At 38.8% G+C, this 72089-nt stretch overlaps 4 protein-coding genes and 1 non-coding gene across 7 annotated transcripts; 2 read left to right on the forward strand and 3 right to left on the reverse strand.

Moving 5' to 3' along the window:
• Window positions 1-2495: 2495 nt before the first annotated feature.
• On the reverse strand, window positions 2496-7233 carry LOC131942813 (calmodulin-4-like). 2 transcript variants are annotated; one of them, XM_059302748.1, is made up of 4 exons: window positions 7133-7233; window positions 5533-5725; window positions 3002-3084; window positions 2496-2530 (listed from the first exon to the last, which is right to left on the reverse strand). In XM_059302748.1, exons 1-4 carry the CDS (start codon window positions 7147-7149, stop codon window positions 2503-2505), a joined length of 321 nt encoding a protein of 106 aa, XP_059158731.1. In that variant the 5' UTR covers window positions 7150-7233; the 3' UTR covers window positions 2496-2502. The 2 variants fall into 2 exon arrangements, with proteins under 2 accessions (XP_059158731.1, XP_059158732.1); XM_059302749.1 differs by lacking the exon at window positions 7133-7233 and adding an exon at window positions 7038-7095.
• Window positions 7234-10079: 2846 nt separating this feature from the next.
• Window positions 10080-21135, forward strand: LOC131942803 (uncharacterized). The gene is made up of 3 exons (XM_059302731.1): window positions 10080-11337; window positions 19277-19384; window positions 19723-21135. Exons 1-3 carry the CDS (start codon window positions 10942-10944, stop codon window positions 19873-19875), a joined length of 657 nt encoding a protein of 218 aa, XP_059158714.1. The 5' UTR covers window positions 10080-10941; the 3' UTR covers window positions 19876-21135.
• A 7412-nt stretch (window positions 21136-28547) lies between these two features.
• On the reverse strand, window positions 28548-28663 carry LOC131942816 (U5 spliceosomal RNA). Its single transcript, XR_009386814.1, has one exon. It is a non-coding gene; the product is annotated as a U5 spliceosomal RNA (small nuclear RNA).
• A 6760-nt stretch (window positions 28664-35423) lies between these two features.
• LOC131942804 (uncharacterized) lies at window positions 35424-42384 on the forward strand. The gene is made up of 3 exons (XM_059302733.1): window positions 35424-36213; window positions 38744-38851; window positions 40286-42384. The coding sequence occupies exons 1-3, from the start codon at window positions 35794-35796 to the stop codon at window positions 40463-40465; spliced, it is 708 nt and encodes a 235-aa protein (XP_059158716.1). The 5' UTR covers window positions 35424-35793; the 3' UTR covers window positions 40466-42384.
• An 8617-nt stretch (window positions 42385-51001) lies between these two features.
• Window positions 51002-60261, reverse strand: LOC131942810 (uncharacterized). 2 transcript variants are annotated; one of them, XM_059302744.1, is made up of 7 exons: window positions 59948-60261; window positions 57283-59317; window positions 56533-56622; window positions 53386-54235; window positions 52829-53349; window positions 52590-52700; window positions 51002-52172 (listed from the first exon to the last, which is right to left on the reverse strand). In XM_059302744.1, exons 1-7 carry the CDS (start codon window positions 59953-59955, stop codon window positions 52011-52013), a joined length of 3777 nt encoding a protein of 1258 aa, XP_059158727.1. In that variant the 5' UTR covers window positions 59956-60261; the 3' UTR covers window positions 51002-52010. The 2 variants fall into 2 exon arrangements, with proteins under 2 accessions (XP_059158727.1, XP_059158726.1); XM_059302743.1 differs by having other exon boundaries at window positions 52829-54235.
• Between the last annotated feature and the right edge of the window lie 11828 nt (window positions 60262-72089).

Raw genomic sequence — 72089 nt, forward strand, 5'->3', positions numbered from 1 at the left:
TATATATGACTAAAATCTGAAATCCAAGACAACTGTAATGAAATATGCGAAAAATTATCTCGTAAGCGTGGATCAATAACCTCATGGGCGTCAAAGTCAGTGGCGCAATTTTTTTTTCATGTGCTAGTGTAATTTCGTGTAAATATGTGTATGCGTGCTCCAGAAATAGAATTCATTTAACCAAGTTGTTAGATTTTTATTACAAGCTTTTACTTAACTTGCTTCCTCTGTCTGTCGACAGTCTGTCTGTCGTCAGTCTGTCTAGATCGAAACGCTCTAGAGAAATTTCGGGCACTTCTAACAGACAGATTCGTTTCAAAGTTGGCTTGTGGGTCAAGACATGAAGATAATGCAATCTGACATTAATTCTGACTTTTACCATTGTCAGCCCCTGCCCCTCGGATAATAAGTCCAGCCACACCCCGCACCCCCTAAAAATTTCAAGGAGAAAAATGTCTGAAAGAAACACTGGTCGCATATGTAGATCATACACGCTAAAAGTAGACACTACTATTATCTAGACCCGTTTGCTACTCTTGGCCGCTAAACCTCATAGTGTTTCTTTCAGACTTTTTTCTCCAGGGAAGTGGGGGCACTATACATTTTTTGGAGGGGGGGTGCTTACACTGGTAAAAGTATATATTTTCTATACATATTGTATTTAGTTCGAAAGGGGGGGGGGGGAGCGGGCTGTACTTGTTCTTCGGTGGGGTGGCGGGAGCAGGGGGGGGGGGAGATGCCTGAAAGAAACTCTGCATGCAGACACCTTTTAAGATTAGACAAATAAACTAGGTGGTGATGTTTTAGTGTCTTTATTATCAAGTATCGATGACGTCATTATTATTGTGTATTTTGTTTTGGGCAATGGCTTTTTAATTGTTTAATCAATGACGTCATTTTATTGTGTGCACGTTTCCAGCTTTAGAATATTTCCTATATGTTCAATGTGACGTCTCCTTTCCTTTTCCATTTGACAATGCAAGTTTATATTTTGCTTGTGTTTTCTCTGTATTGTTCCTTTTTTTTTTTCATTTTTATTGATATTTTATTATTTGCAAAATGAATAGTTATAATATAAACAAAAGAAAAAACTATGTTTAACCCTTGTAGATCCAACTTATTTTTTCAAAATTGTATTCCTCAGCAATACATAAGTTTACTAATAATACTAATATTTAAACTGTATTGTTCCTGCGTGACAGAGTGATATAATAGTGAAACTATTATTATAGATATGATACACAAATTCTTGCTTTCTCTGTAAAACGACACTGGATACATTATATTGTGTGGTAAACAAACCAACACAAACGCTAGCTCTCAAACCTGAAATAGATCTGGGGCTTTCTTCTAAAATATCACATGTTGATAACATGCATGGATTATTTATTGACCGATTTAAGTATTGTTACGGTTGGAAAGGAATTACGTTGCAGAAATTAAAAAAAAACATGACTAAAATTTAAAAAAATTACTTACTGCCTAGTTACTTCCCTTGATTAAAACCCACAGTTGGGCTGAGTATTGATCAACACCATAAACTTCATGTTGCACATAAAGTTGTTTCCCTTTACAAGACAACACAATGTCAATGTTGATGTTGTTAATTGGCTGATCAATATATTAGAATACTGATGTGTGTGCAGGTTTTAAACTTAATTACTCACAACACACGAGCGAATACAATATTGCGAATAATACACAGATACATACAGATCTATGCACTCCTCAAAAGCAGACTGTCTAACTCTAGTTTACGCTTACACAATTTTATAAATAAATCCACCAAAATATCATATCAATAATATTTAGTTATCAATGCCTCTTTATTTTTACAACCATCTCACCATGTACGTATCTATCTCTCTATACATCCATATATATATATATATATATATATATATATATATATATATATATATATATATATATATATATATATATATATATATATATATATATATATATATATATATATATATATATATATACACATATATACATATATAAATACATATATTTGTATATATTTATAAATTTATATACATATATAATTTATGCATATACACACCTGTATATATTATATATACATATATATATATATATATATATATATATATATATATATATATATATATATGTATATATTATGTATATGATGAAATAAATCTACGTTCTCACATATACTTGCTACAATCACACTTATCACATAAAGCACTAATACCTTACTTGAACACATGCTCATACATATTCACATTTGCGTACATACTCTCTCAAAATTAACTTAGAAAACAATCCATATTATACTATCCAAGCCGCCATTTGAAAAACTTTTATTTATATTTTATAACATCACAAAAGGTAAGAAAGACTAGGGCCACAATGTTTCACATAAAGTTTTTGTTTTACGACGAAATCGTCTGATCAAAATAACAAGGAAAATAAATAAATTTTAGTCCATCTGAATAGAAACTTGACCATATGCGTCACTTGTGTTCTACGTTAATCCGTCAAATCGTTGCTATCACAGCTGTTTCAAGAATTACAAAGGAAAATAATCATTAAAATAGCATATAAAATCAAATTATTACAACAATTTTGTATAACAAACCTGTAACTGGTCAAATATACTTTTTGCTACTTTAAACTCAATCTCCAGAAACAAAAAAAAAAAACCAATTAAAAAAAAAGAATTTACTATATACAACTTATTTGTACTGATTGTTAACTTAATGCATCTTTCCTTCATATTAGTATAACTAATTTCAATAACTTTAATTAATAAATTAACTAGAGTTTACTTATTCTAACAAGGGAGACAAACGCTGATAAAAAACTAGGACACTTACTTTTAGCTGGTAAGTATATTAATCATTGAACAAGAAGATTAACTATTTTTTTTTTTTACGGAGAGTTAAGGGGAGAGAAATAAAGAAAACAGCAATGCATATGGTGTTATTTAAACAGTAGTCTCCCCTTGTAAAACACACTCATGACTTACTCTAAGAATTCCTTGAAGCTGATGACGTTGTCATGGTTTTTGTCAAGCTTGTGTAATAGCGCCTCGGCTTTATGCTCGTGTTTCTGTTAGGGATCAAGTTCAAATAAAACATTATATAATACATAAAATATAACAATAAATTCAGTTATAAATATATAAACAAATACACCATAAAATACAACATTCATTAGAACATTAAATAAAACATTTACTACATTAATTACAAGATTAAATGTAAAATTAAATACAACATTAAATACTACATTAAATACAACATTGAATGCACCATTCAAGAAAACTATAATTAAAACATTAATTACAATATAAAACATGACAGTGATCACAATATTAAATATAATATTAAATGTAATATTAAATTTAATATTAAATACAACATTAAAGACAACATTGAATACAAAAGTAAATACCGTAAAAAATACAACATTAAGTTCATCATCTAATACATAACTATATTAAACATTAAATACAAAATTACATTGAATTGGTATTTCCTATTGTGCTAAAATTTTATTGTACGATGCAAGTGTATACAATATTAAGTTTACTCAGAGGCGTTGCGACCCTTCCCGGCGCCCGGGGACAAACTTTTCGATTTGCACCCCCCCCCCTCAAGATTTCGATTTGCACCTCCCTAAACCTTTCAATTTATATTTCCAACCCATTTTGGCGCCCCCTAAGGTCGGCGCCCGGGGACATATGTCCCCCCCCCCTGCCTCCCCCCCCTCGCTACGCTACTGAGTTTACTTTATAGCTTATACTATTTATAATGGACACACGTTTTGTTTGTACAAAAGGATGTACTGGCTTCGTCCTTGGGGCCAAGAACATAAATAACGTATTGTGATTGTTAGTAAAAAATATATAAGCTCCCATTTTTTTGTAGGTTTAGACGTTCAAAATTATCCGTTGTATTTACTTTTATCTTCGATTATACAAAAGATGAACATAATTTTAACATCTTGAAAGAAAGGTAATTCAATTAGAGGTAAACGTCTTTTCCCATAGAAAGTAAGATAAAACTTTGCACCGTTATTTAGAATGTCCTGTTTGTAAGGTTGCAAATATTTTGGCGATGGATTTTTGTGGAGAACATGTTTTTAAATATCAATGTATGTATTTAATGAGCATGACGTAAGAAAAACTTTGCTACAGAATAGTACTGAAATGCGATCAACTAATTGATTTCAACGTTATACCATGCGCTCTTTTGTAGCTTGATTTAAGTAGTTAAAGTCAGCGTAAATAAATAAATAGATAAATAGATAAATAAATAAATGAATATATATATACATATATATATATATATATATATATATATATATATATATATATATATATATATATATATATATATATATATATATATATATATAAATATATATATATATATATATATATATATATATATATATATATATATATATATATATATATATATATATATATGTTTGTGTGTGTGTAAATTTCAATAACATTGGGTACAATAACAACTTACAACGATTTAGCTTACTAAGACCAAGCTTAACAATATTATTAAGCTCAACACTAGGAGCTCTAAAACACGTACATGATGTACACGTGTTTCTTATTCTAAAACCAATTTATCCTCCCGCATGTGAATTTTAAGGGCTTGGCCTGGGGTTTCCAGCTTAACGAAATACCTTGATATCCCATCTTTAAGACCAGATCTCCTTTCTTAATGCTTGGATCTCTTAAATGAAGGCCTAGATGTCTTACATCATAGCCTAGATCTTCCACCTTAAACCATCTATATCTCCCTCAAAACCTGCATTCAGTGTTTTTTGAACTGTTGTGTCCCTTCTTTACATTAATCCCAGATCTCTTACTTTAAAATAAATCTTTGATCGAGCAAATTAGGTCAAACCTATGTCTACCTTAAAGAAATGCTTCAGTTCTGGTAAACTGATGTGCCCACCTTAAAGAAATGCTTCAGTTCCGGTAAACTGATGTGCCCACCTTAAAGAAATGCTTCAGTTCCGGTAAACTGATGTGCCCACCTTAAAGAAATGCTTCAGTTCTGGTAAACTGATGTGCCCACCTTAAAGAAATGCTTCAGTTCCGGTAAACTGATGTGCCCACCTTAAAGAAATGCTTCAGTTCCGGTAAACTGATGTGCCCACCTTAAAGAAATGCTTCAGTTCCGGTAAACTGATGTGCCCACCTTAAAGAAATGCTTCAGTTCCGGTAAACTGATGAGCCCACCTTAAAGAAATGCTTCAGTTCCGGTAAACTGATGTGCCCACCTTAAAGAAATGCTTCAGTTCCGGTAAACTGATGTGCCCACCTTAAAGAAATGCTTCAGTTCTAGTAAACTGATGTGCCCACCTTAAAGAAATGCTTCAGTTCCGGTAAACTGATGAGCCCACCTTAAAGAAATGCTTCAGTTCCGGTAAACTGATGTGCCCACCTTAAAGAAATGCTTCAGTTCTGGTAAACTGATGTGCCGACCTTAAAGAAATGCTTCAGTTCCGGTAAACTGATGTGCCCACCTTAAAGAAATGCTTCAGCTCTGGTAAACTGATGTGCCCATCGTGATTGGAGTCAAAGATCTGAAACAGCAGACGATGCACTGAAATGTCTTCGTCATCACCGGATCCGATGTCGTCATCAGGATGGTGATAATACCCAGCCAATGAGAGGGCCGGTAACAACAGAAGGGGAATGGTTATAAATAGCCTCATCCTGAAAATATAATGGATTTTTCGTTGTTTGAACACAGTCATTTATGAGTTTAGTAGTTTGTATACAGTCATTTATGAGTTTAGTAGTTTGTATACAGTCATTTATGAGTTTAGTAGTTTGTATACAGTCATTTATGAGTTTAGTAGTTTGTATACAGTCATTTATGAGTTCTGTTGTTTGAATACAGTCATTTATGAGTTTTGTTGTTAGCATACAACCATTTATGAGTTTCTTTTTTTGCATATAGTCATTTATGTGTTTTGTTGTTTGAACACAGTCATTTATGTGTTTCGTTGTTTGTATACAGTCATTTATGAGTTTCTTTGTTATTTCTTAATAAAGTCATGTACAAGCAGTGGCAGGCGGATCTAGAGGCTGCATTTGACTGCATAGCTTCCTGAAAGCTTTTGTTTTTCTAAAACTGGAAATATAAAATCAGTTGATCGTTTGCTATTAGCCTTTTCCACCCCGGGGTTATAAATACACATCGACTTTTTTAGCCGTTAACTCAGAGGATGAAACGTTATTGATGTAGTACCTATATTGAAATAATTTTTTTGAAAATTTTAACAATTAAACATTTGAGTATAAAGTTATATTAAAATAAATATTGATTGCCAAAATAACAAGAATATTACATTTATTTGTCAACAAGATAGTGTACTTATTAATTAATAATTGTAATAATAATAAAAAAAGCTTTTATGCTCAAGTGTTGTGTCCTGTTTGTTGTAGTTGTTTCAATGTGCATAACTCATTGCAGCTTTTAGTTCAGAAATTTATATTTTTAAATCTTTAATTTCAATATAATTTTGCTAATTTTAAATTTTTTATGTCATTTTCGTTCCTAGATAATTATCAAAAGTTTTTTGAAAAATCTGAACATAATTTATCTAATATATACGCATGCATACTAAATACGTTTTTGCTTAATTTTTAGTTAACATGTATTTGTGTGTTAAGCATTTAACAAAACATTCCTTCTACACGTTTAAAATACATTCATTAACATTTGGTAGTTGAGAAAAAGTAACTTATAGTAAATATCTAAGCTGTGGAATCACGGTGTTTAAAATGGTTACACATAGTTACTAAAGTTACAATATTCCTATATTTGTTTATCCGTTCACGTAATAACAAAATGTATTAACGACCGCATATTTAAATAAATCCTATTGTAAAACAAACCCAACAAGTATGTTTTATGCATGTGATGAAAATGATTTGACAAAATACAAATTGAAATTTATGTTTTCGAATTCCCCTAACACAATCGACTCGTACAGAATCCAACGTTGAACAAATAAATTACCTTCTTGGTTTAGTTTACTCCCCTTAATCAAGTTATCTCCTCATTATTCTAAAAATATCTAATCGCGTTATAACGTCCCTTGTAACTTAGAGTACCTGAAAATCCTGGTCATGTCTACGAAGTGTTAGCTCTAGATCCAGATCAGGACTAGCCACCTCTCCAAAAAATCTCAAACCTGATCACATCCCTGCCAAAATCCATTGATCCAACTACAAAAACACACAAAATCACGAAAAAACAATGTAGTGATCAACCAACGTTACATAATGAGGACATAAAGAGAACTCATCTTTCAGATTCAATACTGGAGTAGAAATTTACCCTCGGCCAAAGCCATTGAAGTGCCGCGATCAATGATTTTTTATGTTTTTACCGTACGGAGCGACACATAACTGATAAATAGGTCACGATTTTATAGAGTTTGCATCAATATTGGGTGTGTTGAAATTAATTAAACGTGCTTGCTTATAGTGTGAATATGGAGTGTTGTTTTTATTTCTAAACGTTTAACGAAAAATATCTTATAAAAATGTAATCGAAATGCAATTTAGAAAAAAAATAACAACTGTCGCACTGGTACGTGGGGAAAAAATAAACTGTTTGAAGTGTCGAAAATTGATAGGTTACTTGTCCTCGGTTTCGTAGGTTACCTGTACTGAAATTAATGTTTAAAATGTTGTCTAACCCTCTTAATAGCCACATGTGGCTACATATAAAAATACTTTGAACACTTACAACCGGACTATAAAATTGTGAATATTTCCGTACATCTTTTACGAGCGGTAAATAAAAATTGTAATTAAAACAGCCCAAAAGTAGGGAAATTTTAGGGACCTTTTTATGTTAGAGTGCAGTGCATGCATGCATGTATGTGTGTGTGGATTTGTGTGTGAGTGTTGCTATAGTTTGCACTTTTGATGCAGGATGTTTTTTTTATTCGAAGCTTTGAATACTTTATTAACATTAGCTTGATTAACCAATTAACATTCCGTGTGTTACCGATTTCATAATGTCCTCGACCTTTACAAGATTCTTTGATTCACTTAACAATGAGTCAACAAAGAAAAACAAAGATGTCATTATTATAAGCGAACAAACGCAGTGAAAAGTCTAGTCCAAAGTCCAAGTAAACGAGACTAACATGTTGACACGTAAGACTTAATTATGTGAGAAAAATCTCTTTCAAAAAAAAAGAACACCTCAAATAGACGTTAACATATAGTACATCGACAGCCTTTAATACTACGAAAACATAAGTACTAATACATCACCACTGTACCATTACGCCATCACCACATGTACGTTTACATTACCACCTGTACTGGCACACCTCCACATGTACAGGTATACAAACAATTTTACTGGTACACAAACACCTGTACTGGTACACAAACACCTGTACTGGTACACAAACACCTGTACTGGTATACAAACAATTGTACTGTTACACAAACAATTGTACTGGTACACAAACACCTGTACTGGTACATCACAACCGTATTTTGTCCTGGAATAACATCCGTTTTTGACTTTAAAATTATCTGTTATACCATGTTTACAGCTTTTAAAGCAATGAGCATTTGAAGAGGCGGAGATTAAAAGGCTTTATACCTTATAATTAGAATGTATAAAGGATGATATAATCGATGCAGCAAAAATAGTTTATTATTTTAATCATTGATTACATAACTTTTTGTACTGGACTCATTAGCTCTCGTATGTAAGCCCTGATTTATTTTTTAACAAAAAATTTTTTTTTTAAATTACTTTATTAATAGCATTCACGTTATGCGATTTGATTTTATTGTTAAAAAATAAATTAGGGCCTAAACTCACACACAAATCCACACACACATACATGCATGCACTGCACTCTAACATAAAAAGGTCCCTAAAATTTCCCTACTTTTGGGCTGTTTTAATTACAATTTTTATTTACCGCTCGTAAAAGATGTACGGAAATATTCACAATTTTATAGTCCGGTTAAAGTGTTCTGGGTTGATGAAATTTCATATGTAAGTATTCACCGACACACACACACACACACACAGACATACGGACAAAGGAGCAAAACTATGTTTTTCCTACTCAGGAATGTGTAAAACGTCAACATTTGTGAAAATCTCGATTTCGTTGTTTTGCACGATTACAATACTTTCTCTATACTTCATATACGAGAAAGTAAAAATGTAAACCGGGCTGTGTATGCGCCCCATAATAGATTAACACGTAAAAATTAATATAATAGTTACGTGTTAATCTATTAATATATCAAAGAAACAATGTATTACAAACCATCAGATTATAGTTTTACAGATTAATGTCTTAGCTCAGGGGTCTCCAAACTACGGCCCGCGGGCCAGATGCGGCCCGCGAGGTCCTCTCATCCGGCCCGCGGACATCTTTTTGTCCACGGAGAAAACGTTTGTTGGTGATGGCTGAGGAACTTTGCCCAGAAAAATCAAAGACATGCCTCGAAGAAAATGGCCCCCGAACTGAAATTTGATGGGTAATGCGGCCCTCGGACTGAAAAGTTTGGAGACCCCTGTCTTAGCTGCAGTGGCGTAGGCAGGGGGGGGGGTTAGGGGGGGTCATAACCCCCCCGCCCATAGACCCCTCGGTATATATATATAAAGTATGAGGGGGGTGCAAATCAAAAGTCTGAGGGAGGGAGGTGCAAATCGAAAGTCTGAGAGGGGGGGGGGTACAAATCGAAAGCTTGTCCTCGGGTAAAAATTGGAACCCCCCTTGAGACGATCCTGGCTACGCCACTGCTTAGCGGAACCTGTAATGTAATGAATTAAATTCATGACAAAAAAAATAAAAGTAGGTTTCTATCATTACAAAGCTTTGATAAGCGAAAACGTTTACAGTAGACGAATTCAGGTAAGACTAATCTCTTTACGACTACGGATATCTACAGTCCATGATAACATTATGGGTAACCTATCTAATCGTAAAGCGGAAGTCCGATACGTGTGCTCAAAACAGGATCTGATAATGTTTGAAGATAACAGATTAACTTAGCCGCTTATGCTGATGGGAGTCAAGAAGTAACATCAATTATATCGTGTGTTTCATTTACATGTACAATAGAAATCTATAAAAACCATAGCACTTCACGCTATTTCCGATTTATCAATAAACGCAGTTAAATTTATTTTTAACTTCTTCTTATTTCTTCGTTTTTAAGTTTAGGAGAGATCACTCTCGCTTTCTTTATACGAAGCTTTGAATACTTCATTAACATTTGTAACCGACTATCATTTGCTGTGTAACCTGTTTTATCAGTGTTCTCGACCTTTCCTTGATTCTTGGTTAAGGAATTAATCTCGTTGACAGCATTTGTTGAGTAGCAGAAATAAAGAATTAATCTCGTTGACAGCATTTGTTGAGTAGCAGAAATAAAGAATTAATCTCGTTGACAGCATTTGTTGAGTAGCAGAAATAAAGAATTAATCTCGTTGACAGCATTTGTTGAGTAGCAGAAATAAAGAATTAATCTCGTTGACAGCATTTGTTGAGTAGCAGAAACAAAGAATTAATCTCGTTGACAGCATTTGTTGAGTAGCAGAAACAAAGAATTAATCTCGTCGACAGCATTTGTTGAGTAGCAGAAATAAAGAATTAATCTCGTTGACAGCATTTGTTGAGTAGCAGAAACAAAGAATTAATCTCGTTGACAGCATTTGTTGAGTAGCAGAAACAAAGAATTAATCTCGTCGACAGCATTTGTTGAGTAGCAGAAATAAAGAATTAATCTCGTTAACAGCATTTGTTGAGTAGCAGAAATAAAGAATTAATCTCGTTGACAGCATTTGTTGAGTAGCAGAAATAAAGAATTAATATCGTTGACAGCATTTGTTGAGTAGCAGAAATAAAGAATTCATCTCGTTGACAGAAATGAAGAAACCTAATCTGAGTTTTGAGGATAATTTTCTGGATATATCCATTCTACCTGGACAACCAGGAGCTGAATTCACCACGTCAACCTATCCAGGCTCAGCCACGAACAACCCGTGGTTGCCGATGTCCGGAGGTATCCCAAGCAACCATGCTGTCACCAGCGACCAAAACACTGGACAGACGCTGGACAACCTGGACGTGAGCAAATTGTCTAGCGTAAACACGTCTGTTGACAACCAGTTTACCAGACAAGAGTCAAACTTGGACAAAAATACGCGTGTTTACATTATGCCTTCCGGTGCTGAGCTGAGCTACGTCACCACAAAGACTCCGAATTCTTGGAGCTATGATGGGATAGAAAATATACTCCAGAGATTTGAACCGCCAAAAGTGGTAAGAGTTTTATCAATATTCATGTCAAAAATATTACTCTCACTATTATTATTTTTAAAAAAATGTAACTATTTTATAATTAAAATCAACAATACACCTACATTTTAAATTTTTAAATAGACGCAATAATTCATGTTTTGAGGTTTATCCTCAGGTAATTGGTCTCAAGTGTGATTTAAGCACCGAGGCCTGTTATGAAAAAATTGTTTTTTTTTAAAACATTCGCTTTATTTTATAGATGAAAAACCATTCCGAACAATATTTGTACACTGTCATTTACATAATTGAATTCAATTAACTGATCTTTCTAGTTGTAAATCTAAGAAATAGTATAACTTAAAGCTTTTAACTATGATTCCTGTCTAAAACAATCTTTAAATAAACCGGGAGTGATCTCCCCTAAACTTTCTCGAATATTCTTATATAACTTAGAATGTAGACAAGATTTTTAATTACTTAAACTTTTAAAAATAGAATAGAATCTCATAGAAAAAAGAATTGCGCACCAAGCGAACGCCAAAACAAAATGTGCATAATAGTGCGCAATATTATTAGTACTTTATAAATTTACATGCGTTTTTTTGAGAAATCGGAAATAGCGTAAATTAGTACTTCCGGTCAACGGAAATTACTCAAAATTTGAAAGAAGGTAGAGAATTAGATCTTTTACTTACAAGTAAAATTTCATTTATCTATTTGAAATAGTGCTCAAGTTATAGGCTTTTGCAAAATTCAAAGTTGGAAAAGTACCACTTCCGGTTATCGGAAATCGCTCAAAAGTTGATACGGATCTACGATTTTGATAAAATACTTATATATGAAATTTCCTCAACCTAGCTGTAACGATACACAAGTAATGGTGTTTACACACAGACAGACAGACAGACAGACAGACACACACACACACACACACACACACACACACAGACACACACACACACAGACATACGGACAAGATTGCAAAATTATGTTTTTCCGTATCAGTGAGGTGTAAAACGTCGAGATTTGTAAAAATCTCGATTTTTTTTGCACGATTACAATACTTTCTCTATACTTCGTATATACGAGAAAGTAAAAACGCAAACAAATAATTCAGTTTTTAACACAGCTGATCTTGCGTATGCCATATAAAGGGAGTGTTCTTATAAGTGTTTTGTGCTGTATTTATAGAATTAACAGATCCTGAGACGTAGAAAAAAAAACAGAAGTTGTCTGTACTGATGAATATCTACAATATAACGCTGGTGTTAGTGTGTCACTCCGTAATCGATATAGATTTTAGAACCTTGTGGAAGTCTCTCCCTTGGCGCGGATGGTCGGGAAATATTACGGTTGAAATTACGCCTTGAGTTCGGGAAGGAGTGACGTCTGGGCGGACGCTCGTGAGAGCGTTTCCTTTCAATTTTTTTTTACCGTAATTTAATTTTTAATATCCATATTCACACCAAAGGGCTACCGGCAGCGCGGTGCGCTGAAGGAATATTCGCCCCTATTCGGAGACCCCCATCCACGTGCAGCGCGGTAAACTCTGATGTAATATCCATATCCACACCGTGGCGAAGCATGGGTATGCAGCTAGTTGTTGTTATTCATTAAAAAAATATCCTAGGTTCGTTCTGACCTGTACCCAAGCAGATCTTCCCCGCCGGAAACAGATGTTTAATATTTTTCTACCGTTTTCCCGCCTTCACCGAGGGTCATGGCACGGGTCGATATATTTCAATGTCACAGCCTGAAATAGAATTTAATATACGAGCCGACCCGCGGCGTATCATACGCCGCTATTTAGTTGTTTTATTTTCTACTTTTCAGTAATTCATAATTTGTGAATTCGACAGTACCAATGCTGCCACTGAAAATATTTGCTTTAAAACACTAAACCCCCCCCCCCTTTCCCCCAACCCCTACCCTATACCCCCCCCCTCCCCCGTGAAAGCAGCCTCCTCTTAGCTACCTCCTGTGAGTTTAAAATCGTTTCAAACTAAATTATCTGCCCCTAATAGCCGTCAACAAACCCGGCTCTACGATTTGTAAACATTTAGAGTGAATCACAGCTCACCAGATCATGTGGGGGTGGGGTGGGGGTGGTAGTGATAGTGATAGAGAGGAAGAGAGGGGACTGCAAAGGCGCGCTTGCAGGTTGTTTTCTAACGGCTCCCAGAAGAGAATTATATATATAGATTTTCTACCCATTTTCATCCCATCCTTCATAAAGGGTCGACTACTACGCACGGGTCGAAGTATATTTTATCTGCCCCGGACTTTTTTTTCCTGCCCTTTTTGTACATCCTCCCGAAATATCGACGAAAGATCGCTGCCCGTGCCGATATATTTCGATATTTATTCTTGAAATGAGCTGTTTAATTCATTTGTTCTACCCCTCTTGATCCCAACAATCGATTAAGGGTAAATACACGGTGTGATATAAATCAATTGAAATAACTTATATATATTTTTTTCTACCCATTTCCCCCGGCTTTCCCTATTCGTCGACAAAGTGTCGACACATGAGCTGCGATAAATTTTATTCTACCTCTTACCCGTCTATTTGTAACCTTTCGCACACCCTCCCCGATATATTTCATTATCTGTTCTTGTAATAAGCTTTTTAATTAATTTTTCTACCTCTTACCCGTCTTTTTGTTCCCTTTTGCACACCCTCCCCGATATATTTCCTTATCTGTTTTCGAAATAAGTTTTTAAAAATAATTTTTCTACCTCTAACCTGTTTTTTTGTGCCTTTTTGCACAACCTACGCGATATATTTCCTTATCTGTTTTCATCTTTTTTCGAAATGAGTTTTTAAAAATAATTTTTCTACCTCTAACCTGTCTTTTTGTGCCTTTTTGCACAACCTACGCGACATATTTCCTTATCTGTTTTCGAAATAAGTTTTTAAAAATAATTTTTCTACCTCTAACCTGTCTTTTTGTGCCTTTTTGCACAACCTACGCGATATATTTCCTTATCTGTTTTTAAAACGAATTTTTAAAAATCATTTTTCTACCTCTAACCTATATTTTTGTGCTTTTTTTTTTAACAACCTACGCGATATATTTCCTTATCTTTTTCGAAATGAGTTTTTTAAAATAATTTTTCTACCCCCAACCCGTCATTTTGTGCCTTTTTTGCACAACCTACGCGGTATATTTCCTTATCTATTTTCGAAATGAGTTTTTTAAAATCATTTTTCTACCTCTAACCTATATTTTTGTGCTTTTTTTTTAAACAACCTACGCGATATATTTCCTTATCTTTTTCGAAATGAGTTTTTAAAAATAATTTTTCTACCCCCCAACCCGTCTTTTTGTGCCTTTTTGCACAACCTACGCGATATATTTCCTTATCTTTTTTCGAAATGAGTTTTTTTAAAATAATTTTTCTACCTCTAACCTGTCTTTTTGTGCCCTTTTGCACAACCTACGCGATATATTTCCTTATCTGTTTTCGAAATAAGTTTTTTAAAATAATTTTTCTACCTCTAACCTGTCTTTTTGTGCCTTTTTGCACAACCTACGCAATATATTTCCTTATCTTTTTTCGAAATGAGTTTTTTAAAAATAATTTTTCTACCTCTAACCTGTCTTTTTGTGCCCTTTTGCACAACCTACGCGATATATTTCCTTATCTGTTTTCGAAATAAGTTTTTTAAAATAATTTTTCTACCTCTTACTTAGTCTTTTAGTAGTCGCGTGAGGATTTTGTGCGTGTATTTGTGTCAATCCCCATTTGAGCGAGAGACAGCAGGCAAGCAAGGCCACCATTTTTGTTTAAAAATGTGTCGTTAGCAGCAGACTTCAGGACTCTGCAGCTTAGCAAGCGCTGCCTCTTGCTGAGTTTTTATAAGGCACTCACAATAGTGTAGCCCATCTCTAGGCTAACTCTAGACACCCAATTAGCAGACACAAAGGCTCATGCTATTTTGAATGGGCGCTCCTCATTCTCACGTGATAGTTAGACGGTCTGAAGCCCCTTTAAAAAGGCTCAAACAAGTACTTAAAGGGCGTCTCTAGCAGACGACTTCAGGACGCAAGCTGCTAAAAAGGCGCCCACTCTCACGTGAACACTGGTTGTGTACCAACGAACTCAAAAGTTTGTGAAAATTATACATCAAAATGCGAGCCTCCTAGGCAGAGGCGTAGCGACCCTTCCCGGCGCCCGGGGACAAACTTTTCGATTTGCACCCCCCCTCGAACTTTCCATTTGCACCCTCCCTCGAGATTTCCATTTGCACCCCCCCCCCCCCTCAAACTTTCGATTTACACCACCCCAGGGGCGGAACTACAGTGCCGCCAGACCCCGCAATGCGGGGGGGCCCAGACCAATTGGGGGCCCAAAAATCCTGGCTAAATTATTTTTTAAAAAATTAACACAAAAAAAAATAGGTGGAGGTCGAGTTATCTTTCTTCTACAGTTACAAACAAACACGATAGTCGGCAAACGTCTTTGAGAAAAATGCACAGACTATAACTCGAGAGACCGCCAGACATATAGACAACTTCAAAGACGAAGCATCTGAAATTTGACTGTGCCGGCACGCTTTGAAATCGGGCTGGGGAAATGTTGCGGCGAGGCGACTATCCTGGTCTTCTAGACGATCGGAAAAAGTCGGCACTATTGATGTAGATGTTTATCGGCGCTTTCTTGTCCGCCTCCCTTCCCAACTCTCTCTCCCCCCCCCCCTGCCCCCTACCCCTCACCACTGCCCCTCACCACTGCCCTTACTCTTACAATAAGATGTAATGCATAGATTAACGAACCGTCTATGAACTGTAAACTGACCAGTTCTGCACATTTTATTAAAGACACTAGTCAGTAGTTGTTCATTTACCTGATGAACAGGGGCGGAACTACAGTCCCGCCAGACCCCGCAATGCGCGGGAAGGGGGGGGGGCGGGGCAGGCCGTTTAGGGGCCCACGGCTGACCAAAATTAATTTTTTTTTTAAATTTTGAATTTAATTTTTGCCTTAATATTTGGTTTGTAAAAGAAAAACACTGTAGCTGCGGTACGATTATTTTTATTCTACAGTCACTATACCACGCTCTTCCACAAAAGATAAAATCCATTACACAAACTACAGTGTAAAATATAGGCAACTCTTCAAATTTTAAATGACTACTTTGACTCGTTGCCCCCCCCCCCTCCCTTTGATAGCTAAAAAGAGGACACGTAACTGTTTGACCGATCCTCCAAAGTGTACTGTGGCGGATGGGGCAGGGGATGGGGACCAAAAAGGGGGTTAAAAATTGTCGACAATTTTTTTACATATTTAAAACAGTTATTTTTAGTTGTATTTTTTAACCATCGTCAAGGCCGAGTTCTATTTCCCTACAATCAAACACACGCTGTCGCGGGCAAAATTCTTTTTAAAAAAACAACAAAGTCCATAGCACGAAAAGCCGCTACATATGAAGTGGGCTTTCATGATGCGCGGTTCTTATTTGCGGCATTGGTAAGGGACCCGAAATCCATTGTACATTTTTCAATGTTAAAATATGTGTTTGTGATAGTGGTTGAATTTGTATCCGGTACTATCTTGTATCGTACAAATAATTTAAAAAAAATAATATAATACTAGAAACTTCAGTTTTATATACGTTTACTTGTTTTTGATTTTACAAGAAATATAGTAAACTTTTAAGGCCTATACTTCAAATTATCTCCCCTGAGTAAGTTTTACAATGGGCGATGCTGACGTACATAGATCAAGGCGTTTTGTTGTCTCTTTCAAGTTTTTTTTCCCGAGCCGACCCCTATCCCATCCCTCTTTCTCAACCTCACAAGTATCGAGGAGATAAAAAATGTATCGTTTATGAACTACTTCCTAACCGTGCGATTCACCACTTCAGCACATTTTGTCAGACACTAGACAGCACTAGATCTAGTCAACACATATTAATTTACTTTCATAGTATTAGGCACATCTAATTCACAAAACAGGGCAGGTAAGATTATTTTTTATATAATTATTTAGAAATTTATTAGAACGTTTAGAATTAATTGAACATTATTAATAGTCATTGAGGTGGGGGTGTGTGAGGGTCTGGCTTTTTGTTAATCCCCCCTCCCCTAAATCAGAAGGTTATTTTTTCTAGTTCCGCCACTGATACACATGACATGTTGTTGTGATTAGATTTAATTGATTTTTTTTTTCAAAACCCGATCAGGCCAGAAATGAGTATCCTATGTTCGTATTGTGTATATATATATATATATATATATATATATATATATATATATATATATATATATATATATATATATATATATATATATATATATATATATATACATATATGGGGGGCCCAAAAATTTTTTTTGCGGGGTGGCCCATTTTTTCTAGTTCCGCCACTGCACCACCCTCAACCTTTCAATTTATCTTTCCAACCCATTTTGGCGCCCCCTAAGGTCGGCGCCCGGGGACATATGTCCCCCCCCCGCCCCCCCCCCCCCCTCCCCCTCGCTACGCTACTGCTCCTAGGAACCTCAAACTTTAATTAAAAGCTTCAAACAAATCTGAAAAAAAAAACATTTTAATAACAAGCTTTTATGTAATATCTATAGATCAAAATCGAATTTGAATGAAATATATTTCATTTCTTCATTATTCTGTAGTTTAAAAATGTGACATGTGACGTCATTTTTTTTTGTTGCGTTCTTGTCACAATCATACTTTTTCCGGTTGCATAATTTTTTTTAATTTTTTTTTTTTTTTTACAAGCTTTTATTTAACTCACTTCCTCTGTCTGTCGTAAGTCGACAGTCTGTCGTTAGTCTAGATCGAAACGTAGGAGTGAAAATTCGGACAGTTCTACTTGACCGATACGATTCACAGTTGGCACGTGGGTCAAGACATGAAGACAGTGCAATCTGAAACTAAATTTGACTTAATTGGATGCCTAATTAATTTTTAATGAATTAATTAAAATTTGGACCGAATTAGTAGGCATGTCTCTCCAACCACACCACACGCGTCATCACGTTCAATAGCTGCGCCATCAGGTTCAATAGCTGCACCATCACGTTCAATAGACGCGCAATGGTTTTTAGTCATGTAACACTATTGTAAATAAAACATGTAAAGTACTGAAAAAAAATCATAAAAAACGTTTTAATAACAAGCTTTTATGTACTAATGCACTAAAAAGTAGAAAATAAATTATACACTATTATTTAAATTACTATAAAGAAAAGCGTGGGTTTCTTCTCAAATATTAGTAAAGGTATCCAATAGGTACTAAAGTACTAAAGTGACCCACGCTTTTCTAAAATTTCCGGGGGGGGGGGGGGAGCGGACACTGTAAAAAGTGTATATTTGCTCTATAAAATCCATTTCGTTTGGGGAGGGGGGGGGGGGGGCGGTAAACTTTCTTCTGCACAGCTTATCCCAATATCTGTTGAAGTCAGTTGTTTATTTTTAGTGCGTATGAACAATTCAGGATATCCTGGTCGCTGAGCTATATCTTGCGTTGACTTCATTAGCTATCTGCTGCACTCTGCAGAAATATGCGCCTTGCGTTATTTTTATTTTTTTATTTTCCAATTTATATTTCATTTTATTTTTTTGTGAGGATCAAATACTTGTATTACTAGATCTAGTAAAAAAAAAAAAAACTGTATTTATTCTTTATGAACTAATCAACTATATTTATTTCTTTTTATCTAATTACTGTTTATGACCTAAATTTAGAGCAGTGTTTCTTTCAAACTTCTTTTCTCCTCGGCGGGGGTTAGGTGGGGGGGGGGGGGGAGACTTTATATTTCCGGGGGTCGGACTAAATTTTCGATGGGGGGGGGGGGGGAGTGCGGACACTGGTAAAAGTAGGCTAAATATTTTCTATATAAATTCCATTTCGTTCGGGGGGGGGGGGGGTGCCTGGAGGAAACACTGATTTAGACTCATACTATTAAGATGTTCATACATTCAATTTTTACAGGAACCACCCGTAGAGCCGCATATACGGAATTATGTCCCTCTTAGTATTGTGGTTACGCTCCTGTTCTCATGGTTGTTTGGACTTTTTGCTCTTAATTACGCCAGAAAGGTGAGTTACCTTGGTGGAATGGATGGTACTGTGACGTGTACTGGCTATTAAAAAGTCTAATAAGGTTCTTCTGTTTTGGTGGGGGGGGGGGGTCGGAGTATGGCTGGCCACATATGATAAATAAGTTCCTAAGGTTGTTGTAGCTTTAGTGTGTCATGGCCATCTTGTATTCCTGTGAGGTTCTGGCTTGGTGTGTGTGTGTGTGAGGGGGTGCATTTCGCATATTCATAAATATATATATATATATATATATATATATATATATATATATATATATATATATATATATATATATTCCGTCTTGCTCATACTTGCCCTATACTCTATGCTATCCACAGGCAAATTTATACAAAAGAGAAAAGAAGTACAACGAAGCTGTGAGTGCGGCACACAACGCCTCAAACCTGAATTTTGTCGGTATCTTCTGGGGTCTCATCGGCAACGCCCTGCTGGGTGTCGCGATCTGGCAAGTCCACCACCTGTACAGGTAGTTGGACGGTGTTACGTGAAGTCTGAAGGGCGGACGTTAGTAACAGAAGATAAGCCGCAATGGGAGGCGCTTGAGGTGTGTCAATTGATGTGTGGTGTATTTGGGAGGTGTATCTTCTGTTAGAGGTATTGGTGTATTTTAGAAATGATTTCCGGCAATGTAGTTATTGGCTAATTTATTGAATGTTTAAAAGTAGTGTAGGTATTGGCGTATTATAGGAATGTTTTCAGGTATTGTAGGCATTTGCGTATTTGGGGAATGTTTCAGGCATGGTAGGTATTGGCGTTTTTGTGAGAGACTCAAGACGTCTATATATCTAAAAAAAATGAAGTCTTCTTGCGACAAACAGACGTTACGTTACGTTAGATACAGAGACTGACCTATTTTTTAAAACACGATGGTCCGTGTGTATCAAGTTCTGTGCAATGTTTTAATGTTAATTGGACTTCGTTATTGACATTAATCACATGCTTTATATTATATTCGTCGATATACTGTTTTGATGTAACCTTGTATTATATCTTCATTTACATTACATGTTCTGTCATGACAAATATCTGTTAAACGATAATTTGAATGTTTGTAATATATTTTATCGTTTTCACATTCGCCAAGTATTATGTTTTCGTATACATGTTTAGCTCCAGTGTGACTTGTACGGAATCGGTTTTACATTTTCTAAAACACAACATTTTAGTGTTTGGTTTTGTGGTGCTTGAATACTTTTATGACGGTCTACGTTAGATTTAGTCAAGCAAGAGACTGATAGCTTGCACTACCAAATACTGTTCTGTGTCTCACAACGATGATAATCAACTAAATTTACCACACATATTTATCATCCAAAGCTGCTGATAACGCTTACTATCAAACACTACACAAATATCCAACACATGTATATGAACAACGGTTCCCTTCGATAATTTTATAGGACGAACTAAATTATTATTTTCTTTAATGTATTTTCACATGTCCGTAAATGCTCAGTATTGCATATGATCACATTTGTTTATTTTTATATGTATGATTCTATTTTTGGCATAGCTGTTGCGTTTAATCGAAACAAACTCTACATTTTGTTTTGCCAGGTGAAATGTTTTAATTTGTTCAACCAAACATTTTATTGAAAATTCTGATACACGGTATGTTAATCAAGTATTGCCTATAGAAATATTTTAGACTTATTGTTTACAACTTTTGTAATAATTTAATATTGTTGCCAAATTAATTACAACAATCGTATATGTGTTTTCTCAATAAAATGTTTTCTTACACTTGTTCATAATAGTTAGTTTATATTTAAAATACGTGTGGTGAGTTGTGTTTTAAATAGCCAATAATCTGTGAACAGTAATTGGGAATGCCTAACCCCCCCCCTACCCCACCCCCCTCCCCTACCCCAAGCTAGAAAAAAAAAACCGATGAGGGCCATGAAACTAGTTCGCTCTTCGATTGTTAACCGACCCTATGCCAGATTCTATCTTGGCCTATTGTGAACAACTCGGCCGGTAAAGACTTAGCACTAGTAGGCTACTTTGTAGGTGTTTGCTCAAGGCTAGACTTCTGGTAAACTTGTGGTAGACTAACTAAAGATTTCCGTGGAAAGGAGTCTACTATTGACCCTAAAAGACTATTTTTCAAACCCTACATTATTGGGACAACAATTTGCTGAAAACGAGAAGTGTGCTACTATTAGTAAAGTAGGATTATCCATATCGTTTTACATATTCCGTGATATCTTGTAGATGTCATTTTGGAATTACATCTGCTATTTTATTCACTCAAATTAACACTCACAGTGACGGCTCATTCACAAATTCAAACTTTTTTCTCGAGCCAATCTTCATAAAACGACAGACCCCTTCGCCTCCACCCTAAAAAAAATAATCTTCTGTTTTTAATACATATTATATTTAAATAAGCAGAAATACAAGAATGGACTTAATAGAAACGTTGCGTAGTCAAGAAAAACGTATTTTTAATCTTGCAATGTATTTGAAAAATCAAAGAATAAGACTACAAGCATAAACGAAAATAGCTGGTCGAGTGATAGAGCGAACGATTGCTGCCCAGAAATCTCACGTTTGGTTCACGCACTGAGTCACTGTCCAGCTAGTTCTGGTAAAAGTAAAGGGCAGTGGGCAGTGCTGACCACAGCAAACGATAACATTTCGATAGCAGAGTAGACTAGATCTACTCAGAGTTTCTTTCAGGCATCTCTTCGGGGGGGGGGGGGGGGGGGGGAGGGGGGGGGGCTCCTGAAGTTTACCGCCCCTCCCCCTCGAACGAGATGGAATTTATATAGTAAACATATACTTTTACGAGTGTCCGCACCCCGGAAAATGTAGACCCCCCCCCCCGAAAATATCAAGTGCAACCCCCCCCCCCCCCTACACACACCCATCCCCCCCCCACCCCCCGAAGAAAAAAGTCTGGAAGAAACACTGGCTCTACTTCATCTTCATCATGGTTGGTCTGGTCCAGAGGCGTAGCGAGGGGGGGGGGGGTGCGGACCGCACCGGGTGACACCATTTAGGGGGGTGACACCAAGGCAAAAAATTGCAAAATATTTAGAGAAAAACTTGAGGGGGGGGGTCGATCCGCCTCTGGGGGTTGACACCATTAATTGCCGCACCGGGTGATACCCGACCTCGCTACGCCACTGGTCTGGTCTGAAAGGGTACACTACTCAAATGTCGTGTTTCTCTTTTAAGTGATTAAACATATTTACGTGCCTTAGAAAATATGTTTTAAACGATTGAGTTGTTCATATTCCTGAGTCGTTAGGTACAGCATACGTGGGGGACAAAGTTAGGGACACACTAAGGCTAAGAAAAGTACAATCTTAGAGCAGGGATCAATTCGTATTTAACACAGTAAACTGCTTGATTCCACCCAGCGCTGATGTGTAGGCCGTCCACCCAGCGCTGATGGGTAGGCCGTCCACCCAGCGCTGATGGGTAGGCCGTCCACCCAGCGCTGATGGGTAGGCCGTCCACCCAGCGCTGATGGATAGGCCGTCCACCCAGCCCTGATAATGTAGGCCGTCCACCCAGCGCTGATGGGTAGGCCGTCCACCCAGCCCTGATAAATTGGGCCGTCCACCCAGCCCTGATATGTAGGCCGTCCACCCAGCCCTGATAATGTGGGCCGTCCACCCAGCCCTGATAATGTGGGCCGTCCACCCAGCCCTGATATGTGGGCCGTCCACCCAGCCCTGATATGTGGGCCGTCCACCCAGCCCTATGTGGGCCGTCCACCCAGCCTTGATAATGTGGGCCGTCCACCCAGCCCTGATATGTAGGCCGTCCACCCAGCCCTGATAATGTGGGCCGTCCACCCAGCCCTGATAATGTGGGCCGTCCACCCAGCCCTGATATGTGGGCCGTCCACCCAGCCCTGATAATGTGGGCCGTCCACCCAGCCCTGATATGTGGGCCGTCCACCCAGCCCTATGTGGGCCGTCCACCCAGCCCTGATATGTGGGCCGTCCATCCAGCCCTGATATGTGGGCCGTCCATCCAGCCCTGATATGTGGGCCGTCCATCCAGCCCTGATATGTGGGCCGTCCATCCAGCCCTGATATGTGGGCCGTCCACCCAGCCCTATGTGGGCCGTCCACCCAGCCCTGATATGTGGGCCGTCCACCCAGCCCTATGTGGGCCGTCCACCCAGCCCTGATATGTGGGCCGTCCATCCAGCCCTGATATGTGGGCCGTCCATCCAGCCCTGATAATGTGGGCCGTCCACCCAGCCCTGATATGTGGGCCGTCCATCCAGCCCTGATATGTGGGCCGTCCATCCAGCCCTGATATGTGGGCCGTCCATCCAGCCCTGATATGTGGGCCGTCCACCCAGCCCTGATATGTGGGCCGTCCATCCAGCCCTGATATGTGGGCCGTCCATCCAGCCCTGATATGTGGGCCGTCCATCCAGCCCTGATAATGTGGGCCGTCCACCCAGCCCTGATATGTGGGCCGTCCACCCAGCCCTGATATGTGGGCCGTCCACCCAGCCCTATGTGGGCCGTCCACGCAGCCCTGATATGTGGGCCGTCCATCCAGCCCTGATATGTGGGCCGTCCATCCAGCCCTGATATGTGGGCCGTCCATCCAGCCCTGATATGTGGGCCGTCCACCCAGCCCTGATAATGTGGGCCGTCCACCCAGCCCTGATATGTGGGCCGTCCACCCAGCCCTGATATGTGGGCCGTCCATCCAGCCCTGATATGTGGGCCGTCCATCCAGCCCTGATATGTGGGCCGTCCATCCAGCCCTGATATGTGGGCCGTCCATCCAGCCCTGATATGTGGGCCGTCCATCCAGCCCTGATATGTGGGCCGTCCATCCAGCCCTGATATGTGGGCCGTCCATCCAGCCCTGATATGTGGGCCGTCCACCCAGCCCTGATATGTGGGCCGTCCATCCAGCCCTGATATGTGGGCCGTCCATCCAGCCCTGATATGTGGGCCGTCCATCCAGCCCTGATAATGTGGGCCGTCCACCCAGCCCTGATATGTGGGCCGTCCACCCAGCCCTGATATGTGGGCCGTCCACCCAGCCCTATGTGGGCCGTCCACCCAGCCCTGATATGTGGGCCGTCCATCCAGCCCTGATATGTGGGCCGTCCATCCAGCCCTGATATGTGGGCCGTCCATCCAGCCCTGATATGTGGGCCGTCCACCCAGGCCTGATATGTGGGCCGTCCATCCAGCCCTGATATGTGGGCCGTCCATCCAGCCCTGATATGTGGGCCGTCCATCCAGCCCTGATATGTGGGCCGTCCATCCAGCCCTGATATGTGGGCCGTCCATCCAGCCCTGATATGTGGGCCGTCCATCCAGCCCTGATATGTGGGCCGTCCATCCAGCCCTGATATGTGGGCCGTCCATCCAGCCCTGATATGTGGGCCGTCCATCCAGCCCTGATATGTGGGCCGTCCATCCAGCCCTGATATGTGGGCCGTCCATCCAGCCCTGATATGTGGGCCGTCCATCCAGCCCTGATATGTGGGCCGTCCATCCAGCCCTGATATGTGGGCCGTCCATCCAGCCCTGATATGTGGGCCGTCCACCCAGGCCTGATATGTGGGCCGTCCATCCAGCCCTGATATGTGGGCCGTCCATCCAGCCCTGATATGTGGGCCGTCCATCCAGCCCTGATATGTGGGCCGTCCATCCAGCCCTGATATGTGGGCCGTCCATCCAGCCCTGATATGTGGGCCGTCCACCCAGCCCTGATATGTGGGTCGTCCACCCAGCCCTATGTGGGCCGTCCACCCAGCCCTGATAATGTGGGCCGTCCATCCAGCCCTGATATGTGGGCCGTCCATCCAGCCCTGATATGTGGGCCGTCCACCCAGCCCTGATATGTGGGCCGTCCACCCAGCCCTATGTGGGCCGTCCACCCAGCCCTGATATGTGGGCCGTCCACCCAGGCCTGATATGTGGGCCGTCCATCCAGCCCTGATATGTGGGCCGTCCATCCAGCCCTGATATGTGGGCCGTCCATCCAGCCCTGATATGTGGGCCGTCCATCCAGCCCTGATATGTGGGCCGTCCATCCAGCCCTGATATGTGGGCCGTCCACCCAGCCCTGATATGTGGGCCGTCCATCCAGCCCTGATATGTGGGCCGTCCATCCAGCCCTGATATGTGGGCCGTCCATCCAGCCCTGATAATGTGGGCCGTCCACCCAGCCCTGATATGTGGGCCGTCCACCCAGCCCTGATATGTGGGTCGTCCACCCAGCCCTATGTGGGCCGTCCACCCAGCCCTGATAATGTGGGCCGTCCACCCAGCCCTGATATGTGGGTCGTCCACCCAGCCCTGATATGTGGGCCGTCCATCCAGCCCTGATATGTAGGCCGTCCATCCAGCCCTGATAATGTGGGCCGTCCACCCAGCCCTGATATGTGGGCCGTCCATCCAGCCCTGATATGTGGGCCGTCCATCCAGCCCTGATATGTGGGCCGTCCATCCAGCCCTGATATGTGGGCCGTCCATCCAGCCCTGATATGTGGGCCGTCCACCCAGCCCTGATATGTGGGCCGTCCATCCAGCCCTGATATGTGGGCCGTCCATCCAGCCCTGATATGTGGGCCGTCCATCCAGCCCTGATATGTGGGCCGTCCACCCAGCCCTGATATGTGGGCCGTCCATCCAGCCCTGATATGTGGGCCGTCCATCCAGCCCTGATATGTGGGCCGTCCATCCAGCCCTGATAATGTGGGCCGTCCACCCAGCCCTGATATGTGGGCCGTCCACCCAGCCCTGATATGTGGGTCGTCCACCCAGCCCTATGTGGGCCGTCCACCCAGCCCTGATAATGTGGGCCGTCCACCCAGCCCTGATATGTGGGCCGTCCACCCAGCCCTGATATGTGGGCCGTCCATCCAGCCCTGATATGTAGGCCGTCCACCCAGCCCTGATAATGTGGGCCGTCCACCCAGCCCTGATATGTGGGCCGTCCACCCAGCCCTGATATGTGGGCCGTCCACCCAGCCCTGATATGTGGGCCGTCCACCCAGCCCTATGTGGGCCGTCCACCCAGCCCTGATATGTGGGCCGTCCATCCAGCCCTGATATGTGGGCCGTCCATCCAGCCCTGATATGTGGGCCGTCCATCCAGCCCTGATATGTGGGCCGTCCATCCAGCCCTGATATGTGGGCCGTCCATCCAGCCCTGATATGTGGGCCGTCCACCCAGCCCTGATATGTGGGCCGTCCACCCAGCCCTGATATGTGGGCCGTCCACCCAGCCCTGATATGTGGGCCGTCCACCCAGCCCTGATATGTGGGCCGTCCACCCAGCCCTGATATGTGGGCCGTCCATCCAGCCCTGATATGTGGGCCGTCCATCCAGCCCTGATATGTGGGCCGTCCACCCAGCCCTATGTGGGCCGTCCACCCAGCCCTGATATGTGGGCCGTCCATCCAGCCCTGATATGTGGGCCGTCCACCCAGCCCTGATATGTGGGCCGTCCACCCAGCCCTGATATGTGGGCCGTCCACCCAGCCTTGATAATGTGGGCCGTCCACCCAGCCCTGATGGATAGGCCGTCCACCCAGCCCTGATGGGTAGGCCGTCCACCCAGCCCTGATATGTGGGCCGTCCACCCAGCCCTGATATGTGGGCCGTCCACCCAGCCTTGATAATGTGGGCCGTCCACCCAGCCCTGATGGATAGGCCGTACCTGGCTCACGTTAGAGAATCAAAACATGCTGGGCTTATTGCAGGACACAATCTTCCCTTGAAGTGCAAGGCCATTTACGTAGATGAACTCAAATTCATCTGTCCCATGCGTCTTGGGAACGAACGGGGAAAAGATAATGAGATAAAACAGGGCTATTCTATAATGTCAGACAACCCCCCGCCCCACTCACTCTACTTTCCCGACGCACGAAAATATATCCATCCTCACAAACCTTACTCTCGCTAAGCTATTAATTTTTGAAGCGAAACTAAAAATTATCGTGATATCACACGTTGGCATTTTAAAAATTACACATTGAAAAAAAAAGTTAAATTAAATAAAAAAAAAATGTTTGATCAATAGAACAAACATTGATCTGGTTTTGCTAAAATGTTCACTATAAACAAGGACTTAAATTTTTTCCACGATGGGCAGGGGGGGGGGGGGGGGGGGAAATTACGTTTTATTGATGATCCATTGATGTGACTTTGAGGTAGGGGATGTTAAAGGCGATTACATAAGGATATATTAACTCTATCGTAGTAAACTATTTTTAAAACGAATAATTTACCCTACGAAGTATGATTTGAAAAATAGACTTTTAGACTCATTATCAGTGTTTCTTCCAGACTTTTTTCACCGGGGGGGGGGGGGGGGGGCACTTGAAATTTTCGGGGGGGGGGGGGGCGGTAGACTTTCTTCGGGGGGGGGGGGGGGGGGCGGACACTGTTAAAAGCATATATTTTCTATATAAATTATATAAATTTCATTTCGTTCGGGGGGGGGGCGGTAAAAATTTTTCGGGGGGGGGGGGGGGGGGGGCTTCGCCCCCCCCCCCCCCGAAGAGATGCCTGGAAGAAACTCTGCTCATTATTATGCTCCTCTCAACAGAAATTTATATATATATATATATATATATATATATATATATATATATATATATATATATATATATATATATATATTTTTTTTTTTTTTTTTTTGAGAAATGTTTTATTTATTCTAAATTTAAAAAAAAAGGCCTACCTTTTAGTTTCCTCAGCTTATAGTGTAAGGGAGGTAACAAATAAAATTCATAACAAAAATAAATTATGTGAATTGTCTTTCTTGCAATCCTTTCGTTTTAGCTAGCAATACAACTAAATAAATGTAATGATTATTCTAATTTTCTAAATGATTTGGGCATACATAAAATCTATAGCACATTTTATCAACCTGTTCTTGTATTGCTATGTTATATTATGTATTTTCTTAATTTTGTGCAATTAAAGCTTGTTTTATGTCGGTTTTGTTTCAACGTATACTTACTACTGTAGCTTTTTAGAATAGAATACGTATCCAGAAATGGCTGCTATTTTGCATTCATTCCAATTGTCATTTATATCAACCGTATACTCTAATTTACAGACCTACATTTTCGAATGGCGAAACACCCTGCTGTTTCGGATTTACGAACTACTCATTCATTTTTATTTGTTTACCCTACAAAGTAGGGTTTGAAAAATAGTATTTTAGACTCATTATTATGCTCCTCTCCACGGAAATCTTTAGTAAAAGGCGAAAGATTTACGCGTTGTGAAGAGAAACCAGAGTTAACAAATATGGGGAAACAATGAGACGACTATGAAAAGCTTATAGTTTAAAACTATGGTTTCTCTAAAACGTTTTGTCGTCTTATTAAATATTTGTTTTGAAAAATTAATCAGAGTTGCTTAAACTATCTCAATTGCAGTAAAATATTATTGCTTTTTGTAAAGAAAGAATGAATACTTAAATAGCACAATTATGGATTTTAATTTTTAAACTTTGATGTAAATATTTAATTTTTTTATCTTGTATCATGTCCCTTAAACAAGCATAGTTACCTCCCTTATTTATCCGTGAATTCTTATTTTAAATTTTATTAATCCTCACATAAAAATGTACTGCTGACTAAAAAGTAAAATTGGAAAGATATGTCAAAGATTTAGTACTTTATGAGATCTCTTACATATTTAAAAGACCAACGTTTTTATTAATTTTTTTTTTATATTTCTTTACATTTTTAATATTTTTAGTAAAAGGGTACGCTACTCAGTTGCCCTGCGATTTTGAAAGTTATTAAACTGAATTATTCCCCTTAGAGAAGTATGTTGTAAACTAATGTAAACTGTTGAGTTCATATTCCTAACTTGTTAGGTAGGCTACAACGTGCGTGGGGAACAAGTAGAAACTCTCAATAGAGATCTAATCGTATAACACCCAAGAAAAAGTGCTTGATGATCATCTTGAAAGGCAGACACCCTCCGCCTCTTTCCCCGAAACACGTAATCTCCCTAACATCACAGAGCACTATACCCCTAAATTATTTATTTTCCAAGCATAGCAAGTTATGAATTCTTTAACAGTGAAGAAGTGTATACTTTGTCACGTTTTTACCAGATAATCTACCTTGTTCCTCGAAGGGCATCATAATGTAAGTAAGTATCAATTCTTTATTTGAGAATAGTAACGTTAACTTTAAAAGAAATATCTGCTAAAAAATTAAATTAAAAATGTATAGAAGATTTATTATTCATTAGCTGAAAAAAATTTTTTAGTTCCTGAACTCACTCGTCACACACGTCATATTTGGTCACAACAATGTGAACATTACTCACCCAGCTTGGAGGGTGAGATCGCGTGTCAAAGGTCATAACTCGTGACTTCTAAACCAACCAATCACCACACGCATTCCCACCTGACCACTAAATTCCGAGTGTTCATTGGTTAGACTATAGCTATTCAAGAACATCAAGGAAGCGATGCAAGCTGAAATTGGAGTAAACGGGACATATATAATTATATGGTACAAGTAGACACGTAATACTTAAACAGGATGGAAGAAACTCCCTTCTCTGTTACATTTAAGAAATAAGAAAAAGAAAGAAAGGAATAATCCACGCATATGGGTTTAACGGTTACATACCACTGCGTTAATTACTAAAATACAAAGCTGGTATACAGGCATTCATCTATGTATGTAGGTATTTAACTTGGTATGCTTGTTTTCAACTTAAAATAAATGCATTTATCTTTGCATACATGCACTCTACTTAGTTTGCATGCTTTTAACTTTAAAATCATGCATTCATCTGTGTATACAGGCATTCATCTATCTATGTAGGTATTCAACTTGTTTTCAACTTTAAATGCATGCAGCCATTTTTGTATACATGTATTCAACTTCATGTATGCAGTACTTCAACTTTATATACAGACGTTTATGTGTCACACCAAACCAGACAGTATACAGTGTTTTGTCTTGAATGTGTGTACATGTACTCAGAGGCGTCGCAAGTAGGGGGCGGGTGTGCGGACCGCACCGGGTGACACTATATAGGGGTGACACGAGAAAAAAATGCAATCTATATGCAATATATATATATATATATATATATATATATATATATATATATATATATATATATATATATATATATATAATACATGTTTTTTGACAGTTCAATAAATGATTAATTAGAGTTAAAAACTATTTTAAGTACAAATGTATGATCCCGACAAGGGGGAAACGCGGTAACACCATGACGTGGGCATGCAAACAATAGAGAAAACAATGTTACCCCCGGCTGTATTAACGACCGACTAGAGATAAACAAAATTTAAAGTGAAAAAAGGGGGAGGGTGACACCATGAGATGCCGCACCGGGTGACACCCAACCTAACCACGCCACTGCCTGTGCTTGTTTACGAGTAAGTTTACCTGAACAGGGATCTCTCATTCTCCGAACTGTGTCGGCCGTTCGGTCTGGGGAAAAAATGGTTCCTGTTGGGTAATTCCCGCTTGAAGTTGAGATAGCCGGGCCCAGGAAATACCTCGTTGAAGGATCGGTGTTGATAAGTGGTCTACTTGGTGGTGGGGTCAAAAACTCCCGTTTGTTAATTTAGTTTAGTTGTCATTTTCATAACAACATTCTTATGGGCTTTAGTTAAACTGTGTTAGACATTTTTTTCTGACTGTTGATAATGTCAACGATGGACGAAGACTTTGGGGTTATATATATATATATATATATATATATATATATATATATATATATATATATATATATATATATATATATATATATATATATATATATATATATATATATGTTACGGTCAAAGCCCGAAGTGCGGCCAAAGCTAGGATTGGCCGGCCAATCCGCGGATTGGCCGGCTCTCTTGGCCAAAGCCCGAAGAACTTAGAACTAAGATCGTATTTCGTACATTGGCCGGCCAATGCGCGCACTGGCCGGGACGTACTGGCCAAAGTCCGAAGAGCTTAAACTTGACAGCGTATTTTGTACATTGGCCGGCCAATGCGCGCACTGGCCGGGATGTCCTGGCCAATGTTCTATCTAGACTAAGTTGTGATCGCATTTTCATTATTCTGGGTGCGTTTTCATTGAGAGTAACGTATTGTTTAGCTCTTGTTTGTATAGCATTCTATATGCAAGGCGACATGGATCAAAAGGGCCGTCAGACCATGAGACAGACATAGCAGATGGCTGTCAAAAGAAAAAAATGTAAATCCATGTTAGTTTCCATATATGGGCTCTCGAAAAAATAGTTACTGAGGAAGACCTTGAGAACATTGAACAAGAAATAGAGGTTGCCATAGATGCAACGACATCCTCAGCTAACACATCTACTGCCGTGGCGGAACGTCCAGACCAGTTGCGTGACAATATTGTGGCCAACCGATTCTGTATAGTTTGTGAAAAACATTGTAGTGCAGCTCATTCTTTTGGATCCTGTGGCAACGATGTCCTTGCTATTTGTGGAATACCCAATGAAGCAGACGAAGGGTACGGTGGGAACATTACCTTCAGATTGTGTCACAACAAACAAGACATCATGGAACACAGATCAGCAGCTCATACTGGCTTGCAAACTCAAGGTGCTAAGATGCTTAAAACATCAAATACAAAATTTAAAGATGATGAAGTGGGTGACAATGGTGTTCTAAAACAAATATATTCTAGAAGTGAGTTTTCAATTATTCACGAAAAACTGCCCATAAAGTCGTCAGTTGGCACTGAGGAAAAATCTCTACGAACCATCGAATCTTCACAATCATTGACTGGGGGCCAAGGCTACACTCGCAGCAATTGCACAATTAAGTGCACAACAAATCGCTTCCAGTGTAAAAATAACAAGCTGCTATGTAATTCTAAATGCCATAAAAGTTCAACTCGTTGTAACAAATGATGATATTGATAGATTGAGACTATAGTACAATAAAAAATTTGAATATTTCTGTCATTTACTGTAATTAATAATCAATAAAGACTTAATTTCATGATCCTTACTGCATAAAAAGCCAAAATCTGCTCATGATCTTCTAATTAGGACTTTGGCCGGTCGTCCCTAGCCAGATGATCTTCTAATTAAAACTTTGGCCGGTCCACCATGGCCAGTCCGCGGACTGGCCGGCCAAAGGCCGAAATGAAGAGCTATTTCAGACTTTGGCCGGTCCACATTGGCCAGTCTGCGGATTGGCCGGCCAAAGGCCGAAATCAAGCAAAGTTTCGGACTTTGACCTACCTATGGGAGGCGATATTGGCCAATGCGCGGATTGGCCGGCCAATCCTAGCATTGGCCGACTTCGGGCTTTGACCGTAACATATATATATATATATATATATATATATATAGGCCTTTCTTCCCCTTCTCATTACTGTAAATATATACATTGGAAAAAGTAAAAGTAAAGCACAAATTGCTTTTCGAACAAGCGATCCATTGGGCAGATGAAGTAGATGTTTCTTGACATATGAAGGGATGGTGTGGTCAACACTATGCCCAGCAGCCTTTACTTTCCCTAACATGAGCTAGGCACCCTTCAAAGCTGGGTTGACTCCTGAAAGTTCTACTGACCTGGACCCGGATTCGAACTCGACACTTTCGTGACTCTACTGCTAGGTCAAGTCGTCCCATGCGTAAATCAAGTCAAAGTTTTTGATTGACCTGTGACGCGGCTCGATTTAAAAGGTAAACATTGTATAAGGTGATAGAGTGGATGCCCTTGCAAGTGTATGTGTGTTAGCTAACACAATATAGGTCAGGTGTAACAACCGGTTCCTTAATTAACGTAAAATAGGTGGCCAATATAATTACCACTATATTCGTCATAAAGGCAATTAGTAATAAAACAGATAGTATTAGTTACCTCACAAGTTAAAGACAGTTACAAGTACTATGGACGTTTCGACCCAAGGTCTTCGTCAGCACACATTGTGTGCTGACGAAGACCTTGGGGTGTGCTGACGAAGACCTTGGGTCGAAACGTCCATAGTACTTGTAACTGTCTTTAACTTGTGAGGTAACTAATACTATCTGTTTTATTACTAATTACATTAACCTCACTGCAGCTACCATTTGTTTTTTGTCATAAAGGCAATAAGCTGCTTGATTTATTAGAGCTCATATTAATATATATAGGCCTATATATATATATATATATATATATATATATATATATATATATATATATATATATATATATATATATATATATGCATGATACACACGTAGATCTATTAGATAAATTAACTGAAACCTAGCTGCCTTTATCCATTTCATGTTACTTCCGGGTTGCATATCTAAATATTTCTTTGTTTGTTCGAGAGTTTCAAGATTGTAGATCTTCTATTCTTTTTCGTTCTTACTTGAGTTATACGAAAGAATAGGACATGCGCCCTATGGCCCGTTTTCTCGAATTTCAGCTTGATTTTTTTTACTGGATTTGCTTCCGTAGCCTTTGTCCACCCATGAACAAACTACAAGGCAGCACTTGTTTGATTTTAGATTTGCCTCTCCTAGCTGTCTTACTCTACTTCAGCTATCGAGCTTTATCTGCCCGGGGGCTCGAACTCGGGACTTTTCGGTTTGGCCGCATGGGATTTACCGGCCACACTATGCTGTCCCCTGATTCAAAATCTAATTCCAGATATTTTGTATGTAGACGCCCATGCTGCACACAATTCTTTCAATGTGTAATCTGAAAATCATTAGTTTAATTTCAATAACGTGTTTTGTGTTGTTGACATGGATACAAAGATTAAATCGCTATGTTCAATATGTGAGTCATAGATATGGTTCCCTTATCTCAAGGTGGTGACAGTTGTATGAGGGGAGGGGTTCAATTAATGTTGAAAACACGGGCCTACATATTTTACTGTGAATTTGTATTGTAGAACACACGCAAGCTAATCTATCGCACCATCTCCGTCCCTTAAGGTATTGCTGTGTCCACATAGCGCCATAGTGTGTCTAACCATGCTTGAAATGTGTTAATTTCCTGACATCTGTCCTTATGATATATGAGTATAATAGATGGAGTAGAGTTTATGTTTATTTGACGCAAATATACAAGGGAGTGACGTGGTTAGCATTCAGCTCATCTGCAATTTATTTCCCCGACTCTTGTTAGGTACCCATTTTAGCTGAGTCGACAGAGAGGTCTTATAGACTGGAACACGGGAACTCTAGGCATAACTCGCTAAGGAGAAAAATAAATGCCACAGAGCATGGTGCTGACCTTATATAGGTCAGAAAGGAGCTCTACTTTCTTGATCAACTCGGCATAGAAACTGTAAATCATTTTAATTTAACACTCAACCACATATCTTTCTACCTTCTTAAAAAAAAAATCACTTTTTAAAAGTTTACTGACAAAACAACAACAGATACACGACCAACAAATTTACCACCATAGTCAAATATAATAATCAGGTTACCAATTCACAATCGGCATATATGTCATCAACTGTCTACTATATCACATAAAACCCACAATCAACACACTACCAATCGTCTATCCACTCACTATCAACCTACTATCGACCACTTCAAACTCACCATCAAGTCTACAGCAACCCATCATCAACCCATTACCAGCCCGCCAACATCCTTTAACAAACACACCCACTACCAACCCACTTTCGCCCCCTTCCAACCTACAATAAAACCTACACCAACCAACCCCCCCCCCCCTCAACCAACCCACTATTAACCACTTCCAACCTACAATAAAATCTACACCAATTAATTACCCCCCTCTACCAACACACTATTAACCACTTCCAACCCACAATAAAACCTACACCAACCACCACCCTCTACCAACCCGCTACCAACCCACTATCAACCCCTTCCAACTCACAAAAAACCCACACCAACCACCCCCTCTCTACCAACCAACTATCCCTCCCCCCCCCACCACCCAGTCAGAAACCGGAGATAGAGTTGCGGATTACACGTCACCAGCCATTGTGTATCCGCTTACAACGCGGGTAAACAAAGTGCACCAGGTTTCACAACGCTAGTCCCGCCACAGACAAACACGCTGGCAGACAGAGCGCCAGTCTCACGTCCTGCTTGCTGCCCAACGAACTGAGTCGGAGATCTACGTCAGACAGAACTGGCTGCTCAGTTACCATGACATTTTGCTCGTATGACGCCATTTTACCTTGCTGCCTAGGTTAGTCATGGCCTTGGTTGTGTTCACGTGACTCTGTATTTTTCCCAAGGTGCAGCGTGCCTTGAAAATCAATACAGCAAACATTATCTACTCTATGTTTAAGCGAGCTGAACCTGTGTGTTTAATAATGCAACAGTCCAGATTGCATACTATAGAAGAATAGTTAAAGAGAAGAAGACAGGCCTAAGGAATTATTCTTGTTGATAGAAATCAGGAAACATGGATAAACGAACAACGAGGGATGTGGATCGCACAACACCAAGTCTGAGTTTTGAAGATAATTTTTTGGATATATCCAACCAACTCGGACAACCATGGGCTGACTTCACCACGTCAACCTATCCAGGCTCGGCTGCGAACAACCCGTGGTTGCCACTGACCGGTGACATCCCAGACAACCATGCTGACGCTAGCGGACAAAACACAGGACGGACGCTGCATAACTTGGACGTGGGTAAACTGCCTAGCTTCAACTCGTCTGTTGACAACAAGTTTACTAAACAAGATTTGGACGACAATGAGCGTGTTTACCGTATGCCATCTGGCGCTGAGTTCAGTTACATCATCACCAGCACGCAGAATCCCGGCAGATCTGCTGTGCCAGAATATAATCTCCAGACATTTACAGAGCCAGAAGTGGTGAGTGATCTATACTGATGTCTAACTCATTATTCTCACTGTTAAAATAAATTATTCTTTTTTACTCACGTACTGTGTGTATATGTGTGTTTGTGTGTGTATTGGGGGGGGGGGAGGCGTTAATGACACACTAAACTTAGTGGTGCCACTGACAGTTTTTAATTATCCCAAGGCGATCATTCTTGTGTCCACCGCCTTCATTTATTAGAACGAATCTTAGTTTTCTCTTTACCCTAAAAAAAATGACTTAATTTTGTAAATATTCTTTAAAAGTCGATCTTTTCTATAAATTTTTCTTTTAGTTTTTATGTAACGTTCCTCATCTGTTTGTCTTTTGTCGTCATCGATAGTAACTGGCATTTATAGCCGTCTCAACACTTGTGTCGTCTGGTCTAAATGTCTAGAAAGATAATGAGACACCACACCCAATAACTGCTCAAGCGAGCGATACATTTTTAAATAATTAACTGCCATTTTACATATTATTACCTATCATTTTGTATATCTGCTAATATCAATATTATTATCTGCTATTATTTATATTATTATCTGCTAATTTTATATTATTATATGCTTATTTGTACATTTAATCTGCAATTGTGTATGTTGTTGTCGCCATTTTGTATATTATTATGTCATTTTGTATAATATTATCTGCCATTTTGTAATAAGTGAATGTTATATAGCCCGCATTTACGTCATAAGTGGATGACCCAAAGGAATTGGGCGGGAGTTCGGGTTCAAGAACAGGGATGATTTAATGTGGGGTGGAAAGACTTTAAAGGGTGGGGTGGGCAGAGTGGGATCAGTGCAGCCAACCGACCGTTTCAGACTGGAAACTGGATAGTCTAGTTACGTGCAATGTTGTATATTATTATCTGTCATCTTGTATATTATCTGCTATTTTGTATATTATTTTCTGTCGTTTTGTTTATTATTATCTGCTAGTTAATATATGATTATCTGTTATTGTGTGTATTACATTCTACAATTTTGTACATCATTATCTGCCATTTAAAAAATAATTTAGTAATCTTTATTTATTGAGACGTATTTATATCGAATTATAGAAATAAGGAGCTATTCTAGCGTTAGTATTGGAATTTAATTTATTTTGAAATTTGAAAGAAGTCGCTTCATTAGAAAAGGCTTTCAATTGTGCCATCATCTTACCAGAAACCCGCACCGACACCCATCGTTAGACAAATGGTCTTTGTGACTTTAGTCAAACCTTTAAACCAAAGATTTAAGATAAATCAGCTTAAAGCTTTAACGTATCTAATACACCCAGCAAAAATGAACAAGCTTCTCTGTCATGGGTATTATGAACATACAACCTAGGGGTAGAAACGCGGTGACGAGATTCATTACCGTGATCAGTGATGCGTGGATCCTGTTTCTTGTTGGGTTAAGATTCCGATGACGTCAAGTAGCCTACATGCTGCAGCAATCGTAAACAAACCCGGAAGTGGGTTTAATTAGAATATGGACAAACAGGTTTCATCAGTAATTTGTAGACCATGAAGTTTTATAACTTGTTTGTAGTTGATATATATATATATATATATATATATATATATATATATATATATATATATATATATATATACACATATATATATTGTAGTAAGCGAGTGAATGGGTGTAAGTTTAGAGACATGAGTATAACACATAAACTTCTAAACAAATAAGTTTTACGTATCAACTGGTTATACGCCATTAAGGCAATTGATTCCGATTTCAGCCGGCTTTTCATTATGGATTTGCTTCCATAGCCTTTCTCGAACCAAGAACAAACTACAAGGCAGCAGTTGTTTGATTTGGGAGTTGTCTCTCCGCGATAAGCAGCTTTCTCCAGCTATCGAGCCTAATTATCCCAGAGGTTCGAACTCGGGACTATTCGGTTCACCAATCATGAGCTTAAGCAACTCGACCACACCGACCTACCACACAAACCTTTCTCGCCTGGCGGTCCATGCGGCAGTTGAAGTAGAGCTCCCCTGTGTTTTATTCTCCGCAAATGAAGGGGTAGTGTTGTCAGCAATATACCCAGACGTCTACACCGTCCCTAAATATGAGCCAGGTATCTATTAGAACTGTGCTCAGAGACGTTGAAGCTCGTGATTCGAACTCGAGTCTTTCGCGTTAACACATGTGCAATCTACCATCTGACCACGCAATTACCTGACATAACAAATACCACTGCGAATATCCAGAGTTAGATTCCATATTCAGCTAGCGTCTTTTGTTAAGTTGTAGTCCGTATGTATAGCTATTCAGGGAAGACTGGAAGCAGAGGTATATCTTTGACGTCATTAGCTAACTTTGGCTGACTGCAGAAATATCTGACTGCTTTTTAAAAACATATTTCTAAAGTCTATTTCAGATGTCGTTTTGAGATTATCAAATAATTATTTATTCTTTTTGATATTATCAACTCTATTAATATCTTGTTATCTATTCACATTTCACAAGTTAAATTTAGAAACTTACTGTATCAAGATGTTCATACATTCAGTTTTTTTTTCAGGTAATACCAGTAGTGCCACACATAAGGAATTATGTCCCTCTCAGTATACTGGTTACTTTCTTGTTCTCCTGGTTGTTCGGGATTCTGGCCATCCAATATTCATTAAAGGTGAGTTCATTCGGTACCTGGTACTTTGGGGTGTAATCCTACTGGCGATCCAATGTTTTGTGAAGGTGAGTTCATTAGGTAGTTGGTACTTTGGTGTGTAATCCTACTGGCTATCCAATATTCATTAAAGGTGAGTTCATAGGTGGTTGTTTAGTTCTACTGGCCATCCAATATTCATTGAAGGTGAGTTCATTCGGTAGCTGGTACTTCGTACCTAAGAGGGTTGGTATTTTGTAATATCCGAAGGTGGTTGGTATTTTGTAATGTCCTAAGGTGGTTGGTATTTTGTAATGTCTTAAGGTGGTTGGTATTTTGTAATGTCTTAAGGTGGTTGGTATTTTGTAATGTCTTAAGGTGGTTGGTATTTTGTAATGTCCTAAGGGGGTTGGTATTTTGTAATGTCCTAAGGGGGTTGGTATTTTGTAATGTCCAAAGGTGGTTGGTATTTTGTAATGTCTTAAGGTGGTTGGTATTTTGTAATGTCTTAAGGTGGTTGGTATTTTGTAATGTCTTAAGGTGGTTGGTATTTTGTAATGTCCAAAGGGGGTTGGTATTTTGTAATGTCTTAAGGTGGTTGGTATTTTGTAATGTCCTAAGGGGTTGGTATTTTGTAATGTCCAAAGGGGTTGGTATTTTGTAATGTCTTAATTAAGGTGGTTGGTATTTTGTAATGTCTTAAGGTGGTTGGTATTTTGTAATGTCCAAAGGGGGTTGGTATTTTGTAATGTCCAAAGGGGGTTGGTATTTTGTAATGTCCTAAGGTGGTTGGTATTTTGTAATGTCCAAAGGGGGTTGGTATTTTGTAATGTCTTAAGGTGGTTGGTATTTTGTAATGTCCAAAGGGGGTTGGTATTTTGTAATGTCCTAAGGGGGTTGGTACTTTGTAATGTCCTAAGGGGGTTGGTATTTTGTAATGTCCAAAGGGGGTTGGTATTTTGTAATGTCTTAAGGTGGTTGGTATTTTGTAATGTCCTAAGGGGGTTGGTATTTTGTAATGTCCTAAGGGGGTTGGTACTTTGGTGTGTAGTGGCCATCCAATATTCATTAAAGGGGAGTTTTTGAAGTGGTTGGTACTTAGGTGTGTAGTCCTACTGACCATACAATATTCATTGAAAGTGATTTCATGACCTGCTCGCCATATATTATTACTTGAAAGCAAATGTTGTGAATTACATTGTCAATGAACAGCCATCATCGATATATATATATATATATATATATATATATATATATATATATATATATAATATAATATGATAAAGACAAAACTATATGAATGGGATTTGATTCCAACATTCCACAAGACTCAAACTTGTCAGTTTTGCATTTCGGACCTAACGATTTGCATTAAAATTCCACTTTATGTCTAGTATAGCTATATCAACCCCAACCCTCTTTTCTATCTCTCTAACACCGGTTCAATACTACCCACAGGCCAATAGAAGAAAGAGAGAGAAGCGGTACAAGGATGCCGCCAACGAGGCGAGCAGTGCCTTCTACCTGAACATGTTCGGCATCTTCTGGGGAATCATCGGCTACGGGTTGATGGGCTTTTTGATCTGGTACTTCCAGAAGAACCTCGAGAAGCAACAGACCCAGCTGCAGTACGGATAATTGGATGCCGTCCTTCTGCAGTACGGATAGTTGGATTGTGTTAAGTAAAGAACGCAGAGCAGATGTAAACAGCAGACGGTATATTCTTTCTTTAGGCGTCAGAAACTATTAGATGTGGTTTGTTTGGGAGGTGTAGCTACCTCTAAAGGTGCTGGAGTATTCTTCGAGAGTTGTTATAGACTGCTAGAGGAGTTGGGTTATTTGAGAGGTGTTATAGACTGCTAGAGGAGTTGAGGTACATGAGAGTGCTGTAGAATGCTACATTTCTCGCTAGAAAGAGATGTTATGTTACGTTATATAAAGAGACAGGCCGATCTTTTAACACCGGTGTTTATAAGCTATGAGAGATCTTTTAGACCACTCTGTTAATTAGTAATTAGACTTCGTTATTCACATTTATCAATTGCTGTAATATAATATGCGATTTTGTTGAACTATTGTTTTGATGATACACTGTATTATATCTTCAATTACATTACATTTTCTGATATGACTTTGATCTGTTAAATTATAATTTGATATTTTTTAACATATTTTCCACAAAGTGCCATTTACTATTTTAAGATGGTTTCACTGTTTATCTATCATTCGATGCGTACACAATCGGCTTTGCCTTTACCTATAACATATTTCAATTTTTCGTTTTTCTGGTGTTTGTGTAATTTTAGAACAGTCCACGTTAGATTAAGTAACGAAAGAGGCAGATAGTATGAGAATCAATTTAAGAATACATTTCAGTAAACACAAATATTTTCATAGGTAAACTTGGCCATATTGTAATAATGTTTACAATTTAATATAAATACTTCGTGTCCATATGTTATTTTAAGTATCGCTTCTGCTGATGTTAGAATTAAAAAAATAAAAATATTACTTCATTGCGCATGCGCAGTATGTCTTTATAATTTATAATTTATGCCAGCCATTTTAACAGCAGGATGTCTTTGTTTATGTCTTTATTACCACGTGAAAAGTAAATTAATTAATTACAATAATAATATTTTAATTACATCACCCACAGTTTTTAAATATTTAATGAACCATTGGAGAATATTACTGCTGAAGTCCATTAATATAATAAAATATAAAATCATATTTATTTTTAAAACTAACACATAAATTTAGTCTTGTATATTTACAATATCTGAATACTAAAACGAAAAAAATAAAAAAAAAGTATAAAAATTAACATATTATAAATTCGTAGTCTTGTATATTAACACAATAATTAAAAAATAGAAAAATAAAGTAGAAAAACCTTCTTACAAATAGGCTGTTAAGTACAGTGAATACGTAAAAATAAACGTACTCAAATGCATTAGTATAACCTCCTACATATTTTAATTTTCCTTTTTGAAGTTTAAAAAAATTAAACTTATGCTAACATCTTATCCCGTTCCTGACTAAATTTCGATGACTTCGGCATAGATGGGATAATGTAATCAGCATAGTTTCTTTCAGGCATCTCTTCCTAAACGAAATAGAATTTATATAGAACATTTATAGTTTTACCAGTATTTCCCCTCCCCCCTCTAAAATTTTTGTCCACTCCCGAAAAATGTCAAGAACGCCTCTAATATGATCAAATCTATGTTTTCTTAGAATATATCGTTTTTTTTTCTGTTTGTAACTGTTAAATTAAAATAAAATAAACCACACTTTTACTTTTGCCATCTGAAAATTTTTAATTTATTCATCAAGCATTTATTTAAATACATGATATAACATTTTTTATGAAGAATAACAAATAGAATGTTTGCTTAATTTGTTGTTTATTTCTTTTGTAATATTTAATTAGATAGAAATGTGATTTGTATACTGTAGACGTATTTCGCTAGAATAACTACATTCTTATTTTGTAACACTTTTTCACGATTGTAACTTTTGATATAAAATACATATTTGTTTTGTTCCACAAATCTCGACGAGTTATGCTTTTTACTACCGGGTATGTTTCGAAATGTAATAGCGCTCCCCCCCCCTATCTCCCGACACGACAAAAATGTGGCGGAAAGTTTACACTTTGATAGTTAACCCGCCCCCCCCATCTCCCCCCACCCACCCACCCCACCCCTCCCCCACCCCCCTGCCACGTTCCGACTAATCGAATGTCAATGCACAGGGGTGCCTGTCCCAAGTGTGAACAACTCGGCCGTTAAAAGCAAAGTTTTGGAAGAGGCTAGAAAATTACCCCCCCCCCCCCCTTCCTCTCATACAAACAGATTAAATACTGCATCAAACGAATACGTTTTACTGCAATACTTGCTTTAAGTATATGGTAGACTTGTGAGATTTGATGTAGATTGGTGGTTGGCTAGTGGTAGACTAGTGGTAGTGTGTTAGACTAGTATTAGACAAGTGGTAGTGTGGTAGGCTAGTATTAGACAAGTGGTAGTGTGGTAGGCTAGTATTAGACAAGTGGTAGTGTGGTAGGCTAGTATTAGACAAGTGGTAGTGTGGTAGGCTAGTATTAGACAAGTGGTAGTGTGGTAGGCTAGTATTAGACAAGTGGTAGTGTGGTAGGCTAGTATTAGACAAGTGGTAGTGTGGTAGGCTAGTATTAGACAAGTGGTAGTGTGGTAGGCTAGTATTAGACAAGTGGTAGACTAGTGGTAGTGTGGTAGACTAGTGGCAGTGTGGTATACTTGTGATATACTAGTGGCAGTGTGGTATACTTGTGATAGACTAGTGGCAGTGTGGTATACTTGTGATAGACTAGTGGCAGTGTGGTATACTTGTGATAGACTAGTGGCAGTGTGGTATACTTGTGGTAGACTAGTGGCAGTGTGGTATACTTGTGATATACTAGTGGCAGTGTGGTATACTTGTGATAGACTAGTGGCAGTGTGGTATACTTGTGATAGACTAGTGGCAGTGTGGTATACTTGTGATAGACTAGTGGCAGTGTGGTATACTTGTGATAGACTAGTGGTAGTGTTGTATACTTGTGATAGACTAGTGGTAGTGTTGTATACTTGTGATAGACTAGTGGCAGTGTGGTATACTTGTGATAGACTAGTGGCAGTGTGGTAGACTAGTGGCAGTGTGGTAGACTAGTGGCAGTGTGGTATACTTGTGATAGACTAGTGGCAGTGTGGTATACTTGTGATAGACTAGCGGCAGTGTGGTATACTTGTGATAGACTAGTGGCAGTGTGGTATACTTGTGATAGACTAGTGGCAGTGTGGTATACTTGTGATAGACTAGTGGCAGTGTGGTAGACTAGTGGCAGTGTGGTAGACTAGTGGCAGTGTGGTATACTTGTGATAGACTAGTGGCAGTGTGGTATACTTGTGATAGACTAGTGGCAGTGTGGTATACTTGTGATAGACTAGTGGCAGTGTGGTATACTTGTGATAGACTAGCGGCAGTGTGGTATACTTGTGATAGACTAGTGGCAGTGTGGTATACTTGTGATAGACTAGTGGCAGTGTGGTATACTTGTGATAGACTAGCGGCAGTGTGGTATACTTGTGATAGACTAGTGGCAGTGTGGTATACTTGTGATAGACTAGTGGCAGTGTGGAATACTTGTGATAGACTAGTGGCAGTGTGGTATACTTGTGATAGACTAGTGGCAGTGTGGTATACTTGTGATAGACTAGTGGCAGTGTGGTATACTTGTGATAGACTAGCGGCAGTGTGGTATACTTGTGATAGACTAGTGGCAGTGTGGTATACTTGTGATAGACTAGTGGTAGGCTAGTGGTAGATTTGTGGTAGACTAGTATTAGACTAGTGGTAGTGTAGTAAACTAGTGGTAGACATGTGGTGTGTCTGGCGAGTTTACTGTGCCCAGATCCACCTTGTCAGGTATTCACTTCCGGCGTGCAGGTTGGGAAATCTCTGACACACCTGCTCAGGTGTGGCGAGGCGGGGATTACATGTGGTTACCTAGTAGATAGTACGGGATATTTGATTAACGGGAAACTTCTGATTTTTAACTGTTCAAACATTGCGGTCGGTTTTGGATAGGCTTCACGTACAATTTAATTGGCTAAGGCATAATAAAACTAATAAAAGTAAAGTGAAGATTTCCCTTTATATCTAGCGATCCATTGGGCAGATGAAGTAGCGTACGTATGTTTCTTGAACGCGGCATATGAAGGGAAGGTGTGGTAAGCACTTTTCCCAGCCGCCTTTACTTTCCTTAACATGAGTTAGGTACCCATCAAAGCTGAGTTGACTCATGGAACTTCTACTCACTTGGACCCGAATTCGAACTAAGGCATGATAAGGAGTACCTATAATTTGTAATAGGATTGATATCCACATTTAATGGGAGAATAATTTCAATCTGATACTGATCAGCGTCTAATTTTTTCTAATTGTTGATAAATGTTGACAGTGTCAGTTTTTTAAACATACTTGACACGCTTCACATTAGCTTTTTGTTATGGTCGGACTATGGGACGGCGTGGCCTAGTGGTAGATCGATATTCTGCTGTCCTGAAAGTCTCGGGTTCGAATCCGGGTTTAAGTCCGGGTTTAAGTCAGCGGATCGTTCCTGAGTTCAGTTCTGAATAATACCTACCAAAATAAAGAAATTAAAGGCGGCCTTGACATAGTGCTGACATTATCACTTCACATTATCCCTTCATCTGCCCAATGAACCGCTATGTCTAAAGAGGAATCTTCACTTTTTATTGTCTTGATGTAAAATCTTCAACGAATGAAATGGATCCAATTCAAGACAACATGTGTTTGATGTTTGATGAGTAAATTTTAAAACAACAACCTTTAAGTCCTCGTGTACAAATCACTTAGTGTATTCCAGACAGCACCAGAGAGTTCAATAGAATGTGCCCGAATCCTTAACTCCCTATTCATTAACATTACTTTTATCTTTTTCTCGCTGAAGTTAATGTCTTATAATGTCTTATGTACTATGGTACAGGCCAATGTTTTAATGAAATTAGGTCCATCATACCTATAAAGAATAATACATTTGCATTCTCACTCTACAACTTCTGGCGATTTCCTATACGCATAACACAGATGATAGAAAGCTTTAAAATTAATATATATATATATATATATATATATATATATATATATATATATATATATATATATATATATATATATATATATATATATATATATACGGGAGATAACTCTGTATGAAAACTTTGTATATTTTGCCACAGCTATTTCCCTTACTTAAGTTTTGTTTAATTTTTATTCTTTATGCAGAAACAAAATGTAGCTCGTACTATATGACCGCAGACCGACATGGCTATATGTAGCTAGTGCTAGATGACAGACATTGCTACATGTAGCTAGTGCTAGATGACAGACATGGCTACACCCATTGCTAGATGACAGACATGGCTACATGTAGCTAGTTCTAGATGACAGTTATAGCCATATGAATTGATGCTACATGACAGACATGGCTACACGTAGTTTCAATCGAGAGACGTGTCTACCTGTGAGACAGTCTTGAGTTTACTTCAGTGAGTCACAGAATGTGGAAACCAAAACCTTCCTGTCATTGAATGCCTTTCAGCGAGTGACATGCTGTGTTGTGCATAAATAATGACACGCTGCACACAAAAACGTGAAATGCGTCATCAGGTGCTTTCTAATGACAGGTAAACAGGATCTGGCAAACGAGGTAAAGTTGGCGGATAAAATCGGTTGTACTGCTCTTTATCGGCATTTTTATTCATTTCTTATACATATATATATATATATATATATATATATATATATATATATATATATATATATATATATATATAAAATATGTAGCAGCCTGGAGTTCAAATCCCGTGCTGGACTCTGTAAGGACATGTCTATCGCCTAGCACTAGATACAAGTAGCCACCGGTATTTTACCTACTTACCTACGTGCCTGCCTGCCTACCTACCATACGCACACGTAAACACACACTGGTACATGCAAAGCACACAAAAACACGCGCACGCACTCACGCGCAAACTTGCACACACGCACGCACACAAACAAACACACACACACATATATTATATAATATATATATATATATATATATATATATATATATATATATATATATATATATATATAGGTCTAGTACGTAGCTTTAACTACATGTAGTCAGTCTGTTACATATAACTAATTACATAACGTCACGATTTTTATCGATTATTTTTTTTTTCAATATCAGGGATAATTAATTTATGACGCTCATACCGAGGGGGGGGGGGGGGGGGGGTTTCGGGTAAGATTTGGTGTTTTTTTTGTTAATCACTGAAGAAGAAAGTGAAGAATGGCAACGGCACAACTTTAACAGGTGACCTAAGATGGCTACTTGATTCATTGGAACTGAATAACTCGACTTTATCTGCCTCATGTGTCTTGGGCAAGAACAGTAATAGATGATGTGACTTAGCCTACACCGTAAGGACTGTTTGATGTAAGCAAATATAAACATAGATCCTATGTGAACTCATGTCAGGTTTTCCCGTCTTTTTCCTGCTGCTAAAGTCGTATTCACCCCGCAGCTATTTATAAACTGTGTTGAGAATATTTGTTTAATCATGTGCTCGGGATATCCAGTAGAGGATGGGATGAAACACATATACCAGAGGCGTAGCGAGTTGGGGGGGGGGGTGGCGGGGGTTACATATGGCCCCGTGCGCCGACCATAGGGGGCGCCAAAATGAGTTGGAAAAACAAATTAAAATCTCATCTTAGCTGCAGTGTTGTATTATAAATATAAAAAAAAATATATGGGGGGGGGGGGGTGCAAATCGAAAGTTTTTGGGGGGGGGGGTGTGCAAATTGAAAATTGATAGTTTGTCCCTGGGCGCCCGGAAGGGTCGCTTCGCCTCAGCCATATACACGTGTGGTTCTTTTAGGCATCTCTTCTGAGAGGCAGTACCCCCCCCCCCCTCCAAAAAAAATTACACGTTTTCCGTTACCCCAAGAAGAAAATAGAAATTATATAGAAACTATAAACTTTTACCAGTGTCTGTCCTTCGTCCTCCCGTCCCCTCAAAAATTTCAAGCCCTCCCCCCCCCCTCCTGGATAAAAGAAGTCTGGAAAAAAAAAACACTGTTGAGTTGAAGCTGAGTTACAACACAAGTGACGTAGGTCCTTCATATTTGAAGAATGAAGGTGTGAGTGTTTAAAGATACAATTTAGCTCCAGAGGCGTAGCTAGGGAAGGGAGGGTAGGGCGTCTTTCTCGGATGCCTAAGTGGGAGCCAATCGGACTAGGTAAAAAAATGCTTGTTCTGAGTCCACTTAATGATTTATACACAGTCGAAGTTACTCGTCTTTACGAAATACTTACGAATTATTTAAATAATTTTCACATCAATTGTACGACACTGAAATAAAATGTATAAAGGGGAAAACGACGTTTTTAAAACATATTGGGCGCTTTTTTTCGCCAACATGAATAAAGATATTTAAATGGTGTGGCGTGAAGTCGATATTTCTGCCCGGGAGCCTCTGTTTAACTCTAAGACTATGACAAATGAAGCCAATTCTCATTAGGTGACATCGGACTTACCAATAATTCTTGGTACAGTAATACGATTCTTCCTTTTTTTCCTTATACGGAAACCGGTTCAGAAGGTTGACTTCCATTAGCCAGGCAGGCCTCAATGTAGCAAACTCCGACCACTAGAGTTCCCCACACATCGGTCGCTACTTCCGTCGGCTCTCACCGGGCTTTCCTTCCCCACCCACCAGACGCGGGACGTCGTCCTACCGCCTGGTACCCAGCTTGATCGTGGGGGGGGGGGGGGGGCGATCGGCCATTCTTTGAACCTAGCGCATACAGCAGTTCTACTCGGCCAGATCAAAAACCTCTAGCTGCTGTTGGCTACCACTAGCCATTCCGCACCCATTAGGAGGGTCATGAGCTTGGTCCGACTAGTGGCACTCTTCCGAAGCCACGTGAAGGCCGCTGCTTAAAGTCAAGATATCTGGTTAGGGTCGAGAGCAAACTCTTCTTGGTTCCCGGCAGTCTCCTCCCCCACGCTATTATGTAGGGGACTTGGGAGTCCGACGTACCAGGCTCTTCGGAAAGTAATACGATTAAACGGTACAAGGCGCCGGCAAATAGGCTACGATTTCATTTTCGTTTTAAATATTTCTTTACCTGTTGCCTAATCTCAATGATCTTGTTGATATGTATACATTTTAAAACACATTGGTTGTTTGAATTCAATCCCAGATTTGATTCTAGAACGTTCCTCAATTGAGTCTACATATCTTTTGATCATAAACTAGTGGTTCTTAACCTGTGCACGATTGATCCACAGGGGTTCGGTGTGTCTCAGGGGTTCGGCGGAGGTCAAAACACACCTAAATTTTAAGATTCACGATCAAATTATGTCAGTGCGGACGATGGAACTAAAAAGATGGGTTCGGTCTATGCGTATTTGAAACTGGTGGGAGTTTTTGGTGCCTCCATTATGTTAAGAGGCACTGTCATAAACTTTCCAAGGCGAAACATTTTTAAAAAAAAAAGTTTCTCTAGCCTCTAGCTTATTGAGTCAGGAAGCTTTTAGGATATTAATAAATAAATAGGCTTAAAATATTTAAAAAGCTACTAGTAATTTCTTTATTAGGCGTCTAACTAAAGCAAATTGAAGCAATTTTTAAACTTTTTATTATTTTCTTAAGCATTCAAAGTCTAATCGAATAAAGACAATTTTTTAACACACAGATAAAGTATCAATTAAACAACAGAATACAAACTTTAGCCTCGACGCAAGACTAATTTATATTTCAACAAATAAGAGATTTGTCTCCCCTTAAAAAATAATTTCTATACAACTATATAATCAATCGTAGACGAATGAGTAATCACTTTTTGACTAAAATCTTCCTTCTTTACTACTTTATATTAACTTCAGTTGTCAAAAAATATCTATCTAATTATGTCAAAATTAATTCTGAATAATTATTTGTTATCATGGGATGGTGTGACCTAGCGGTCGAGCGCTAGACTGCTAACCCGAAAGTCTCGAGTTTGAATCTGGGTTAAAGTCAGTAGAACGTCATTGAGTCTACCCAGCTCTTATGTGTACCTAACTCATGTTAGGGAACATATGGGCGGCTGGGTATAGTGCTGACTACACTATCCCTTAATATGTCGAGGTCACAGAAACATGTTAATTTTACTACACTTACACCATGGACTATTAGGATCAATAAGGGAACTTTTTTTTTACTTAATGATTTGTTTTCAGAGTTTGACCGGTGCTGTGATGTACAACAAAACGGCTCGGTTAAACTATACAACAAAACGGCTCGGTTAAACTATACAACAAAACGGCTCGGTTAAATTATACAGCTATGTTAAACTATACAGCAAATCAGTTCGGTTAAACTATACAGCAAATCGGCTCGGTTAAACTATACAACAAAACGGCTCGGTTAAACTATACAACAAAACGCCTCGGTTTAACTATACAACAAAACGGCTCGGTTAAAATATACAACAAAACGGCTCGGTTAAAATATACAACAAAACGGCTCGGTTAAACTTTACGACAATTCAGCCAGGTTAAACTACTAAAAATGGTAAAAAATTCATTGCAAGATTCTAGCCTATCACCCATGATGAAATGATGAGAACGTAAAGCAAATAAAAGGCTCGTCATGAAAAGGAAAGCGATTGGATTACGTCACACTGAGTAACGCTCACCTGATCTTTAGGTAAACAAGTTCAGCAAATACAGTCAGAGCTGTTGACTTAAGGTCTAGGGCAGATTGTGACAAAGTAGGAAGGGTGTCTTGTTGGTTCTTGTGAGATGTGTTCATAGGGGTGTTTGTAGCTAGGTCAAGGTCGTGTCTATATATAGCAAATACAAAAATAAAACTGAATGTGGCAAAGGACGCGACTGTTTTATGAGTTTCAATAGTTGTGCTTATTTCCGCCAACGGTAGACGTAATAAGGAGAGCGCTTATATCCTCTAACGGGTTTTCGAAGAAATAAACACTGCATATTTCCTTTTACAGTTTAGGATATATAAGCGTTTTGCCTCGAAAAATGTCTGACGTAAAATACTAAACCGTTGCCATATAGAGCCTATAAAACAAAACTTTTTAAAAATAATTCAGTCTTATTTCTTAATCTTTTCTCGCAAAAAAATCATGAATATTATTTTCTAACACTAACACAAGCACCAAAACCTAACTCCTAACCACACCAAATGTGTACACGGTGCACACCACCTGTAACGTTTTTGATAGTCCCCACTCGATTTGATTACTTCGACACTGGAAACAAGCTTCAAAGTATAGCACTATACAAACATATCTCAAAATTCTCTTTAAAAATTCTAAAAATATGTTTGTTTAAAATACAAGCTTAATATAGATCACCCTAGACCGAAATAAGCATCATGTATATTTTGTCTTCCTGTACCGCTTTAAGCACTCCCAGTTTCAGTATATTCACATAACGGCCTTAAACGAAAAACAACTAACAACTAAAATTTAAAGCACTGCAACACAGAATCAGACGACAAAAATAATGAGACACAACGTAAACAACCAGATCAATAACAGATTAAGAAAATGTGTAACGTTTATTGCTTTAATAATTCCATAGATATATGCCAAACATATGGTTATTTAAAAGTAATATTTAGAGTTTCAAAAAAATTACTTTAAAAAGGCATAGCAATAAATAATAGTACCATCACATTCAGAAAAAAATAAGTTGATTAATAGGATTTGTATAACTGAAGAGTGTCACGGAATATGCTTTTATTTTGTTTAAGTAAAATATTTTTTTTGTTTCTTCACATGCTTTTTGTTTTGTTAAATCATTTTAGTCGTATTTTTTCTTTTGTTTAAGTGTTAGGTAAATTTGTTTATTGTTTCGTTGATTTAAAGTCTTTTTTTTCGTTTCTTTTTTTTTATTTTTCTAAATAAAAAATTCAGTTTTTTTATTCAAGCAACGTTATTAATCGCTCCTTCCAAAAAAAGGTGTTGATTGCTTTGTTAAAAAAAAAAGTCTTGCCGTTTATTATTTTGACAGATCCAGACTTTTTTTTATTGTTTTCTAAAATAAAAATTGTTATATTTTCTTTTTTAAGGAACATCCTTTTTAATGCGAATAAAATATATAGAATATGCGAGTTTACTTTTATGTAAAAATATAGTGTTTTATTTTTTTAATTTTTTCTTACAATATACAAATAAAGTTTTTTGTTGTTTTCTTTATATAAATTTTTGCGACAAACTGGTTCAAAACATAACAAACTGGTTCAAATCATAACAAACTTGTTCAAATCATAACAAACTGGTTCAAATCATAACAAACTGGTTCAAATAATAACAAATTTGTTCAAATCATAACAAATTTGTTCAAATAATAACAAACTTGTTGAAATCATAACAAACTGGTTCAAATCATAACAAGCTGGTTCAAATCATAACAAAGTTGTTTAAATCATAACAACCTAGTTCAAAACATAATAAATTTGTTAAAATTATAACAAACTGGTTACAATCATAACAAGTTGGTACAACACATAACAAGCTAGTACAATCATAACAAGCTGGTACAATCATACCAAACATTCTTTACAACGATCTCATCGTCTTCGTGACGTTAGTAATCACGAAATAAAGCAAGACAGCGTACAATACCAGACCAAACAGAACGGCTATCACACAGGATAGCCTGGCCCTTGATGCAGAATATCTCGCTCTCGCCAAGTGGCCCAGTTTCTCTTCCTTCTTAGCCTGGGGAAAAAATGAGAAGTCATTTTTTATTGGGTGGCTAGATTTTCTTTATGTTATTCTGTTACATTTATAAAAGAATTCAATGATAAATATGATACTAGCTACGCCATCCCTAACAATCAGGTCTTTTATTAAAATCAAGATGAAATCCCAAAAATATGTAGTTCACAAGTATTTATTTACATTATATGATATACACACACGCACACACACGCACACACAGACACACACATGTGTATATATAATTTTATATATATATATATATATATAAATTTATATATATATATATATAATACATATATATATATATATATATATATATATATATATATATATATATATATATATATATACATTTTCAATTTATTTATTTGTGCATGTGTATAAATTATAGGTGTAAACATTTACGTAACGTACCTGCACTGCAAAGCAAAGGGCTATTGCTCCTACTGGGAAACAACACACTAATGTAGCAATGATGCTAAATGGTAGGTAGTTAGGGACTTGACCCTTTAAACTTCTTTCCTTCTGTAAAGATAATTATGTTCAGTATGGGGATTTATATGGAATAGGTGGAGGGAGGGGGGGGGGGTGGTGGGATACAAAATAGAAAGCAACAAGAAAACAGTGATAAAACCGTAAAGTGAAATAGTTACCGAAATATTTCCTTGGGTTAATGGTGGCTTTCCGTTGAACACATGTGGAGTACCATCTTCAGGTTGTCCTGAAATTGGTCGTTGTTGTTGGCTGGTGTACCACACTTGGTAGTTGTCGCCGGTGTTGTCTGCCAGTGGTGTTACGAAATCAGCTCTTGGATCGGCTTCAGTAGTGAAATTATTGTAGCGGTACATAGCCGTGTTTTCTTCATTTGTAATTAAAATATGAGGGTTTAAATGTTGAGGGTTGGTGGTTTGGTGAATAATCGAGAGTGGGTTTGTTGATAAAGCCACGTTTGACATTTCATGTTGTGGTGTAGTGTATGATGGTATGGTGTTTCTTTGAGCCCATTCTTGACCTTCCACAAGTGTAGGGAGGACCGGATACAGCCTGGTCATGCTGCTCGATCGTGCTGGAACTGGGTTTGGGGCTGGTTGGATGACGTCATGAGCCTCACCCGGCCAGGGTGGTGCTGTGGCCTGCAGTGGTTGTGATATCTCTCTTGTCGTTTGGTGAACAGGTTGATGCGAGATCTCTCTTGTCGTTTGTTGAACAGGTTGATGTGTGACATTTCTTTCACTTTCCTGAACAGGTTGATGCACGATCTTTCTGTCAGTTAGGTGAACAGGCAAATTTGATTCGTCTTGCTCTTTCCGGTGTATAGGCAGCTGTCTGACTTCTAATGTCTTTACATTCACTAGATTTCTTAATCTCATGTCTTCATATTTTCTTTTCCTGCCTTTTAACTCTTTTGATACGTCTTGATTTTTATTGTGAGGAACTACTTCTTTTTGTTTTATTCCTGCGCAAGGCTTTCCATCACGAGAAACTATTTCTACCTGCGCGTTTCTTTCATGTAAAACCGCCTGTTTGATTGCTTGTCTATTTGGGAAAACTGACTCAACATTTTCCAGTCCATCTTGAGGGGGTGAATTTATTGCAGGTTGTATGAATTGTTGAGCTGAAACTGCTGTTCGCTGAGTGAATTGTGGAGCTGACGTTGCTGTTCGCTGAGTGGATGGTTGGGCAGACATTGCTGTTCGCTGAATGGATGGTGGATCAGACACGGCTGTTCGCTGAGTGGAAAGTGGAGCTGACACTGCTGTTCGCTGAGTAAAAAGTGGAGCTGACACTGCTGTTTGCTGCGTGGATTGTTGAGCTGAAACTGCTGTTCGCTGTGTGGATGATGGAGCAGCGGCTACATACGTCTGTCTCATAACCATTGGCTGAAACACTGGCTCATATGAACACTGACGGACGTTGTTCTCTGTGTGGGCCTCCCCTTTCCTTCTTGCATTGCGCTTTTCCTTATTGCGCCTCCCACTGTCTACCGACGTATTTGTTTCGCTAGTTTTGTTTTCAATTACTTTTACATCAATGACTTTACCATGCCCGTCGTAATGAATCTGTCAATATATAAAAAACAACATTGAACTGCGTTAGATAACTCAACTGGAAATAACAGTCTTAAATAAACAAAATATGTTTCTTCTTTATTAATTACACGTATGTCTTGCTGGTTAATTATAGGGCTGGTAAGTAGGTCACCAACTACTTCTACGGCTCAATAAAACCTGCATGAGCCATATAACTGGTTGGTGACCTACTTACTAGCCCTATAGTCAGTACCACGGGCCAGCTAACTCTATTTACTGGATAGCCGCCAATAATTTAATGTATACATTATTCTGTTTTTGTTCATGAAGGTATATTTTTCTTGTCGCTGTTTAGTTATTAGAAACTACATTCAATTTGGTTTAGTTTTTTCTATTGTAATAAAACTTGTCGTACTTCATGAAAAAAGAGGGTTGGCAATATTGCGCGTGCTTTATTCTAAAAGGTCCTATTAATTATATTCTGCTGTAATCCTTTTATTTTTGTGTGATACACTTTCAAGACTTCGGCTAATGAAAGGGCGGACTCTACCATGCCGCCAAATCCAGCAACAAGGGAGCGGGGGATGTGGGCGGGGTGGCGGGTGAGACAGTTTAGCGCGCCCACAGTCAACCATAATAATTATATATATATATATATATATATATATATATATATATATATATATATATATATATATATATATATATATATATATATATATATATATATATATACATAATATTTATATAGGTAGGGGCCCAATATCTTTTTTGCGGTAGGGCCTTTTTTTTCCAGCTTTGCCACTGGTCTAATGATATCACAAACGTGTAATATATTAATATACATTTGTATGTCGGGGGGGGGGGGTGGTTATAAACATTATTAAGAAAGTAACAAGTCCGTGTGGTGACGTAAAACCTACATTACTAAGACTGTGTCGTGTTCGGCGGGAACATTACCACGAAATGAGAAAATTATGTATGTAAAACCCAGACATGCAGTAACTATATTTGGGCGTCAGGACGATACCGGACACGAGCTGTTACTAAGACTGAACTTGGACACACACGGGAAGGGATTTCCATAAGTCTCTGGGATGACGAGAGATGGGAGGGGACTCAACTGCCTCCGGTAGCACACTCCCAACGTAGCTACTGGCCCACAAAAAAAAACGGATTTCCCAAAATGAAGTCACAATTAAGGTGGCGTTAATGCGATAATAATTTTAGGGAAAACAAAACAAACAGGATGTCCGTGAACTGCTTATATCGTATATGTTAGCCCCCCCCCCCCACACACACACAAAAACCCCTCCTCTTAACGTACTCGCATTTTACCTTTCCTAATGCTTGTAGAGCATAATTTACTTCCACCCTCCCAAAACCACACAAAACCTTCATTTTATACCACCCTATTGCTTAAAGCACAGAGTACCACCACTCTTAATCCGTATTTAACTTAAACCTCGCCTAATGCTTATAGTAGCATAGATTTCATCCTCCATATTCAATATTCGCCCCTATTAACTTACTCCTTATGTAACGCCTCCCATCGTATAATAGAACTCTGGAACATTTAGATTGCATTCTGTCTAGGCACTAAACTAAAGCTTGTGTTGTGTACAACTGAGAACATTAAAGTATCATGTTCTTACATCAATACACGTCTTCGCGTGTCAAACTGACTTGAAACAGAAACAGGTTTTAAGAAAGCTAAAGTGCTTTTATTGTAATATTAAGAAGACGTTCAAAATGTGTGCATGTAAATTGTAGTCCTTGTTTAGGTTCCAGAACCTTAAAGATTTCAACAAAATCCCCTGAAGCTTACTGGCTTTAGACATGATATTAGAAGGCTATGATTATTTGTAACACCTTAGATGGTTAGGACATTGGTAAATCTCAAAGGGCTGGAGACTTACGCAAGATTTTAAAAGCTCAGTGGCTATGGTAAGATCCCAAAAGGGTTATATTTATAAGATCTCAGGCGTCTAGGGACTTTTGTAAAATCACAGATGCTAAGAACAACAGAAGCTTATTTACTTAAATAAATTTTGAGGCGGCTAGGGACGTTTTCCAGATATCAGAAGGCTTGCAACCGAAGCATAATTTCAGAAGTTTAGTAAACAAATTTATCTTGATCACAAAAGGCTAGAAACTTTTGCATGATTTCAGAAGGGTAGACATTTGACTTCTAAAGACAATAACTATCTTTATGTGCAGTGATCATGGGTGTGAATTGACTCCAAGAAACCGCATTACATGTTAAAGCTTAATCTAGTAGCCGTGGACCAACGATTTAATCAGTTAGGATTAAGATTAGTACTCACGTTTCTATCAGTGTCCAGAAAGATTAAAGGCTCTTGTGGTATGGAGGCAATCTTCCCTTCCAGTGAGCGTTTGAGTTCTTCATTTCGTTTCTGTAGATACAAAAATAAAATGATGCTAGTTGTAGGACTGACTGGTTTAAATTGCAATATTTGTTTTAGTTTGACTTTGTTTACAATTGATTGTTATAGGTGGCCCGAGTTTAAATTTCAATATTCATTATAGGTGGCCTTGTTTATATTTCAGTGTTATAGGTGGCGATAGTTTACATTTCAGTATTATAGGTGGCCCTAGTTTACATTTCAGTATTATAGGTGGCCCTAGTTTACATTTTAGTATTATAGGTGGCCCGAGTTAACATTTCAGTATTATAGGTGGCCTTGTTTACATTTCAGTATTAAAGGTGGCCGTAGTATACATTTCAGTATTATAAGTGGCCCGAGTTAACATTTCAGTATTATAGGTGGCTAGATTTATATTTCAGTGTTCATTATATGTAGCCCTAGTTAACATTTCAGTATTGTAGGTGCCCTTGTTTATATTTCAGTGTTAAAGGTGGCCCTACTTTACGTTTTAACTGGCATTATAGGTGCCCTTGTTTACATTACAATGTTGGTTATAAGTGGTAACAGCTTACAATTTATACTTGAATTTTATTCGACCACGCCATCACCTTTGTGTGGTCAGATGATCTACTATTTAAAAAAAAAATGTTTATATTATAACTGTGGGAGTATATAGTTAAATCTTACCCTGTTGATTTCTCTTTGTTGCTGAATTTCAAACAGCACTTCCTCAAGTGGTTGACCTTTGAACTCTGTGTTAGATTCTGCAGTGGTGCCTTGTGAACCAGGGTAAGATACTTGACTGGAAGTCTGAGATAAGGCACCATTGTAGTCTTCAGCGTTCGTGTCGTCACTAGATAGACCATATGTGATATCTTCACAGTCTCCACTTGTATTGGTAACATCGGAGAAGTTACCAGTGAAAATACCAGAGTCACAGCTGGTGTTAGCATCTCGTGGTAAATCAGTAATTGTGTCATGAGAAACGTTAACATTTGTTGCAAAGTGTTGTAATTTGCCATTCGTGTTATCATAAACACGGCTGTTAGCTCCGAGATTGGTTAAGTCATCAATGTTATTCGAAGCGTTACATACTATAGCAGTGTTGGTTAACTTCCCACTTAATTGTTGGATGTTCACATAATCAGCTAATTGGCTTGGGTCTTTGGTCTGTTCAGTGTTGATGTGCTTTGGTTTGGTGACTGTGGGAGCCAAACCTTCATTGGGTTTGTCGTTACAAGCGCTAGATTTAGCTTCAGTGACGTCCGTAGAAAACTTGAGAGTGCAGACATCTTCTAACTCGCTTCCGGCTACTGAGATATTCAGAACTTCACCATGTGTACTACCAGTATTACTACTGTGCGTGTCACTAGTATCATTATTATGTGTGTCACGAGCATCACTACTGTTTGTGTTACCATTTTCACCCAGTTTACCACTAAAGGTATCATTGATGTCGTAGTCTTGTAATTTAGGATTAACTTCAATAGAACCATCGTTGGTAGCTGTATTCATCATCTGGTGGTCGTCATTTTCTACACCTTTGCTTTCATCACAAACTGCACCACTAAGAGCTTCATCGTTACCACCAAAAGCATCAGAGGCGTCATCATTATTTGATGTTGGATTCCCTTCCAAAGTAGCGTTTTGGTCTCTAACCTCACTCTGGTGGTGGCCGCCATGTTGGTGCTGGCCGCCATGTTGGTGCTGGCCGCCATGTTGGTGCTGACCGCCATGTTGATGAGGGCCGCCATGTTGGAGATCGCTGGATCTCGCTGGAGCGTACCAGAACTCAAAGTCTCGTGATTTCACGGAACGTTCGTTAGACCTGTCCATTGTGGATGAAGGATGAGTATTGTCTACTACTGGGTGGGTTGGTTCATTGGTGGATGCAGATGTAATGTCGTGTGCTACTGGGTGGGTTGGTTCATTGGTGGATGCAGATGTAATGTCGTGTGCTACTGGGTGGGTTGGTTCATTGGCGTCTGCAGGTGTGATGTCGTGTGCTACTGGGTGGGTTGGTTCATTGGTGTCTGCAGGTGTGATGTCGTGTGCTACTGGGTGGGTTGGTTCATTGGTGTCTGCAGGTGTGATGTCGTGTGCTACTGGGTGGGTTGGTTCATTGGTGTCTGCAGGTGTGATGTCGCCTGCTATTTGATTGGTTGGTTCATTGGTGTCTGCAGGTGTGATGTCGCCTGCTATTTGATTGGTTGGTTCATTGGTGGCTGCATGTGTGATGTCATTTGCTACTGGGTGGGTTGGTTCATTGGTGACTGCATGTGTGGTTTCGTCTGCTACTGGGTGTGTTGGTTCATTGGTGACTGCATGTGTGGTTTCGTCTGCTACTGGGTGTGTTGGTTCATTGGTGACTGCATGTGTGGTTTCGTCTGGTACGGGGTAAGTTGGTTCATTGGTGGCTTCTGTTTGAAGGGTTAATTCACTGACAGAAGCCATAGCAAGGGAGTCGCTTGCGCATGCGCTTGAGACTTCAGTTTTTTCTATCGATATTTTAGATTTAACACTCGATTCATAATTGTCTGCAATCGATTCTTCATTTTTTAACATAGATTTATCTATTATTATACATGATTCAGCAGTTCTGGTTTTGGTTTCATCCAATTTGAAATTAGATTCATCATTTTTTGTACCGGATTCATCCGACTTGAAACTAGATTCTTTACTTTCTAAATAATTGGATTCTTCTGTTTGTATATCCATTTTTCTATAGGCAAAGAAATAATTGTTGTTTTATTAAACATGTTAATTATCTAAATACCTTCCAGTACAAAATAACACAACTAACTCACAAGAAACTAAACGTTAACAAGTAACACATTTTCTTTCCTTTGTGTCCACCAGTGATTTTTATTTCACATTTCTTCGGCGGGGGGGGGGGGGGGGGGGGGGGGGGGGGAAGGGGGGGCATGGCACGTCCATCTTACAAAATAACCCCCCCCCTCCAACAGAAGGTAAAAAGAAACCATTATTTCAACTCTATATCAATTTAGCCTGAATCTATGTATACAGCAGATTTACAAACATGCGTGAATCAATGCAAAATTAATTAGTATTCGAACGTTTAACATATTTCTCAGGTACATTTTACTACAATTTTTTTTTTCAAATTAGTTAATATTTTAACACATCTAAAAACACACTTAGATCTATATACCTAATTATCTCTATTACTATTTATACTACCAGTTTTATATTTATTTCTATAATCTAGGAACAATTAATTTTTCAATTTTTCTACAGCTTTTAAAAATAAACACACTTTTCATATTTAATTGTATTACTTTAAGAAAACGAAGAAGAAAATAAGAAGAAAAAAAAAAAAAAGATTCTTTACCTAATCATCCGGGGTTAGAAATCCACGTCAGCTGCACGACGTCATTCGCTGTTGCACAACTCAGTGCAGAGATGCACACATACAGAACACGTTTTGGAAAGACCACAGGACAAATGTCTACCTTGTTGTATGTTCAGGCCAGGAAGACGGGCGCTGATTGGACAGATTCCGGAAGAAAGGCCCAATCACTTGTCACGATAGTTTTACCCGGAGTGGAGGATTGATACACATCCGTGTTACAGTGCTAACATGGCTCTAAGAGTAACATGACTCTTAGTGCTAACAAGGCTGACTGTGCTAACATGGCTCTAAGAGTAACATGGCTCTAAGAGTAACATGGCTCTTAGTGTTAACATGGCTGTCTATGCTAACATGGATGACAGTAGTGGCGTAGCAAGGAATTGGTCATGGGAGGGGTACAAATATTTTTCCATATGTATAAAATCACACACACAATCATATGTATATATATATGTATATATATATATATATATATATATATATATATATATATATATATATATATATGGGTGTTTGTCCATGGGAAGGGTTATAACCCCCCCCCCCCTAACCCCACCCCTAACCCCCCCCCCCCCTGCCTATGCCACTGGCTGACAGTGTCAACATGGCTCTCAGTATTAAGATGCCTCCTGGACTCAAAGCGTTATTATTTCCATCCAATAAAGTTCGTGTTGGTTGGGTGATAAAATATTTTCTTTCGATTAAATATCTAATTTGTTGCTGTAAATTAAATTTCTGAGTCAAAAAATGAAAGAAAGAAATTAAATTTGAAACACATATAAATATTTTGCGTAATTTTTGTAATAAAATGTGTTAATACGAAACAAAATTAAAATATAGGGCCTATAACACATACAATTTTTGCGTTATTTTTTTAATAAAATGTGTTTATGCGAAGAAAAATTAAAAACATATTGATAAAAATCTAAAATGTATACAATACGTAATTTGCATCTGGAAGCTTCTATAATTGTGTAATAAATAACAATTGAAAATATTTGAAAAAAAGGAAAAAATGTACGTTACCAAAAAAGTTATAATAAAGTTTTGTATATTGCAGCTATACGCTCAACTATTTAATTTTAAATGAGAGATAAAAAAAATTCAAGACAAATGGCAGTGACTCACGCATGCACGCTGCACATAATTCTGTACACATAGCCAAGTGACCACACACATACAATGTCCACACACACTTCCGCCCCACACAGCCACTCAATTACAGCACGCAGTCTCGTTCCGCACGTATATTTGACAAATGCCCCACACAATCTCGCTCCACACACCCACACATCCGGGTGCTGGTGTAAAGTGTCTCGCATGATTGAGGTGCTGACGTCGACAAGAACTTGGGTTTTGTCTAATGGTGACTTCGCTTTATAACTGTGAGACGTTCCCTCTTTAATGCAAGTATCCCAACGTTTATTTAGTCTGTTGTTTAGTAGGGAAGTTGCAATTTTTATTTTTATCCCATGTTGTCTGTTCCGCAGAAAGCCCAAACTATTTATTTTGTACAACGGGCTTGGTGTAATGGGATCATGTTTATTAAAAAAAATGTTTATCTGTGTTTCCTATACAACTAGGAATCAGCATTGTCGACCTACTGAAAAGAAACCACATTTAGTAATCCTATCAGCTAAGGGGCCCCAATCCTGTTTGAATTTGTTCTTTTATCTCCTAGGTGGGTTACTGTCCACAACTAACTCGCCTCATCTGACTAAGAACATAGTAATAATCTACTAATAAACATTGTGTTTTGTCAAGTAAAAGTAAGTAAAGTTTCCTTTTAGCAACTGACGGTTCATGGTGCAAGTGAAGTAGAGTTCTCCTGTTTCTGTGACCTCGGCCTACGAAGGGATAATGTAGTCAGATGGCATCAAGATTAAGGATATGTATTTCCAGTGCTAAAAGAAGACTATGAAAAATAACAATCTTTTTCTTTATTTGTCCAGGACACCTGTGACCGCCATTTAAAACACGCACCAATGATTTACCTGTACGAACTTCAGGGTCAAGGTCAACTTAGACTTCGCTCCCAGGTCAATTGAATCCGGGTTTTAAAAAAAAAAAAAACTTTTCCAGGTAGACTAGTTCTGTTTTTAATTTCAAGGGTATTCAGGTAAATATAAGATGTAGTACTTAGTGTGTTCGTAGAAATAGGATGGGCTGATTTTGAAAAGGGATAATATCTTGTACAAGGCAAGGAAGAGAGGTTTTTGTCTAGTGATGTTGTTTTGTTCTCAATCCGTAAAGCGTTGGGTGTGTGTGTGTGGGTTCGACAAAGTGGAGAGGTTTCGAAAACATATACTTTTTTGTTCACAATATGAAGGGAGGAGGGGGGGGGTTCGAAAACTATACTTTTTTGCTCACAATATAAAGGGACAGGGTTAAAAAAAGTGGGGATGTTTCCAAAACATATACTATTTTGTTTACAATATAAAGAGGGGGGGGGGGGGCGAAAACTATACTTTTTTGTCACAATATAAAGGGAGGGGTGGGGGCGAAAAATATACTTTTTTGTTCATAATACGAAAAGGATGTGTGTGTGGGGGGGGGGGAGGGCGGGTTGTCTAAAGATAACGTTGTGTTTACAATATGAAAGTGGAGATTTGTATGCAAGATAGTTTTATTCACAGTATCAAAGGGATTGTTACGACAAAATATTCTATTGTATTCACCGTATAAAGGGATGGGGGGTGGGGTGAGAAAGGCTATGACAGAAGTTACTGATTTGTTTACTGAAAGGAAGGGGTAGGGGTGATGGGGATTGAAATGTGATACCGTTTTATTCACATCGTGAATGGTGTTATGATAGATTATAAATATCTATCATGGTGTCTCCACCTCTCCCCCCTTCTTGCTACCCCACAGGTAACGTTACACACCTGGACCTGAGTCCGGCGGTATTGTAAGGCTGACCGGGCCTCGACCTCAGACTGCGGTCACGAGGGCGGAGCCTAAGTCATGTGACCTGTAGGGTAGGGACGCTACAGTCCGGTCACTCTACCTTCTCCCCTCTTCGGAGGTACACGTTTATTTTGGAGCTTAGGCACTAGCCATTATTACATTATAATTATTTTGGTGCTACGGCACTTGTTCTCCTCGGAGAAATTAAACGTACGTTTGGCAACGTGTGTAGAGGATTGTGTGGCTTCTTTGGAAGCCGGCCAGCTTGGGGCTAAAACTTAGTACAGAGGTCTGTGTGTGAGGAAGTGTGACCACGCCGCCCTGAAGACCAGTCGCCCCTTCCAGGCTAATCTAAGTTATATCATTACTCTTATGCCAATAATTAATGTATTAATAAAAGTTAAAGGATTGTGAAACTGAGTTAATTACTCAATCATAATTTTAACCCTTTTCACTGAGCCAAATATCGGCAATCAGTCAATAATAATAACACAACATTAATAAACGCACAACACTAATTATTAAGGGACCTCTTGTCCAACGAGACAAACCCTAGACTAAACAGGTCATTCTGTAGCTGCGGCTATAACTATTTATGTGCGGTATGACTCGCTAGAGCATATTTGCCACATTGGGGGCTCGTATCAAAGCTAGATTTTTTTTTATATATATAAATACTGGTACATTTTTATCATATATATATAATTATATATATAAAGGTAGAATTTAATTTTAATTTAATTTTGTTACTTTTTATGCCACAATTAGAATACAATTGTACATCCTTTACTAGTAATTACTTATAGTTTTCAGAGTGTTAAAGTCAAAGTTAGACCTAGCTCTACCCACCCTTGATACCACCCAGCTAACTTCCCAGGGTGACTCAGAGCGGCCACTGCAGTTTCGGTAAGTGTCTCTTGTTCAGGCAAGTTCAGATACTGTCAGTGCTCTACAATATTTTTTTTTTTTAAATACAGCTAACACTAGTTGGGTACCCTGATCAGTGACCACCCTACCATTCCCCCTGTACACAGGTATTCTACTCTTGACCTAAAGTTGACGGGACGCCATGGCAGCCTACCAGGCTACGCAGAGGTCACAGCTAGAGATAAAGCGGGAGGGGGAGGCGTTAGGTTACGCGGGGACAAAGCTTTTAAAATGGGTCAGGGATGAGGTGGACGCCGAACGGGCTAGGGTAGACGGTAAACGGAAAAAAAGTCACAGGAAAAAAAAACACAGAAAAAAAGTCACAGTTTTTGCTAGGAAAAAAAGTCACAGAAAAAAAGTCACAGTGGAAAAATTTTATCGGAAATAAAGTCACAGAAATAAAGTCACAGAAAAAAAGTCACAAAAATCTATTTAGAATTTTTTTTATTAATTTGTTAAGAATTGTAACATTTTGATGTTTATTGATGTGGGTAGTATTTTTTGATAACATAAATTATTTATAGACGTTAAAAGCATTATGATTTATAACAGTTGTAAGCAAAAATACTCTAAGATAATTAACACAACAGTCTCAACTTTTGTTATGTATTGAGTTAAATACGCGGTAGAAAAGTTAATTAAAAAAGAAATTTAGGCACATTTTGCCGTAGGCTATTCTCTGGTCGGCCTCTCCTCAGTAAGCATTGTCCGAACATATGTTGTGTTGTTGACGTTATGCGTCAATGACAGCCTTTGAACCTTGTCGGCTTTCTGGTTTGATCCTAAGTTTTGTTATGTAATGAGCGTGATAAATGTGGGCAGTAAAGGTGGTTGAACTAAACATAACTATTGTTGCCATGAATTGAGGGCAGCAAGTCAGATGAACTTACCATTTCACGGTAATTTAATACTGGTATTTAAAAAAAACACGATAAAAAACGTGGACTTTGGAGCATTCTATTAAATGCTACTAATCTTAAGTTTAAAATAATTACAATCTACATACTTCGTAATAAATATTTTTAGATGAATTATAAAAATTCCTATGCGTATACAGCCTACACACATTACATTACATTTAATTAATCCTAAGTTAATTTACACTCTTTAAATATTTAATACATAAAAGTATAAACAAATATCATGCAAATATATATTTGTGACTTTTTTTCCTGTGACTTTTTTTCCTGTGACTTTTTTTCCTGTGACTTTTTTTCCTGTGACTTTTTTTCTGTGTTTTTTTTTCCTGTGTTTTTTTTTTCCTGTGACTTTTTTTCCTACAATCAGGGTAGACAGGGAACGAGAATTTCAGCAAGCAGAGTGGGCTAGGGTAGACAAGGAACGAGAATTTAAGCAAGCAGAGTGGGCTAGGGACAAAGAAAAAGAGGAGCGTCAAATTCAGCTGTTAGAGTTGGAAATTAAACGAATAGAGTTAGCGAATCGTAGCAACGAGTATGTGGGGAAGGGGGAGGAGCAAATAGGTGTCGGATCATCGAAGGTAACACTACCAAAGTTTGATGGGGTGGCCGATCACCTAGACTTTTTTCTCCTTCGTTTTGAAGAAGAGGCTAGGCAAAACAGATGGAGGCAAGACTGCTGGAGTAATGAGCTCCGCAAATTAATGCCGGCAGAACTATTGCCAGTGTGCTTTATGGGACACAGAGCGGAAGCAAAAGCTTCCTACGAGGAGGTAAAAACTGCTCTATGTCGTCACTTTCACCTGACAGCACAGGGATATAGGCAAAAGTTTTACGCCATATCACCTGAGGCTAATGAGTCTATTGTTGCTTATAGCAACAGAGCAAAACATTACCTTACTCGGTGGGTAGACTTGTCAAAAATCGACAAGTCATTTGAAGCCCTCCGTGATTTGATGGTGGTAGATAAACTACTACACACTGTCAACGAGGACGTGGTCAATTTCATCACTGAGAGAAATGGCCTAAATCTGGACTCGGTATTAACCCAAGCCGACAATTACATGATCGCGCATCCAGATAAAAACCTAGCACGTATAAAGCATATAACTAAACCAATAGCACACATAGGCCTAGATTACAAAGTTAACAATCAGCCCCAGTCGTGCGCCTTCTGTTTTAAAAGGGGACACAACACGGACGATTGTGTCCACCTAAAGCGTTACATGAGTGAGAATGCCGGGTCACGAAGCGAGGGTCACACTGACCGCCAGCCATACTCGGGTCCGGTCAGAAATAACGCCTACCCCGCAGCTGCTGTCAGCAGGGGAAGGGGAGGCTATGGTAGCGCAGCGGTGGGCCAGGTTAGCACTGGCAACCCTTTTGTTAGCCATCATGCAGAAGAACAGCTAGTGGCAATGTCGGACAAAGATATAATAGGTGACAGAAAGCATTTTGATCAAAGAAGGGATGAGTTAGGTCTTGCATGTTTCGAGGGGGATATAGAATCTAAGGGGGGAAATATAGCTGATGGTACAGTTAATGGTGAAAAGGTTAAGGTATTAAGAGATACCGGGTGTAGTATTATTGGTTGCAGAGAATCGTTGAGTAACGGACAAAACAATAACGACACCGTTACTTGTACTTTATTTGATGGTAGAAAAGTGGTTTATAAAGTGCGATGAATTAGAATCAAATCTCCATATTTTACCGGGTGCACTAAAGCGGCGCTCCTGAAAGACCCGCCCGTGGACTTAATAATTGGTAACGTGAGTGGGGCGACGATGGGTGATAACCTAGACGTAGCAGCCGCCCTCGTCACAGAGGCACAAACTAAGAAAGTAACAAAAAAGAATGACATTACAAGATTCATCGCTGAATTTGACGTGACTGTCGAACAGTTCAAACAAATGCAGACAAAAGACAAAACGTTAGCTAAGACTAAATTATACGCTCAGACTAAACTGGACCAACACGGACCCTCTCAGTTTTATTTTAACAGCGATGGACTGTTGATGAGACGATACACCGACGGACAGGGCGTCGCGTGGGATCAATTGGCTGTACCTAAACCGCTGCGGCAGGTGGTACTTGACCTGACCCACAGCAACAAGCGGTCAGCTCATGTGGGCGTGGCCAAAATGAAAGCTCGAATCTTAGAGCATTTTTGGTGGCCTGGCTTATCAAAGTCAGTATCCTACCATTACAAGACATGCAATGTTGGTCAAACACACAAGAAAACTAAGGTGGGCGCAATCACTGACCACAAAAATAAATCGCAAAATAATCATAAACACTGGGACTCATTTAGAGACAGAATAAAAACCAGTGCAATAAAACTAAAAGCTACAGCTAATACTTATGCTCCAAAGAAAAGACATATTGCTCCAATGATAAATAACATTGTGTATGACGGTTATAAAAATTATAACAAAGCCTATAGGCCACCTTACTAAAAACAAGAATAGCCTGACAATCAATTCTGAACCAATGCCTGTAACATAAGACTTACAGAAATGTAGGTGGTCAGAACGGTCACACTACGACGCTAGATAGACAATTCTATATAAATGTATATTTACATAAAATGCATTTGTTATCGTGTTTTATTTCAGTTGATAAATTACATGTTTAGTTAAGGATAGTCACCACGGATTAAAAAAAAAATTATTTAACACATTTCTGGTTGTTTAATAAGTTTATATAATTATAGTTGTTAAACTATAGACAAAAATAATATATAGCCGTCAATAGCAGTACTGGTTGCCATGGAAACCGCGAAAAGGTGTGAAAACTAACACCTTTTCAAATCGCTAAGGCTTTGTTCCCATTAGAGATTTTAAAAAGCGGATGAAAGATTTAGATTTCTCAAACCAAACTATACATTTCTACGTTTACTCATTGCGATAGCTTGTACTCAATTTTTAATACAAATTTTTACGTAAATTTATGTACAAAAATTAGGGGGTGGTGTTACATAAATATCAATATTTCCTAAAGTATTGTAGTAAACTTAATGTACAAACGTAGTTTTGTAGATGGTATCATGCTGAATGCAGGTGGAATGTTTTATTCTTGTATGACAAAGGGTTTCAAAGCCTTAGCGATTTGAATGTTGAATTTTGAGTAAAAATGCAAAGTTGTGAAAACGTGAAAAGAAGAGCGGGAAAAGGCACGGTGCGTTTTCTCTTATAGAAAACAGAAAAAAACGTCTTGTTATATGTGGAACAACCATTTGTCTAATAACATACGCTTTGATTTATGTTGTAAGTTTTAGACAGATTTTTTCTATGTAAGCAGAAAATATGTATACAACAGGTAATGAATGTATGACTATTAAGTATTACACATCCTATCAATCGAGCGGTATTCTCAGAACAGCTATCTTCAAACCAGATCAAGTTTTGTTTGTTAGCCGGTCTTCTCACTTCAAAATAATGTCTTTCTCTACTCAAATTGTAGCTTACACAAGTTTATTGCCTTATGATAATAGCCTACAACACAACACTGGGTACAACGCTTGAGGCTAGACACGCCCCCTCCACCCCACCCCACCGCTGGATAGTGCGTGAAGAACCGATGAGCCATAGATTACCAATGTTCATTCAACCGCGAATAACACATCTGTGTAGATAGGGTCAAGTACAGGGCCTAAGGGCTAAGTGAATGCTTCTCAGCTATCCTATCTAGTATTTACATTCGTTGCTACCACACCCTATACGGAGAGATGGGCATACACATTAACACATGTGTCGTATACAGTCCGATGTAAAGCCTGATGAACGCGTTCAAGCCTATCACAGCATGCCGTAACTAGATTATAAACCGGCCGTTGGTTGAATGGCGAGAAGGGAATGAAGGGGGTAAAGGGGATGGACAGTACATTCTTCAAACTGACAGACATGTCCATGACGCATTGTTTCAGCTTAGTATAAAGCGTACGAAACAGTGTTTAATATTGTTCCAGTGATAATCAACAGTGCATTTCTAGGCCACGTTTCAATTACTAAACTTAGTGTTGTACTATAACTTTAAAACAACAAATAGAAGAGTATACGCAAATGAGGTAAACAAACGAGACAGGCGATTGTTTTGTTTATCTAGAAACAAGATGGCTGCCTAGCACACGTGGTTAGTTGCAGCCTATCGTGAATTATTTTGATTTACTGTACTATAATATGATTGGTCAAGCGTATCAATGAATCTCTTCCCATTCATAATTTTTACGCGCATGCCCTTATATGGAGTTTGATATAAAATTTTACTTTGTAGAAAACAACTTCTATCTCACTTATTTTTAGAACAAAAGAAAAGGTCACTACACCAGCGGGTACACGAGTGCTTGGCCCTTAGATTGCTGTAAAGTTTATGGTGCCTCGCGGGCCATAAATACATGTAATACCCGTTCGAAGATAGCCGCTGTCCGCGTAGTAGTGTGAAAACTTGCCGGGGGGTACCATGTTTCACATCGCAATAAACGGATAACCGTAAGCTGTAGAAGTCCGAAATGTTCGGGTTAGATAGATAAAAGGTATTAGTATCGAATTAAGAAATAAAAATTTTGGGGAGCAAAATTACAATTTTATCGAAAACATGGGTATCTTGTTCCCTTAACATGATGAATGTATACTTATTTTACATGTCTTTGCATTTGTTTCATAGAGCACCCACTTTCAATGTAGGGTCTACTATGCACAGCTATTCAATTGAATGTACCAAGTAAACACTTTTAAATATAGTTATACTACTCATCATTTCTTTTGGACATAGGTGTCATTACATTTATGATAGTCCTACTTATATATGTATTTAAAATTGATTACTTTTAGCGGTGTAAACGCTTTTGATTTCCTTGATTTTTATGTAATACAGTTGTATAATGTGATCGCACTGTAACCTTTTATTTTACACAATGACAAAATGTATGGTATGTAAGGATTTAATATGAAAAGTGTGTTTAGGTTGCGCTAAAGGTGTGCTTTCAGCAAACCATTATCGCGGGGAGGGGGATGTTATGATAGATTATAAATATCTATCATGGTGTCTCCACCTCTCCCCCCTTCTTGCTACCCCACAGGTAACGGTACACACCTGGACCCGAGTCCGGCGGTATTGTAAGGCTGACCGGGGCTCGACCTCAGACTGCGGTCACGAGGGCGGAGCCTAAGTCATGTGACCTGTAGGGTAGGGACGCTACAGTCCGGTCACTCTACCTTCTCCCCTCTTCGGAGGTACACGTTTATTTTGGAGCTTAGGCACTAGCCATTATTACATTATAATTATTTTGGTGCTACGGCACTTGTTCTCCTCGGAGAAATTAAACGTACGTTTGGCAACGTGTGTAGAGGATTGTGTGGCTTCTTTGGAAGCCGGCCAGCTTGGGGCTAAAACTTAGTACAGAGGTCTGTGTGTGAGGAAGTGTGACCACGCCGCCCTGAAGACCAGTCGCCCCTTCCAGGCTAATCTAAGTTATATCATTACTCTTATGCCAATAATTAATGTATTAATACAAGTTAAATGATTGTGAAACTGAGTTAATTACTCAATCATAATTTTAACCCTTTTCACTGAGCCAAATATCGACAATCAGTCAATAATAATAACACAACATTAATAAACGCACAACACTAATTATTAAGGGACCTCTTGTCCAACGAGACAAACCCTAGACTAAACAGGTCATTCTGTAGCTGCGGCTATAACTATTTATGTGCGGTATGACTCGCTAGAGCATATTTGCCACAAATGGGAAGTATTTTGAAACTCTATGTATGATCATTTTAAATAGGTTTTTAGTGTGTTTGTCTAGCGTGTTTGTAAAACGTCCCTGAGTCCACTCAGCTATATGGAATTCCCAACTCACAATTGGAAAGTAAAGGCGATTGAGTTTTTAATTGAGTATAGTGCTTATTACACCATATCTTCATAAGCTGTAGTATGGTGAAATCTACTTCATCTGCCCTTGTGATCATCGGGTCAGGAGGGATACCTTTACTTATTTTATTGCGTTTGTCATGAAACCATACTGTGTTATGTTGTCTTAAGGCTCGGGTAAGGCTGCGTCTATTTATAGCAAGCCAATATTTAAAATGTAGTGTTCGTTTTTTAGCGCTGAATGTATTTTGCAGTATTTTAATACGGGTTCGTGGTACCTAAAGGCTGACCTGACTAAAGTCAACCTGACTAAAGTCATACATAACTAAAGACTGACGTGACTAAAATCTTACCTGACTAAAGTCTTACCGGACTAAAGTCACCCTGACTAATGTCATACCTGACTAAAGACTGACTTGACTAAAGTCTTACCTGACTAAAGTTAACCTGACTAAAGTCAACCTGACTAAAGTCATACCTGACTAAAGACTGACTTGACTAAAATCTTACCTGACTAAAGTCTTACCGGACTAAAAACACCCTGACAAAGTCATACCTGACTAAAGACTGACTTGACTGCAGTCTTACCTGACTAAAGTCTGACTTGACTAAAGTCATACCTAACTAAAGACTGACTTGACTAAAGTCGACCTGACTTAAGTCATACCTGACTAAAGACTGACTTGACTAAAAACTGACTTGAGTAAAGTCTGAACTTGTTAAATTGTTAAAGAATGACAACTAAATGCTGACCTGTCTAAAGACTGACTTTACAATATTGACTGACAATCAGTGTTAAAGAAAATGGCGTTGAGTCGACGCTTACGCTGAACTTGTTTACTGGGAAAGGTTTATCTATTTGCATTATTTGTTCCCAATATTTCTAATAATAGACATAATAACGGTAACTATATTAATATTTTTTCCATTAATTTATTTGGAATATATAGAGTCTACACCGTGGTATTATGGGACGGCGTGGTCTAGCGGTAGAGAGCTGGACTGCTAACCCGTAAGTCTCGAATTCGAATCCGGGTTCTAGTCAGTAGACCGTCCCTGACTCCACCCATCTCTGATGGGTACCTAACTCACGTTTAGGAAAGTAAAGGCGGCTGGGCATAGTGCTGACCACACTATCTCTTCATATACCGAGGTCACAGAAACAAGTGAGCTCTACTTCACTTGCCCCATAGACCATGAGGTTTGAAAGGCAACTTTAAACTTACCGTGGTATAGTCAAATCAATAAAGGGTTTGTTTGGTTTGTTTGTGATCTTTAAGCTGTCACTGGCACTGACATGTACCTGTCATATCGATACATTGGCTGTTAACCCTAAATGACATACTAGACCAAAAAATAGAGATTTGTAAGCCTTAATGTGCCACATGGAGAGTCAAATCGCCGACGTTTATTCCTCTACAAATATTTTACGTTTAGCTTATAATACACCTTGACTTACCCCCGAAACTCTTGCGCCAAATCAACTCTGTTTTGAT

This window comes from Physella acuta, unplaced genomic scaffold (assembly GCF_028476545.2).
Source record: "Physella acuta isolate Inbredline_101_S28 unplaced genomic scaffold, ASM2847654v3 ptg000426l, whole genome shotgun sequence".
Lineage (NCBI taxonomy): Eukaryota > Metazoa > Mollusca > Gastropoda > Physidae > Physella > Physella acuta.

Excerpts from the sequence above, each read along its gene's own strand:
- LOC131942803 (XM_059302731.1), top strand. The coding sequence starts at position 10,942 with ATGAAGAAACCTAATCTGAGTTTTGAGGATAATTTTCTGGATATATCC. Across the intron at positions 11,338-19,276 it reads GATTTGAACCGCCAAAAGTG|GAACCACCCGTAGAGCCGCA; the intron begins GTAAGAGTTTTA and ends CAATTTTTACAG. Across the intron at positions 19,385-19,722 it reads CTCTTAATTACGCCAGAAAG|GCAAATTTATACAAAAGAGA; the intron begins GTGAGTTACCTT and ends TGCTATCCACAG.
- LOC131942813 (XM_059302748.1), bottom strand. Across the intron at positions 3,085-5,532 it reads AGCTGAAGCATTTCTTTAAG|AAACACGAGCATAAAGCCGA; the intron begins GTGGGCACATCA and ends GATCCCTAACAG. Across the intron at positions 2,531-3,001 it reads AGCTTCAAGGAATTCTTAGA|CTGTGATAGCAACGATTTGA; the intron begins GTAAGTCATGAG and ends TTCTTGAAACAG.
- LOC131942810 (XM_059302743.1), bottom strand. Across the intron at positions 54,236-56,532 it reads TTCTGGACACTGATAGAAAC|ATTCATTACGACGGGCATGG; the intron begins GTGAGTACTAAT and ends ATATATTGACAG. Across the intron at positions 52,701-52,828 it reads TAACCCAAGGAAATATTTCG|AAGGAAAGAAGTTTAAAGGG; the intron begins GTAACTATTTCA and ends TTATCTTTACAG.
- LOC131942804 (XM_059302733.1), top strand. The coding sequence starts at position 35,794 with ATGGATAAACGAACAACGAGGGATGTGGATCGCACAACACCAAGTCTG. Across the intron at positions 36,214-38,743 it reads CATTTACAGAGCCAGAAGTG|GTAATACCAGTAGTGCCACA; the intron begins GTGAGTGATCTA and ends TTTTTTTTTCAG. Across the intron at positions 38,852-40,285 it reads CCATCCAATATTCATTAAAG|GCCAATAGAAGAAAGAGAGA; the intron begins GTGAGTTCATTC and ends TACTACCCACAG.